We start from the raw sequence: 65,569 nt of genomic DNA, 5'->3' as shown, positions 1-65,569 counted from the left end.
AATTACCTCAAGGCGGTTGCCTTCAGCAAACCAGCCCTCCCACACATTCCCCTTTTATACAGTCAGGGCGTGGCTTCTCTCTGCCTCCTTCCGAGGTGCCCCATTGCCTTCCTCTGTTTACTCCTGATTGACTGCCTCCTGAGTCAGGCGTCCTTGAACAGGGCCAGCTGTGGGTCATCTTCATCCACGCTGTCAGGCTCACACAGCTGGGTCTCCGTCGTGACCAGGTGGGAGGGGCCTGGCTGAGGGCTCTCATCAGCAAGCTCTCCAACACCCCCCTCCTCCTCCTCTGAGTCGTCCGACCCAACTGCCGAACCCACAGGCTGACCCTGATTCACAACACCTTGGTTGCAGGCCTTGCGATGCCAGGTTGACTTTTCTGACTTCTCCGGGTGCCCCTCCTTCTATCCTGCCTTCCTAAAACTCACTCGGAGTTCAACTCTGATGGTAACGCTCCTCGTTCACCGCATGCAAAACTCAAAATGCCTTTGGTATCCTGGGGAAATTCACTCCCTGATGCTACCTTTATTTAAGTCTCTCCGGACTTTTCGATAATGTGTCAGTGCTACTGAGATATTTTTAATTCTCTGCTTTCTCTTTTTCTTCTCTTCCTCCCCCTTCTTCTCCCTTCCATCCTTCTCCTTCTCCACCCCTTCTTCTCTCTTCCTCCTCCTTCCATCCTTCTTCTCCTTTTCCTTCTGCCTTCCATCCCTTCTTGTCCCCCTTCTTCTCCCTTCCATCTCCCACAACTCCTCCTTCTCCTCCTCCCTTCCATCCTAATTCTCCACCACTCCTTCTCACTTCCTTCATCCTTCCATCCTTCTTCTCCACAACTCCTTCTCCTTCCTTCCATTCTTCTCCTTCTCCTTCTCCCTTCCAGGCTTCTCCTCCTCTTCCTCCTTCTTATTCTCCTCCCCCTTCTTCTCCCTTCCATCCTTCTTCTCCAAAACTCTTCTCCTTCTCCCATCCTTCACCTTCTCCACCACTCCTTCTCCTTCCTTCCACCACTCCTCCTTCTTCTTCTCCTTCCCCTTTCATCCTTCGCCACCACTCCTTCTCCTTCCTTCCATCCTCTTTCCACCACTTCTCCTCCTTCCCCTTTCATCCTTCTCCACCACTCCTTCTCCTTCCTTCCATCCTTCTTTCCACCACCACTCCTCCTTCCCCTTCTCCTTCTCCTGTCATCCTTCTCCACCACTCCTTCTCCTTCCTTCCATCCTTCTTTCCACCACCACTCCTCCTTCCCCTTCTCCTTCTCCTGTCATCCTTCTCCACCACTCCTTCTCCTTCCTTCCATCCTTCTTTCCACCACCACTCCTCCTTCCCCTTCTCCTTCCCCTGTCATCCTTCTCCACCACTCCTTCTCCTTCCTTCCACCCTTCTTTCCACCACCACTCCTCCTTCCCCTTCTCCTTCTCCTGTCATCCTTCTCCACCACTCCTTCTCCTTCCTTCCATCCTTCTTTCCACCACCACTCCTCCTTCCCCTTCTCCTTCTCCTGTCATCCTTCTCCACCACTCCTTCTCCTTCCTTCCATCCTTCTTTCCCACCACCACTCCTCCTTCCCTTCTCCTTCCCCTGTCATCCTTCTCCATCACTCCTTCTCCTTCCTTCCATCCTTCTTTCCACCACCACTCCTCCTTCCCCTTCTCTTTCCCCTGTCATCCTTCTCACCACTCCTTCTCCTTCCTTCCATCCTTCTTTCCACCACCACTCCTTCCCCTTCTCCTTCCCCTTTCATCCTTCTCCACCACTCCTTCTCCTTCCTTCCATCCTTCTTTCACCACTTCTCCTCCTTCCCCTTCTCCTTCCCCTGTCATCCTTCTCCATCACTCCTTCTCCTTCCTTCCATCCTTCTTTCCACCACCACTCCTCCTTCCCTTCTCCTTCTCCTGTCATCCTTCTCCACCACTCCTTCTCCTTCCTTCCTCCTTCTTTCCACCACCACTCCTCCTTCCCCTTCCTCATTCTCCTGTCATCCTTCTCCACCACTCCTTCTCCCTTCCTTCCATCCTTCTTTCCACCACCACTCCTCCTTCCCCTTCTCCTTCTCCTGTCATCCTTCTCCACCACTCCTTCTCCTTCCTTCCATCCTTCTTTCCACCACCACTCCACCTTCCCCTTCTCCTTCTCCTGTCATCCTTCTCCATCACTCCTTCTCCTTCCTTCCATCCTTCTTTCCACCACCACTCCTCCTTCCCCTTCTCCTTCCCCTGTCATCCTTCTCCACCACTCCTTCTCCTTCCTTCCATCCTTCTTTCCACCACCACTCCTTCCCCTTCTCCTTCCCCTTTCATCCTTCTCCCACCACTCCTTCTCCTTCCTTCCATCCTTCTTTCCACCACTTTCTCCTCCTTCCCCTTCTCCTTCCCCTGTCATCCTTCTCCACCACTCCTTCTCCTTCCTTCCATCCTTCTTTCCACCACCACTCCTTCCCCTTCTCCTTCCCTGTCATCCTTCTCCACCACTCCTTCTCCTTCCTTCCATCCTTCTTTCCACCACCACTCCTTCCCCTTCTCCTTCCCTTTCATCCTTCTCCATCACTCCTTCTCCTTCCTTCCATCCTTCTTTCCACCACCACTCCTTCCCCTTCTCCTTCCCCTTTCATCCATCTCCACCACTCCTTCTCCTTCCTTCCATCCTTCTTTCCACCACTTCTCCTCCTTCCCCTGTCATCCTTCTCCATCACTCCTTCTCCTTCCTTCCATCCTTCTTTCCACCACCACTCCTCCTTCCCCTTCTCCTCTCCTGTCATCCTTCTCCACCACTCCTTCTCCTTCCTTCCATCCTTCTTTCCACCACCACTCCTCCTTCCCCTTCTCCTTCCCCTGTCATCCTTCTCCACCACTCCTTCTCCTTCCTCCATCCTTCTTTCCACCACCACTCCTCCTTCCCCTGTCCTTCTCCTGTCATCCTTCTCCATCACTCCTTCTCCTTACTTCCATCCTTCTTTCACCACCACTCCTCCTTCCCCTTCTCCTTCCCCTGTCATCCTTCTCCATCACTCCTTCTCCTTCCTTCCATCCTTCTTTCCACCACCACTCCTCCTTCCCCTTCTCCTTCTCCTGTCATCCTTCTCCACCACTCCTTCTCCTTCCTTCCATCCTTCTTTCCACCACCACTCCTCCTTCCCCTTCTCCATCCCTGTCATCCTTCTCCATCACTCCTTCTCCTTCCTTCCATCCTTCTTTCCACCACCACTCCTCCTTCCCCTTCTCCTTCCCCTGTCATCCTTCTCCATCACTCCTTCTCCTTCCCTTCCATCCTTCTTTCCACCACCACTCCTCCTTCCCCTTCTCCTTCCCCTGTCATCCTTCTATCCACCACCACTCCTCCTTCCCCTTCTCCTTCCCCTTTCATCCTTCTCCACCACTCCTTCTCCTTCCTTCCATCCTTCTTTCCACCACCACTCCTCCTTCCCCTTCTCCTTCCCCTGTCATCCTTCTCCACCACTCCTTCTCCTTCCTTCCATCCTTCTTTCCACCACCACTCCTCCTTCCCCTTCTCCTTCTCCTGTCATCCTTCTCCACCACTCCTTCTCCTTCCTTCCATCCTTCTTTCCACCACCACTCCTTCCCCTTCTCCTTCCCCTTTCATCCTTCTCCACCACTCCTTCTCCTTCCTTCCATCCTTCTTTCCACCACCACTCCTCCTTCCCCTTTCATCCTTCTCCACCACTCCTTCTCCACCACTCCTTCTCCTCTCCTTCCCCTTCACCTTCTCCTGTCATCCTTCTCCACCACTCCTTCTCCTTCCTTCCATCCTTCTTTCCACCACCACCTCCTTCCCCTTCTCCCTTCACCCTGTCATCCTTCTCCACCACTCTTCTCCTTCCTTCCATCCTTCTTTCCACCACCACTCCTCCTTCCCCTTTCATCCTTCTCCACCACTCTTCCTTCCTTCCATCCTTCTTTCCACCACCACTCCTTCCCCTTCTCCTTCCCCTTTCATCCTTCTCCACCACTCCTTCTCCTTCCTTCCATCCTTCTTTCCACCACCACTCCTTCCCCTTTCCCTTCCCCTTTCATCCTTCTCCACCACTCCTTCTCCTTCCTTCCATCCTTCTTTCCACCACCACTCCACCACTCCTTCTCCTTCCTTCCATCCTTCTTTCCACCACCACTCCTCCTTCCCCTTCTCCTTCTCCTGTCATCCTTCTCCACCACTCCTTCTCCTTCCTTCCATCCTTCTTTCCACCACCACTCCTCCTTCCCCTTCTCCTTCCCCTGTCATCCTTCTCCACCACTCCTTCTCCTTCCTTCCATCCTTCTTTCCACCACCACTCCTCCTTCCCCTTCTCCTTCCCCTGTCATCCTTCTCCATCACTCCTTCTCCTTCCTTCCATCCTTCTTTCCACCACCACTCCTTCCCCTTCTCCTTCCCCTTTCATCCTTCTCCACCACTCCTTCTCCTTCCTTCCATCCTTCTTTCCACCACTTCTCCTCCTTCCCCTTTCATCCTTCTCCACCACTCCTTCTCCTTCCTTCCATCCTTCTTTCCACCACTTCTCCTTCTGCACCTTCTCCTTCCCCTGTCATCCTTCTCCACCACTCCTTCTCCTTCCTTCCATCCTTCTTTCCACCACCACTCCTTCCCCTTCTCCTTCCCCTTTCATCCTTCTCCACCACTCCTTCTCCTTCCTTCCATCCTTCTTTCCACCACCACTCCTCCTTCCCCTTTCATCCTTCTCCACCACTCCTTCTCCTTCCTTCCATCCTTCTTTCCACCACCACTCCTCCTTCCCCTTCTCCTTCCCCTGTCATCCTTCTCCATCACTCCTTCTCCTTCCTTCCATCCTTCTTTCCACCACCACTCCTTCCCCTTCTCCTTCCCCTTTCATCCTTCTCCACCACTCCTTCTCCTTCCTTCCATCCTTCTTTCCACCACTTCTCCTCCTTCCCCTTTCATCCTTCTCCACCACTCCTTCTCCTTCCTTCCATCCTTCTTTCCACCACTTCTCCTTCTGCACCTTCTCCTTCCCCTTTCATCCTCCTGCCTTCCATCCTTCTCCTTCTCCTTCCCGCTTTCGATTGGGCGGACGATTTTACGCAACCGCATCCGGAAAGTTTTGCAATTTGCCTTTCCTGTAATTGACAGCCTTGTCAGCGTTAGGATCTGGACTGCTGAGCCTCCACAATTTTGGGATTCCCACCCGGCAGCGGCGTTCAAAGGCCACCCCGCAAGGTAGTTCCCCCCCCGGGGGAGGGGGCGCAGACCGGGAAGGGCCCCCACGCAGGCGGGGACAAGGCAGGAGAAGCGGGCGGACGGCGGGGGGGGGGGAAATGCGCGACTCTGCGCTGGAGGGGTCCTCAAAAGTGAAAGGAGGAAACGGCTTCAAACTTCGGTTCTAAGTGGCGTTTGGTGTGAACTTCTCCTTGCTTCGTAAGCTGGTGGGGGGAGAAAGCGAGGGGGTGGGGGGCTGGTTGTAAATCTCCGGTTGGATGATCAAGCAGGATGGGGCCCGGGGAGCAGACAGCCCCCCCCCCCGAAGGCGGTGTCGTCCTCCTCTTCCTCCTCCCCCTCCTCCCTTTCCCTTCCTTCTCCTTGAATCATAATCGGAATCACAATAGTAAAGTTGGAAGGGACCTTGGAGGTCATCTAGTCCAACCCCCTGCTCAGGCAGGAAACCCTATACCATTTCAGACTCTTCTTAAAAACTTCCAGTGTTGGAGCATTCAGAGTTTCTGGAGGCAGGTTGTTCCGCTGGTTAATTGTTCCAACTGTCAGGAAGTTTCTCCTTGGTTCTAGGTTGCTTCTCTCCTTGACTAGTTTCCATCCGTTGCTTCTTGTCCTGCCTTCAGGTGCTTTGGAGAACAGCTTGACTCCCTCTTCTTTGGGGCAGCCCCTGAGATACTGGAAGACTGCTATCATGTCCCCACTCGTCCTTCTCTTCGTTAAACTACACATACCCAATTCCAGCAACCGTTCCCTATATGTTTTAGCCTCCAGTCCCCTGATCATCTTTGTTGCTCTTCTCTGTACACTTTCTGGAGTCTCAACATCTTTTTTACATCGTGGTAATCATCATCATCTTCTTCTTCTTCTTCTTCTTCTTCTTCTTCTTCTTCTTCTTCTTCTTCTTCTTCTTCTTCTTCTTCTTCTTCTTCTTCTTCTTCTTCCTCCTCCTCCTCCTCCTCCTCCTCCTCCTCTTTCCCTTCCTTCTCCTTTAACCTTGGGGGAAAGTGACCATGCAATATTGGAATTCAACATTATGGAAGCACAAGCCATAGAACACAGGCAAACTAGAGTCTTGGACTTTAAGAGAGCTAATTTCAATAAACTTAGAGAGACCTTGGGAAGAATTCCATGGATGAGAATCCTAAAGGGGAAAACAACTCAAGAAGCTTGGGAAATTTTGAAAAGTGAGATAATAAAAGCCCAGTCTAGCACAATACCAACAAAGAAGAAAAACAACAGCTCTCAAAAGAAACCAGCATGGCTGCATAAAGAACTTTCTGATAAATTGAAAGATTAAAAAGGAGAAGTATAAAAAGTGGAAAGAGGGGCACATAACTAAGTCAGAATATCAGCAAATAGCCCGAGCCTGCAAAGATGAAGTGAGGAAAGCTAAGGCTCAAAATGAACTAAGGCTTGCAACCAATGTCAAAAATAACAAACAAAGAGCTTCTTTCAACATGTAAAAAACAAGAAAAAAGTGAAGGAAATGATTGGTCCATTAATGGGGGAAAGTGGCAAGAAGGTGACAAGCAACAGGGAGAAAGCAGAACTATTTAACTCGTTTTTTGCATCTGTCTTTACACAAAGGGGAAAAAACAGTCCAACCTATCAAAAACAGTGCCATAAAAACCAGAAACACGTTAAGATAGGCAAGAAAATGGTAAGTGAGCACCTGTCCACCCTAAACGAGTTCAAATCACCAGGACCAGATGGATTACACCCCAATGTTCTCAAGGAACTGGCAGAGGTGATCTCAGAACCACTGAGCTATATTTTTCAAAGATCCCAGAGCACTAGGGAACTACCGGAGGACTGGAAAAGAGTTGATATAGTTGCCATCTTCAAAAAAGGGGAAAAAAATGGATCCAGGAAATTACAGACCTATCAGCCTCAACACCTGGGAAGATTCTGGAAAAGATAATCAAACAAGGAATCAGCGAACACCTTGATGCAAACAAAGTCATCACTAAAAGTCAACATGGGTTTATCAAAAACAGATCATGCCAGACAAATCTTATTACATTCTTTGACCAAGTGACAAAATTAGTGGACCAGAGGAATGCTGTAGATATAATTTACTTGGACTTCAGTAAGGCATTTGATAAAGTAGATCACAACCTACTACTTGATAAGATAGAAAAATGTGGGTTAGATAGCATCACTACCAGATGGATTCGTAGCTGGCTGACAGGCCGTACTCAGCGTGTGGTCCTCAATGGAACTGCATCTACATGGAAGGAAGTGTGTAGTGGGGTGCCCCAGGGCTCTGTTCTGGGCCCAGTGCTCTTCAATATCTTCATCAACGATTTAGATGAGGGGATAGATGGGGAACTCATCAAATTTGCAGATGACACCAAGCTGGCAGGAATAGCCAATACTCCAGAAGACAGGCTTAAGATACAGAAGGATCTGGACAGACTTGAACACTCAGCGCTATCTAACAAAATGAAATTCAGTGATGAAAAAAGTAAGATTCTACACTTAGTCAAGAAAAACCAAATGCACAGGTATAGTATAGGTGGTACCTTGCTCAATAGTAGTAACTGTGAGAGGGATCTCGGAGTCCTAGTAGACAATCACTTCACTACGAGCCAGCAGTGTGCTGCAGCTGCCAAAAAAGCCAACACAGTGCTAAGCTGCATTAACAGAGGGATAGAATCAAGATCAAGTGAAGTACTAATACCACTTTACAATGCTTTGGTAAGGCCACACTTGGAATGCTGCATCCAGTTTTGGTCACCACGATGTAAAAAAGATGTTGAGACTCTGGAAAGAGTGCAGAGAAGAGCAACAAAGATGATTAGGGGACTGGAGGATAAAACATACAAGGAACGGTTGCTGGAATTGGGTATGTCTTAGTTTAATGAAGAGAAGGACGAGGGGGGACAGGATAGAAGTCTTCCAATATCTCAGGGGCTGCCCCAAAGAAGAGGGAGTCAAGCTATTCTCCAAAGTGCCCAAAGGCAGGACAAGAAGCAACGGATGGAAACTAATCAAGGAGAGAAGCAACCTGGAACTAAGGAGAAACTTCCTGACTGTTAGAACAACTAACCAGTGGAACAACCTGCCTCCAGAAGCGGTGACTGCTCCAACACTGGAAGTTTTTAAGAAGAGACTGGGCAGCCATTTGTCTGAAATGATAGGGTTTCCTGCCTGAGCACAGGGTTGGACTAGATGACCTCCAAGGTCCCTTCCAACATTATTATTATTATTATTATTATTATTATTATTATTATTATTATTATTATTATTATTATTATTATTATTATTATTATTATTATTATTATTATTATTATTATTATTATTCCTCCTCCTCCTCCTCCTCCTCCTCCTCCTCCTCCTCCTTATATCCTTCTGTCCTCCTCTCTTTCCCTTCCTTCTCCTTTAATCTTCATCCTCCTCCTCCTTCCCTTTCTTTTCCTTTAAAATGTTCCTCCTCCTCCTCTCCTCCTGCAATGCACCTCTTCCCCTGAGATCCAGCCTGGTGCGCACACGGTGACATGTCTTGGACGAGATGGCGACAACCTCCTGCTGGAGCAGCGGGTTGGACTAGAAGACCTTCAAGGTCCCTTCCAACTTCTTTATTCTGTAATTGGGTAGTCCATCGTCCTGGGGGCCTGGAGGGCAAATGCGTGCAAATTTAACTGGCAGGTTTTCAAGGGGGCGGGGGGGGGCGGTGAAGGATTTTGTCTCTGCTTGGTGGTAGCTTTAGGGGGATGGTGTGCTTGTGGGTCCATGTGCATGTATGTTGTGTGTTTGCATGTGTATGTTGGGGTGCCCAACCTTGGCAACTTTAAGATTTGTGGACTTCAGCTCCCAGAATTCCCCAGCCAGCTATGACCTAGAACAGGGGTCTTCAAACTTGGCCCTTTTATAACTTGTGGACTTCAACTCCCAGCATGCCTGGCTGAGGAATTCTGGGAGTTGAAGTTCACAAGTCATAAAAGGGCCAAATTTGAAGACCCCTGACCTAGAATCGTAGTTGAAAGGATCCTCAAGGATTGTCTAGCCCAACCCGCTGCAATGTGCTGATTTTTTTCTGGGCTCAGAAATTAAGTGAGATAAACCTAGTTAATCCTGGGATGGGGGACCATCAGGAAATCCCAGAAGCACTGATTAAACTGGGAAACAGAAAAAAAACAACAACACATCATAAAAACAACCACAAACCACTTCAATGTTGCTGCATGGACTGTCCACTTACCCCACTGAGCCGAACCTTAAAAGAAGATTTTGCTTTGATGTGGAACGTAAACAGGGGACACCAGTTTTCAGGGAGGGCATCTAGACCTACCTACGGAGGCAACTTCAGGAAGAGACCATAAATGAGATCAGCGTTCATGCCCCAAATTCTTCTGAGATAGATAGTTTATTTTGGAGTTCCTGGTGGAGATGACTTTTGTTCCAAGGCAGTCCCCGGTTAACTGGATGGAAAATTTGAAATTTATTTTAGCAACGTCAGAAGAAGGCTTGTTGCACAAAACAGGGCAAGCTTTTCAAAGAAACCACTCGCCTCGGCAACGGTTCTTCCTCCCTTGTCTAAAATCAAAGTGTCAGGACTGCGTCTTGATGCGCCATGCTTTGCTTGCCGCCAGTCTGCCATACTCAAAGGAGAGAGGGACTGTGGGGTGGAATAAGTGTGTGTGTGTGTGTGTGTGTATGTGTGTGTGTGTCTTAGCCTGAGAGGAATTGAAAGTACCTATCGTGCCATCCAGTGAGAGCCGCTGGCTGTCCCAAGGTGACACTATGGAATGCAGAAAGAGTTTGTTAGAATTTAATTGGATACTGGAAGAAATGGAGGTAGTGACAGATTTTATTTTCCTGGGCTCCAAGATCACCGCAGACGGGGACTGCAGCCAAGAAATTAAAAGACGCTTGCTCCTGGGGAGGAAAGCCATGGCAAATCTAGACAGCACACTAAAAAGCAGAGAGATCACCCTGTCAACAAAAGTGCGTATAGTCAAGGCCATGGTCTTCCCAGTTGCAATGTATGGCAGTGAAAGTTGGACCATAAGAAAGGCCGAGCGCCAAAGAATGGAGGCCTTTGAACTATGGTGCTGGAGAAGACTCCTGCGAGTCCCTTGGACTGCAAGGCGATCAAACTGGTCACTCCTAGAGGATATCAACCCTGACTGCTCTTTAGAAGGCCAGATCCTGAAGTGGAAACTCAAATCCTTTGGCCACCTAATGAGAAGGAAGGACTCACTGGAGAAGAGCCTAATGCTGGGAAAGGTTGAGGGCAAGAGAAGAAGGGGACGACAGAGAATGAGGTGGCTGGATGGAGTCACTGAAGCAGGAGGCGTGAGCTTAAAGGGACTCCAGAAGATGGTAGAGGACAGGAAGGCCCGGAGGAACGTGGTCCATGGGGTTGCGATGGGTCGGACACGACTTCGCAACTAACAACAACAACAACAACAATTGGATACTCAAAGATAACCAGTGGGGAAGATGGGAACAAGAGAAATAATTAACCATATGCTTTGGGCGCAAAAATCACAGATCCGGCTTTACTCCTTCTGTAACCACTTGGCTTTAGTAAAGTGTGCTTTCATCAACAATGGATTTGAGAGTCTTTCTTTTCTAACTAACCAAGTTGGGATGGTTGACACAAAGCAAAACAGCTTTATCCACTCCAACCCCCCCCCCACGCTTCCTAGAATTGTGCGTGGTCCATCACTGGAGGCTTTTTAAAAAATAGACCGGACAACAATTTTTGACCAGGATGATGTAAAGGTTTCCTGTTTTGAGCAGCGGGTTGGTTTAGAGGACCTCTGAGGTTCCCTCCCAGCCGTGTGACTTGATGTTTTGAATTGTTCGCTTGGCTGATGACCTTATTTGCTCTCCTGGTCCCAGACTTTAGAAAGCTTTAACACAGAATAAGGAAATGAAACTTGGGAGGGTGCAGTGAATTGCCAGTTTTCATTCTGATTGTGTCACTTCTCTCTTTCAGCTGATAAACAGAAGAGAGAGAGAGAGAGAGAAAGAGCTAAATGTCTGATTATGGGAAGGAAAGGAAATAAAAATCCGTGGGTTATCACGGTGAGCCTTGCTGGATCCCAAACGCAGACGGGAAGGGACTGCGATGCCCAGCCGTCAATGACCAAGTCAGGAGCTTTGCGGAGGAGCTTCCCGTGAACTCTGGGAGCGAAAACAGCCCCACCCACATTGTTGGCATCCGTGGGGTCTCTGCCAAATTTTTGTCTCATGCTGAAATTTGATCTCCGGACAGTTTCTGCTGGACGCCACTCTCCAGAGACCGATGCTCCTCCGCTCACGCTGCGCCCTGGTGGAAGGACTCAGCCGGCGTTCCTGTTTGGAATCCTGATTTCGGGCTTTTCCCTCTGATTTTTTTTGGGAAAATCTGGAGCGGTTTGACGAGCACCATGGTCTGGTGCCTGTGCTTTATGTCCGAGGATGAGAAAAACGCCATGGTGATTGATAAAGAAATCAGCCGCCTGCTTCAAGAACAGAAGAAACGGGATCGATGGGAATTAAAATTACTCCTCTTGGGTGAGTACATAACTATCCAGGCAGTCCTCGACTTACAGCAGTTCATTTAGCGACCGTTTGAAATTACAGCGGCGCTGAAAGAAGGGACCGTGACTGTTTTTCACACTTACGACTGTGGCAACATTCCCTGTGCTCACGTGATCCAAATTCGGACGCTTGGCAACTGACTCGTATTTATGACGGTTGCAGTGTCCTGGGGTCAGTGATCCCTTTTGTGACCTTCTGACGAGCAAAGTCATTGGGGAAGCTGGATTTACTTAACAACCAGGTTACTAACTTAACAGCTGCGGTGATTCACTTAACAAGTGGGGTTGTTAAATGGGGAAAAAATTCACTTAACAACTCTCTCGCCTAGCAACGGATAATTTGGGTTCAATTGTGGTCATAGGTTGAGGGCTACCTGTATGTGGTATTATGGGCTAGATAGTCATAGGTATGAGTGGCTTTCCTTAGTGCTCAGGCAGAATAATTTTACCTCCTTTTCCGTCTTCCCCAGTGTTATCTGGGGAATGCCTTGGGAAGGCCACACTTTGGAATACGGCATCCAGTTTTGGTCACCTCGATGTAAAAAAGATGTTAGGACTCTAGAAAGAGTACAGAGAAGAGCAACAAAGATGATCCGGGGACTGGAATTATAATTACGAAATTATACCCATAACCCAGATAGATAAATAGAGCTAGAGAATTGAAAAGTAATCTCTTTGAGGACAAACTACATCCCGACTGCCCGTTTTCATGTTGACACGGTTGCTGGAATTGAGTATGTCTCTAGTCTAATGAAGAGGAGGACTAGGGGGGGAACATGGTAGCAGTCTTCCAGTATTTGAGGGGCTGCCCCAAAGAAGAGGGAGTCAAGCTATTCTCCAATGCGCCCGAAGGCAGAACAAGAAGCAACGGATGGAAACTAGTCAAGGAGAGAAGCAACCTAGAACTAAGGAAAAACTTCCTGACAGTGAGAACAATTAACCAGTGGAACAACCTGCCTCCAGAAGCTGTGAATGCTCCAACACTGGAAGTTTTTAAGAAGAGACTGGGCAGCCATTTGTCTGAAATGGTATAGGGTTTCCTGCCTGAGCAGGGGGTTGGACTAGATGACCTCCAAGGTCCCTTCCATCATCATCATCATCATCATCACATATCAGACTCTGTGGATAATGATTTTCTGTGTCATTCATAAATTCTTTACAGCTAGTTCTTGACTTATGACCCTAATTGAGCTTGGCAATTATAGTTGGAAATAGTACCAGTTGTAAAGTGTGTCATCTTTACAATATTTGTTAAGCGAATCCATTCTTAACTATGGAACCGGGTTGTAAGTAGCATTTGGGGGCGGCTCTGTCGTAACTTTGAATGATTGTAAATTGAGGACTACCTATAGAATAGAAGGATGCTTTGAAGGCCTCTAATAAATTCTTCCAGATCCCCTTTTGGGGGCAATTCTCCTCCAACTATCCAAAATGTAAAACTTGAAGCAAAATACTAACTTTGGGCAAAGAAATGTTAGCATTAATTTTAGCAATCAAGCAAATAGACTTCCTTGCAACCACATGCTGGCCAAAAAGTCAAGATGGCGGCTGCAACACCATGAGTGAAGGTTCCATTTATTTTTAATGCCGAACATTAAAGCCAACAAACTATTGTTTTCCCTCCCAAAAGCACCAGTAAAAAAGCTCCAATTTCCTCTGTCCCATTCTGGCGAAGCACCTATTTGTTGCTTTAAGTTTAAAAGCCAACACACACGCCTGTAAATCTGGGTGTTTACACCATTTGTCTGAGGCCTTTTTCAGGATTAATGCTTGTTATGAGTAATGTGCCGAAGTCCAACAAACTTTACTGCCGCAGTTGCAAATATTATTGTTAACCCCACGTCCATTTTTATGGATTCATGAAGATTAAAGCAGCTGAACAAAAGGTTTAGGAACCCTTGGCTTGGTATCAGTTGCAACGAGGATGCTTTTGGAAAGGAGACTAGGAACAAGCCAGCTTCCGATAGCTGAACTGAGATGTTAGTTAGAGAATGGCACAGATTTCCACTTTTGGCTTGGAAGTGACCCCGATTAAAACAATTAACCAGTGGAACAATTTGCCTCCAGAATTTGTGAATGCTCCAACACTGGACATTTTAAAGAAAAGATTAGACAGCCATTTATCTGAAATGGCATTGGGTTTCCTGCCTAAGCAGGGGGTTGGACTAGAAGACCTCCAAGGTCCCTTCCAACTGTTCTATTCTATTCTATTCTATTCTATTCTATTCTATTCTATTCTATTCTATTCTATTCTATTCTATTCTATTCTATTCTATTCTATTCTATTCTATTCTATTCTACTCTACTCTACTCTACTCTACTCTACTCTACTCTACTCTACTCTACTCTATTCTTGGGGTTCAATTGAATGTTCATGATGCCGGGACATAAAGCCATCAGCCATAGAATGTGGACTTCTAAGCTGGATATCTACTGATCATGGAGAAGATGTGGTCTAGACCAGTGTTTCTCAACTTTAGCAACGTGTGGACTTCAACACCCAGAATTCCCCAGCCCACATGGAAGGAACCTCATGGAACATCTAGCCCAACCCTCTGCAATGTGCAGGAAAAGAGTTAGAATTAAAACAGTGTGGAGTTGTAAAGGATGCCAAGGATTATTTAGCCCAGAGTTTCTTGACGGTGGCAACCAGATTGTTGGGGGCAATAAGCTGACTTTGTAATAATGCCGCTTGTGGGGGGCCGAAAGCCGCTGGCTTTCGGAATTCTGGGAGTTGAAGTCCACAAGTCTTAAAGTTGCTAAGTTTGAAGTCCTCTTGTCTAGAGGCTGGCTCAAGAATTCTGGGAGTTGGAATCCAGACACTTTGACGTTGCTAAAGTTGAAAAGCACTGGTTTAAATGCTGGGTGAAGAATTCTGGGAGCTGAAGTCCACAAATCTGGCTGAGCAATTCTTGGAGCTGAGGTCTACCCACTTTAAAGTTGATAACGCTGAGTAATACTGTTCTAGAGAAATATTTTCCTCTTCTTTTATTCTCTCCTTTTAAACTGAAGCGACCAGCTTCCAAATCAGCAAATTTCTCCCTGTAAACCAGGAACTTTGCCACTGAACCACTAATTCCTTCCTTCCCCAAAAGACTGAATTTGGTCTCTGGTGTGGATCTGTGCTTTCCTAAATTCTTTCCTGTCACCTCCAGCCTCATGGCTGTAAGAAGGTTGGTTGTAAGACAGGCAGCTGTCTAAATGTTTTTAAATAAATCAAATCGGTCAAATCATTGGCGATTAAGTGCCTTTGAGCATCTGGTACCATGAAAGGAAACCCTTGCAAAATTGCTGGACTTCATAACAGAATAATATTGGAAGACTGCTATCATGTCACCCCTCGTCCTTCTCTTCATTGGACGAGACATACCCAATTCCAGCCACCGTTCTTCAGATGTTTCAGCCTCCAGTCCCCTAATCATCTTTGTTGCTCTGAATAGCAAAATAACAGAGTTGGGAGGGATCTTGGGGGGGTCTTCCAGTCCAGCCCCCTCCTTAGGCAGGAAACCCTACACCAGGGGTCTTCAAACTTGGCCCTTTTATGACTTGTGGACTTCAACTCCTAGAATTCCTCAGCCAGGCATTCCTGGCTGAGGAATTCTGGGAGTTGAAGTCCACAAGTCAAAAGGGCCAAGTTTGAAGCCTGGCTGAGGAATTCTGGGAGTTGAAGTCCACAAGTCATAAAAGGGCCAAGTTTGAGACCCCTGCCCTACACCATTTCTGACAAATGGTTGTCCAGTCTCTTCTTAAAAATCTCCAGTGTTGGACCATCCACAATGTCTAGAGCAAGTTGTTCTCCTGTTTAATTGTTCTCACTGTTAGGAAGTTTCTCCTTAGTTCTAGGTTGCTTCTCTCCTTAGTTTCCATCTGTCTTGCAAGATTCGGATAACAACAACAACAACAACAACAACAATAAGAACAACAACAACAACAACGTTGGAAGGTACCTTGGAGGTCATCTAGTCCAACCCTCTGCTCAGGCAGGAAACCCTATACCATTTCAGACAAATGGCTGTCCAGTCTCTTCCTAAAATTTTCCAGTGTTGGAGCATTCACCCCCTCTGGAGGCAGGTAGTTCCACTGGTTAATTGTCCTCACTGTCAGGAAGTTTCTCCTTAGTCCTAGGTTGCTTCTCTCCTTGACTAGTTTCCATCCGTTGCTTCTTGTCCTGCTTTCAGGTGCTTTGGAGAATAGCTTGACTCCGTCTTCTTTGGGCCAGCCCCTGAGATACTGGAACACTGCTATCCTGTCACCCCTCACCCTTCTCTTCGTTAAACTAGACCTACCCAATTCCAGCAGCCGTTCCTTATCTGTTTTAGCCTCCAGTCCCCTGATCATCTTTGTTGCCCTTCTCTGCACTCTTTCTAGACTCTCAGCATCTTTTTTGCATTGTGGTGACCCAAACTGGATGCTGTATTCCAAGTGTGGCCTTACCAAGGCCTTGTAAGGCAGTATTAACACTTCACGTGATCTTGATTCTATGAGACTGCGGTTCATTTTAGTGGCGGATGATGATGATGATGGTCAGGACGATGCTGCAGCATTTGGGCTTCCGTACAAAGGGGGTTGGACTAGAAGACCTCCAAAGTCCCTCCCAGCACTGTCATTCTGTTAAGTTGAACTAGACCTGGAGGCTACTGGGAAATCGAGCCCTTGCGTTGTTGATTTTGTGTTTTTTGTGCATTACCCATCAGGCACCGGGGAAGGTGGAAAAAGTACCTTTATCAAGCAGATGAGGATTATCCATGGAGTGGGATTCACGGAAGATGAACGGAAGGAGTTTGCCAAAGTGGTCTATCAAAACATCTTCACCTCTATCCAGGCCATCATCAAAGCTATGGAGAGCCTTCAGATTCCTTATGCCCAGGAGGAGAATGCAGTGAGTATCCAAATACAGGGAGTCCTCGACGTACAACCATTACAATCCGGGGCAGTTTGATGTTACAATGATACTGAAAAAAGTGACTTAAGACTGTTTTTCGCACAACCATTACAGCATTCCCCAGGGCAGGGGTAGGCAACCTTGGCCCTTTTATGACTCGTGGACTTCAACTCCCAGAATTCCTGAGCCAGCCATGCTGAGGGGAAAGGGAGAGATTTCCAAGCTGAACCATGCTGGCTCAGGAATTCTGGGAGTTGAAGTACACGAGTCATAAAATAGCCAATGTTGCCTAACCCTGCCTCAGGGTCACCTGATCAGTATTTAGACCCTCGGCAACTAGTATGTTTTTATGTATTAAAAATGAAGGGATGGAGGTGGGGTTTTTTTTGAGGTTCCATTTTTCCTTACATCCTTGAAATATTTTTAGTTTTATACTAATAGATTATTCTCTAATGGCTGAAAGTGAAGAGGAACTAAAGAGCCTCTTGTTGCGAGTGAAGAAGGAGAGTGCAAAACTTGGGTTGAAACTAAACATTAAGAAAACCAAGATCATGGCATCCGGCCCTCTCAATTCCTGGCAAATAGATGGGGAAGAAATGGAGGTAGTGACAGATTTTATTTTCCTGGGCTCCAAGATCACTGCAGATGGGGACTGTAGCCAAGAAATTAAAAGACGCTTGCTCCTGGGGAGGAAAGCCATGGCAAATCTAGACAGCACACTAAAAAGCAGAGACGTCACCCTGCCAACAAAAGTGCGTATAGTCAAGGCTGTGGTCTTCCCAGTTGCAATGTATGGCAGTGAGAGTTGGACCATAAGAAAGGCTGAGCACCAAAGAATGGAGGCCTTTGAACTCTGGTGCTGGAGAAGACTCCTGCGAGTCCCTTGGACTGCAAGGCCATCAAACTGGTCAGTCCTAGAGGAGATCAACCCTGACTGCTCTTTAGAAGGCCAGATCCTGAAGCTAAAACTCAAATATTTTGGCCACCTAATGAGAAGGAAGGACTCACTGGAGAAGAGCCTAATGCTGGGAAAGATTGAGGGCAATAGAAGAAGGGGACGACAGAGAATGAGGAGGCTGGATGGAGTCACTGAAGCAGTACGCGTGAGCTTAAATGGACTCCAGAAGATGGTAGAGGACAGGAAGGCCTGGAGGAACATTGTCCATAGGGTCGCGATGGGTCGGACACGACTTCGCAACTATCAACAACAATAGATCATTCAAGAGGGGGCTGTTTTGCTCACAACTTGGAATTGTTTGTTTTTTTCTACTTTATGTACATCTTATTTCTCACAGTGTCCTACAGGGAGTCCTTGCCTTATGACAATTGGGACCAGACTTTCTGTTACTAAGCGGGGCGGTTGACGCAAAGGAATCATTCGTGATTTTACAACATTTTAGGCCACGGTTGTTAAGCGAATCGCTACCGTTAAGTGAATCACGTGGCCATTAAGCAAATCTGACTCCGCCCACTAACTGCTTGTGGGAAGCCAGCTGGGAAAGTTGGAAATGGCAGTCACATTACCCCGGGGTGTCCCAACTTTTGTAAACACACGCCAGTTGCCAAGCACCTGAATTTTGATGACGTGGCCGTGAGGATGCTACAACAGTCATAACTGTGAGGACTGGTAGTAAGCCACTTTTCCAGTGCTGTTGTAACTCTGAAGGGTCACTAAAGAAATAGTTGTAAGTCAAGGATGACCTGCAATATTTACTCCTTGTAAACATGGAGATACTATATATATTTTTTTTCTATATTGGTTAATACAGGTAGTCCTTGACCGAAATTCAGCTCCAAATTTTTATTGTTAAGCGAGACAGTTGCTAAGTGAGTTTTGTTCCACTTTACGACCTTGCTTTAGTGAATCGCTGCGGTTGTTAAGCTGGTTACTCAATTGTTAAGTGACTCTGCTTTCCCCCTTGATTTTGCTCGTCAGAAAGTCATAAGAAAAATGATGGTCACAGTTCACTTTTTTCAGTGCTGTTGTAAGTCCGAGTGGTCACTAAATGAATGGTTGTAAGTTGAGGACTACTTGTAGTGACAAATAGACCACCGCTGTCCTGAAATCACTTCACACCTCCATGATCACAGTCCTTCAGTGGGCAGCATTCAGCAAAATGGGTCTATTCCTCTAGCACAGGGGTCTTCAAACATGGCCCTTCTATGACTTGTGGACTTCAGCTCCCAGAATTCCTCAGCCAGCATGCCTGGCTGAGGAATTCTGGGAGTTGAAGTCCACAAGTCATAAAAGGGCCAGGTGTGAAGACCCCTGCTCTAGAACAGGAGTGGGGAACTGGGCCCCTAAATGACCTGTGGACTTCAACTCCCAGAATTCCTCAGCCAGCATGAGGAATTCCAGAAATCCAGAATTCCAGAAATCTGGAAGTTGAAATCCACAGGTCATAAAGGGGCCACAGTTCCCCACCTCTGTCTTGGAGTCTAGGAAAGTTTCTTGATTGGCATGGCTGGCTGGGGAATTCTGGGAGTTGAAGTCCACAGGTCATAAAGGGGCCACAGTTCCCCACCTCTGCTGTAGAATTTTCCTGTCCCAATGTTTTATGCTCCGCTCGTTTCTGCCTCTAGCAAAATGCCCGCCTGCTTCTGAACGTGGATGCCTATACAGTGGTCTCCATGGAGCCCCACCATGCCCGGATCATCGGCGGCCTCTGGGAGGATGCTGGCATCAGGACCTGTTATAAGAGGAGAAGCCAATTCCACCTGCTCGATTCAACGTCCTAGTGGGTTCCTTTAATCTTCTAGTTCATTCTAGTTCATTCATCAAGCAGCGGATGTTCTTACCTTGTGTTGTGTTGTGTTACCAGTTGTGTTGGAACGCTTGGCACCGTGGCGGTGCAATGATTTGGGTGCTTCCTGAATAGACAGTGGATGTGAGTTAAAAGTAAAGGATTCCAGTTGTGTCCGACTCTAAGGGCGGTGATCTTCTCCGTTTCTTAGCTGAGGGAGCCAGCATTAGAATCACAATCAGAATAGACCTGGAGGGGACCTTGTGGGTTTTCTACTCCAGCCTACTGCTCAAGCAGAAGACTCTATCTATCTATCTATCTATCTATCTATCTATCTATCTATCTATCTATCTATCTATCTATCTATCTATCTATCTATCTATCTATCTTCTACCTATCATCTGTCTGTATCCATCTATGTCTGTCTGTCTATCTATCTATCTATCTATCATCTATCTATCTATCTATCTATCTATCTATCTATCTATCTATCTATCTATCTATCTATCTATCTATCTATCTATCTATCTATCTATCTATATCATCTATATTTTATATCTATCATCTATCATCTACAGGTGAAACTTGAAAAATTAGAATATTGTGCAAAAGTTTATTTATTTCAGTAATGCAACTTAAAAGGGGAAACTAATATTTATTTTATTTTATTTTAATTCCATTTATATCCCGCCCTTCTCCGAAGACTCAGGGCGGCTTACAAGCTTAGCAGTAGCCTTCATTCTATGTATATGCCTGCTTATTAGGGCTTTCACACACACCCCAAGCGGCATTATTACAAAGTCAGCTTAATTGCCCCCAACAATCTGGGTCCTCATTTTACCTACCTCGGAAGGATGGAAGGCTGAGTCAACCTTGAGACTCATATGAAATATGAGATAGACTCATTACATGCAAAGCAAGATAGTTCAAGCCCTGATTTGTCATACTTGTGATGATTATGGCGTACAGCTCATGAAAACCCCAAATCCACAATCTCAGAAAATTAGAATATTACATGCAATCAATAAAACAAGGAGTGTACATAGAACAATATCGGACCTCTGAAAAGTATAAGCGTGCATATGTACTCAGTACTTGGTTTGGGCCCCTTTTGCAGCAATTACTGTTGGCGGTGGAGTTCCCCAGGCTTATAGTCCTGGGTGACTTCAACCTGCCATCACTGGGGGGGTCGTCGGAGTTAGCTCGGGAGTTCATGGCTTCCATGACAGCCATGGGCCTGACCCAGGTTATTGAGGGCCCTACTCACGAGGGGGATCATACTCTCGACCTGGTGTTCCTGTCTGGACAGTGGTTGGATGATCTGGGAGGGGGTTCCCCATCCATCACCCCTCTGTCATGGTCAGATCATCACCTCCTGAGGCTGGTTTTCCGTCATGCCATCCCCCGCCGCTGGGCGGCGGAACCGACCAGGTGGTTCCGCCCCAGGCGCCTAATGGACCCGGACCGGTTCCAGAGGGCGCTTGGGCCTATACCTATCACCCTTACCCACAGCCCAGTCGATGCTCTGGTGGAGGCCTGGGAAACGGCTGCCACCAGGGCACTCGACTGCGTTGTACCCTCGCGACCTCTGACTCGGCGCAGATCCCGTTGGGCCCCATGGTTCTCTGTGGAGCTCCGGGAGATGAAGCGTCGGAGACGAGGTCTAGAGAGCGGTTGGAGATCCAGCCGATCCGAATCCGACCGATTGCAGTTAAGAACCTTTATAAGGTCTTATCTTGCGGCGATAAGGACGGCAAAGTCTAACTACTTTGCCTCCCTTATCGCGTCCGCAGATAATCGCCCGGCCGCCCTGTTTAGGGTGACTCGCTCCCTCCTTAACCAGGAGGTGAGAGAGGATCCCTTGCAGGGACGAGCCGAGGAGTTTAGTCATCATCTGGCGGACAAAATCGCTCTGATCCGGACCGGCTTGGACTCTGACTGGGCAGAGTCTGACGTGGAGGAATCAGGCGGTCTTGAGCATGTTATCTGGACTGAGTTCGACCCTGTTTCCCCTGATGATGTGGACAGGATCATGGGGAGACTGAGCACCACCACCTGTTTGTTGGATCCGTGCCCCTCCTGGCTAGCTTATGCGGCTCGGGAGGGAACACGAGGCTGGTTCCATGCAGTAATAACTGCTTCTTTGAAGGAGGGTGTCTTCCCTGCCGCCTTGAAGGAGGCGGTGGTGAGGCCCCTTCTCAAGAAGCCTGCTTTGGACCCGGCTGTTTTAAACAACTATCGTCCAGTCTCCAACCTTCGCTTTCTGGCGAAGGTTGTTGAGAGTGTGGTGGCGCATCAGCTCCCTCTGTTCCTGGAGGAAACTGATTATCTGGACCCGTACCAATCGGGCTTCAGGCCCGGATACAGCACGGAGACGGCATTGGTCGCGCTGGTGAATGATCTCTGGAGGGCTAGGGACAGGGGTTGTTCCTCTGTCCTGGTCCTATTAGATCTCTCAGCGGCTTTCGATACCATCGACCATGGTATCCTGCTGCGGCGTCTCAGGGGGTTGGGAGTGGGAGGCACCGTTTTACGGTGGTTCTCCTCCTACCTCCAGGGCCGCTCGCAGTCGGTGTTGACAGGAGGGCAGAGATCCACCCCGAGGTCTCTCATTTGTGGAGTTCCTCAGGGGTCGGTCCTCTCACCTCTCCTGTTCAACATCTATATGAAGCCGCTGGGCGAGATCATTCGTGGTTTCGGGGTGGGGTATCACCAGTACGCTGATGATACCCAACTTTTTCTTTCCACCCCGAACCAACCCAGCGATGCCCTCTCCGTGATGTCCCGGTGCCTGGAGGCGGTTCAGGTCTGGATGGGGAGAAACAGGCTTCGTCTCAATCCCGCCAAGACTGAGTGGCTGTGCATATCGGCATCTCGGGTTAACCAAGTTATTCCACCTCTAACGATGGGGGGTGAGGTGTTACCCCCCGTTGATAGGGCTCGCAACTTGGGCGTCCTCCTGGATTCACGGCTCAATTTTGAAGACCACATAGGAGCCGTGACCAGGGGGGCTTTTGCACAGGTTCGCCTGGTGCGCCAGTTGCGTCCCTATCTGGACCGAGACGCCCTACGCACAGTTACTCATGCGCTTGTGACCTCCCGTTTGGACTACTGTAACGCTCTCTACATGGGGCTGCCCTTGAAGACCACTCGGAGGCTTCAACTGGTGCAGAATGCGGCCGCGCGAGTTGTAATGGGGGTTTCCCGATACTCCCATGTAACACCTCTACTCCGCGAGCTGCATTGGCTTCCGGTTGCCCTCCGGGTGAAATTCAAGGTGCTGGTTATTACCTATAAAGCCCTACATGGCCTGGGTCCGGGCTATTTGAGGGAACACCTGCTGCCGGCATCAAACGCCCTTCGCCCAGTGCGCTCCCACAGGGAGGGTCTGCTCAGGGTGCCGCCGGTGAGAGATTGCCGGCGGGTGACACCCAGGGATAGGGCCTTCTCTGTGGGAGCGCCTGCCCTCTGGAACCAGCTGCCAGTGGAGCTGAGGACTGCCCCCGACCTCCGATCATTCCGCCGGGGCCTGAAGACCTGGCTCTTTGAGCTCTCAGGCCCAGGCTGAGGAGAAATTTTTAATTCGGGTTTTAATGTATACAGGGTAATTTAATATTTTTTAATTGGTTTTTTTAACTTTTGTATGGTGGATTTTTAATTCCCTGTAAACCGCCCTGAGTCCTCAGGGAATAGGGCGGTATATAAATGCAAATAAATAAATAAATAAATAAATGCGGCGTGGCATGGAAGCTATCAGCCTGTGGCACTGCTGAGGTGTTATGGAAGACCAGGATGCCCCATTTTGCCACCTTTCTTGCCACCGTTGCTAAGTGAATCGCTGCAGTTGTTAAGTTAGAAACACGGTCGTTAAGTGAATCTGGCTTCCCCATTGACTTTGCTTGTCAGGTGGTCGCAAAAGGGGGCCACATAACCCCGGGAAGACCGCAACCGTCATAAATATGGGTCAGTGGCCAAGCGGTCAAATTTTGATCACGTGACCACGGGGGATGCTGAAAAGGTCGCAAGTGTGAAAAATGGTCGCTGGCCTTTCCGCTTATAAAATGGCTGCGGATTCCCGTTTCGGCGTGGAGGCTATGGGGGAGACTTTTCTGTCTCCTTTTTCTCAGAGGACGATGGAGATTTGGCTGCTTGAATCTAAGCATTTGACATTTATAACTGAGCTCCCTGCAGCCCTAGAAGTGGATTTAGTGTGCTGGATGATCTGCCTGCTACTTTCTAAGATGGACTGGATGCTGGAACAGGATTTGGGACATTTTTTCTCCTGTTCCCGTGACCTCCCTATGATGTTCCGGAAGGAGTCTAGGACAGGCCGTGGTGAGAGGGCGGCTCTGGACTGGCTATCAATCCCCTGCTGGTGTGAGAGACTAGCAATGGTGGACTTTTGCTTCCCCAGCAACACTGCCCTTATCCATCCCAGGCTGGATTTCATGGCTAGGTGAGAGGACAGTCATGGGCTCTTGTCTGGACCGGCTCAGGTGAGAGCAGAGCCGGATTGGCAGACTGCTGGATGAAGACACGTTCCGGACTTAATGTTTTTTTTTTACATCTGAACTAACATCTCATCAGCTTAATAACTTTTGACCCCATTTGTGAACAATGGCTCATATGGACAGTTCCATCTTATGGCTTGCGTACAGTACTCTGGATCGGACTTGTGCGCCCTCAGAGGGGTTTCTCCCTCCTGGATACGACCAGCCTTCTTTTCTAACATTCCCCTTGATGACGGACCCAATTGCCGGGGTTCCGAGAGGTGGCTGGGCTTAACTAGGGGCCTCGAGTGGAGACGTGCTAAGAGGCCCCTGATAAAATTTTTAGCCGGTTATTTTAAAAGGTTAGGGAGGGGGAGGGAGGGGAGGGTAGGGAGGGAATCTTTAACCGGCACTCAGTCTGGACCTGTTAGAGGTCCTGACGGGACGGGGTCGGGGGGGGTGGGTGCTGGTTCTGGGAATGTGGGGGTGGGGCTTCAAATCCCCACGGCGATAGGGAATGGCAGCAGGTGTTTGCGCGGAGGGCCATATCAACACCTGGGATCGCGCCCCCGCTATCTCCGAGCGGTGGCGCGCTCCGATCCTCCGGTTAGCACCCTCTTACCCGGGGATGAGGGTGATCAGGCCCCTGAGCTCAGGTTGGTCTATTTTAACGCTAGATCCATAGTTAACAAAGCTCCCCTCATCCATGATCTGATCGAGGAGGAAGGTGCGGATCTAGCGTGCATCACGGAAACTTGGTTGGGCTCGGAGGGAGGGGTGCCTCTCACCGAGTTATGCCCGCCAGGTTTCCGGGTGCTGCACCAGCCACGGGCTCAGGGCAGGGGTGGTGGGGTGGCAGTGGTTATTCGGGAGACTTTGTGTCCCCGGGAGGCCACCATTGTCCAGATGGCCGGGAGCGAATCCCTCCTCTTGAGATGTGGTTCTCGGGTTCAGTTGGGTTTGTTGCTTACATACCTGGCGCCCAGCTGTGTGGCAACAGCCCTGCCTGAGCTGCTCGACACCCTCTCAGGGTTGGCGGTGGAGTTCCCCAGGCTTATAGTCCTGGGTGACTTCAACCTGCCGTCACTGGGAGGGTCGTCGGAGTTAGCTCGGGAATTCATGGCTTCCATGACAGCCATGGGCCTGACCCAGGTTATTGAGGGCCCGACTCATGTGGGGGATCATACTCTCGACCTGGTATTCCTGTCTGGACAGTGGTTGGATGATCTGGGAGGGGGCTCCCCGTCCATCACCCCTCTGTCATGGTCAGATCACCACCTCCTGAGGCTGGTTTTCTGTCATGCCACCCCCCGCCGCTGGGCGGCGGAACCGACCAGGTGGTTCCGCCCCAGGCGCCTAATGGACCCGGATCGATTCCAGAGGGCGCTTGGGCCTATACCTATCACCCTTACCCACAGCCCAGTCGATGCTCTGGTGGAGGCCTGGGAAACGGCTGCCACCAGGGCACTTGACGGCGTTGTACCCATGCGACCTCTGACCCGGCGCAGATCCCGTTGGGCCCCATGGTTCTCTGTGGAGCTCCGGGAGATGAAGCGTCGGAGACGAGGTCTAGAGAGCGGTTGGAGATCCAGCCGATCCGAATCCGACCGATTGCAGTTAAGAACCTTTATAAGGTCTTATCTTGCGGCGATAAGGACGGCGAAGTCTAACTACTTTGCCGCCCTTATCGCGTCCGCAGATAATCGCCCGGCCGCCCTGTTTAGGGTGACTCGCTCCCTCCTTAACCAGGAGGTGAGAGAGGATCCCTTGCAGGGACGAGCCGAGGAGTTTAGTCATCATCTGGCAGACAAAATCGCTCGGATCCGGACCGGCCTGGACTCTGACTGGGCAGAGTCTGATGTGGAGGAATCAGGCGGTCTTGAGCACGTTATCTGGACTGAGTTCGACCCTGTTTCCCCTGATGATGTGGACAGGATCATGGGGAGACTGAGCACCACCACCTGTTTGTTGGATCCATGCCCCTCCTGGCTAGCTTATGCGGCTCGGGAGGGAACACGAGGCTGGTTCCATGCAGTAATAACTGCTTCTCTGAAGGAGGGTGTCTTCCCTGCCGCCTTGAAGGAGGCGGTGGTGAGACCCCTTCTCAAGAAGCCTGCTTTGGACCCGGCTGCTTTAGACAACTACCGTCCAGTCTCCAACCTTCGCTTTCTGGCGAAGGTTGTTGAGAGTGTGGTGGCGCATCAGCTCCCTCTGTTCCTGGAGGAAACTGATTATCTGGACCCGTACCAATCGGGTTTCAGGCTCGGACACAGCACGGAGACGGCATTGGTCGCGCTGGTGAATGATCTCTGGAGGGCAAGGGACAGGGGTTGCTCCTCTGTCCTGGTCCTATTAGATCTCTCAGCGGCTTTCAATACCATCGACCATGGTATCCTGCTGCGGCGTCTCAGGGGGTTGGGAGTGGGAGGCACCGTTTTACGGTGGTTCTCCTCCTACCTCCAGGGCCGCTCGCAGTCGGTGTTGACGGGAGGGCAGAGATCCGCCCCGAGGCCTCTCATTTGTGGAGTCCCTCGGGGGTCGGTTCTCTCGCCTCTCCTGTTCAACATCTATATGAAGCCGCTGGGCGAGATCATTCGTGGCTTTGGGGTGGGGTATCACCAGTACGCTGATGATACCCAACTTTTTCTTTCCACCCCGAACCAACCCAGCGATGCCCTCTCTGTGATGTCCCGGTGCCTGGAGGCAGTTCAGGTCTGGATGGGGAGAAACAGGCTTCGTCTCAATCCCGCCAAGACTGAGTGGCTGTGCATATCGGCATCTCAGGTTAACCAAGTTATTCCACCTCTAACGATGGGGGGTGAGGTGTTACCCCCCGTTGATAGGGCTCGCAACTTGGGCGTCCTCCTGGACTCACGGCTCAATTTTGAAGATCACATAGGAGCCGTGACCAGGGGGGCTTTTGCACAGGTTCGCCTGGTGCGCCAGTTGCGTCCCTATCTGGACCGAGACGCCCTACGCACAGTTACCCATGCGCTTGTGACCTCCCGTTTGGACTACTGTAACGCTCTCTACATGGGGCTGCCCTTGAAGACCACTCGGAGGCTTCAACTGGTGCAGAATGCGGCCGCGCGACTTGTAATGGGGGTCTCCCGATACTCCCATGTAACACCTCTACTCCGCGAGCTGCATTGGCTTCCGATTGCCCTCCGGGTGAAATTCAAGGTGCTGGTTATCACCTATAAAGCCCTACATGGCCTGGGTCCGGGGTATTTGAGGGAACACCTGCTGCCGTCATCAAACGCCCTTCGCCCAGTGCGCTCCCACAGGGAGGGTCTGCTCAGGGTCCCGCCGGTAAGAGATTGCCGGCGGGTGACACCCAGGGATAGGGCCTTCTCAGTGGGGGCGCCTACCCTCTGGAACCAGCTGCCGGTGGAGCTGAGGACTGCTCCCGACCTCCGATCATTCCGCCGGGGCCTGAAGACCTGGCTCTTCGAGCTCTCGGGCCCAGGCTGAGGAGAAAATTTAATTTGGGGTTCTTTTTAATCGACTACAGGGTCAATTTAATATTTTTTAATTTGGTTCTTAATTTTTGTATTTTGGATTTTTAATTCCCTGTAAACCGCCCTGAGTCCTCAGGGAATAGGGCGGTATATAAATATAACTAAATAAATAAAAATAAATAAAATTTTGTCAATAAGGTTGTAACTTCGAACGGTCGTTAAATGAACTGTTGTAAGTCATGTGGCCACAGAATGCTGTTACCTTCCCACCAGTTCATTTAGTGACCGTTCAGAGCTACAACGGCATTGAAACAAGCGACCTAAGACCGTTTTTCACACTTGCGACCGTTGCCTCATCCCCGTGGTCATGTGATTAAAATTCGGATGCTTGGCGGCTGGTTCATTTTTATGACAGTTCCAATGTCCAGGGGTCACGAGACCGTATTTTGACTTTTGTTACTGACTTAACAACCGCAATGTTTCACTTGACAATTGTGGCGAGAAAGGTCGTGGAAAGGGGGCAAAAGCCACTTAACAAAAATGTTTCGGCTGGCAGCGTAAATTTTGGTTTTAGTTGTGGACGTAAGTCGAGGACTGCCTGTAATCTATTTGCATTGGTATGCGGACCCTCAGCTGCAAGGCTCAACCCTCTCTCCCAGCTTATGTAACATCCGCATCAGTGTGTGTTCTGTCCTAGCCCACGTGAGTCCTTGTTATGCCCACAAGGAGAAACCCCTCTTCCAAGAAACAGGCAGGAACCGCAAGAAAAAACCAACCCCTTTTATTCTCACAGACCTGAGTCAGTGTCCAAGGCAAACAAACACAGTCCCCAGAAACTCCTCAACACGAACGGTTGCCCTCGGCAACCAGCACCTCCCACACCTTCCCTTTTATTATTCAGCCCAGGCGTGGCTTCCTAATGCCTTCTCCTTTGCCTTTCGAGCCGCCCCATTGCATTCCTCTGTCCTACTCGCTTCTCTTGCCGGCGCTTTCGTGCATCCTGGATATTTCCCAGCTGTGCTTCATCACTGTCCGACTCAAGCTCCCAGCACAGCTGTGTCTCAGCCTGAGCGCGAGTAGAGGGGCCGGGCTCCTCGTCCAACTGTAAGTCTCGGAGCTCCTCAGAGCCTTCCTCTCACTCTGATGTCACTCCAGGCCCCTCCTCCTCCTCATCTGATTCCTCAGATTCAGCTGCCGGATCCATGGGCTGGTGAGGAATCACAACAGTGTATTTCTCAACCTTTGCACCTCTAAGTCCTTGACTTACCACCTTTCGTTTAGCAACTGTCTGAAGTAGCAGCAGCACTGACAAAAGTGGCTTGCAATCGGACTTTGCACCTTGCAACCATCACAGCATTCCCACAATCCTGTGATCAGAGTTTGGGTGCTTGGCCACCAGCGTGCATTTACGATGGTTGCAGCGTCCTGGAGGGTCACCCGATCGCCCTTTGTGAGGTTCCCAGCTAGCTTCTGACAGACAAAGTTAATGGGAGAAGCTGGATTTGCTTAACAACTGCATGATTCATGTAACGACCGCAGTCATTTGCTTAAGAACTGTGGCAAAAATTGTACAGTAGGGCATGAGTCATTTAACAACCCTTTCCTTAGCCATGGAAATTCCTGGTTCCAGTTGTGGTCATAAGTCAAGGGCTACCTGTATTTTGCATTTTATATACCCAGCTAGACAACCTTTGTCTGTTGGGTCATCCCTTCAGAGATATTTGCTTACCTAAACAGAGAAACAGAATGACCACAGGTGGGGAAAATAGCAGTGGTACTTTCGACTTCCTGCTGGCTTCCCCATTGACTTTTCCTGTTGGAATCTGGCAGGGAGCATTGGAAATTTTCCTTTCCCTTCCCTTCCCACCAGGCAGTAAGTGGCTGCTGCTGGGTGGGGGGGGGAAGGAGTGAAGGATTACTAGACTGGCTTGGAAACTGTCACAGAATGTGGAAAACAGAGATCATGTAACCACAGCAATAGCTTAGCGGCACAACAGCACAGCAGCGGCCAGTAGCACTGAAGCAGCCACAACTTCCTCAGATTTCAGGCCGGCTGGGGAATTCTGGGAGTTGGTCTACAAATGCAGGCTGGGGAATTCTGGGAGTTGAAGTTCACCTATCTTACAGTTGCCAAGTTTGAAAGGCACTGTACTAGAGAGGTGTGTGCATTGATTTTGAGTTACTCCATGAGTGCATTGCCCAGAGTGACAGGTGTCTCTCTGTTTTTTCAGCTTCCTATCGAACCTGGACCGCATTGCTTCTGAAGGGTACGTGCCAAGCGCCCAGGATATCTTGAGAACTCGTGTGCCCACGACGGGCATTAATGAGTACTGCTTTTCAATGCAAAAGGTGACATTAAGGTAAACTGAAAAAGGATTCATGTCCAAGTGCTTTTGTTTCACAAGGAAATAATCAAGGGTGGATAACTGCTGGCTTAGGAATTCTGGGAGTTGAAGTCCACAGGCCATCAAGGAGCCATAGTTGCCCAGCCCTGTCAGAATCGAGAGATTAAACATTCTGAAAGGGTCAGTCATATTATGAGAGACTGTGGTTGTGTAAGAGCAACACATGAGCACAAAGGATAGGAAAATGCCCCCCTCCGGCGAGAAGGGAACATATTGCAATCTCCTCCCTGAGATCCTCGCACTTATGGGAGAAGTCGGATTTGGTTAATGACTACATGATTCATTTTAACAACTGCAGTGATTTGCTTAACAACCATGGCGAAAAAGGGTCGTAAAATTGGGTGTGACTCACTTAACAACAAACTTGCTTAACAGTGGAAATTCTGGTTCCCAATTGGGGTCATAAGTTGATCAATTCAGACTAGAGCTGGATGGGACCTCGGAGGTCTTCTAGTCCAGCCCCCTGCTCAAGCAGGAGACCCTATACCATTTCAGACAAGTGACTGTCCAGTCTTTTCTAAAGGTTTTTTTTTCTTCATGTCTACTTTTTTAGGATCGTTGATGTTGGTGGGCAGAAAACTGAACGCCGGAAGTGGATCCACTGTTTTGAAAACGTGATTGCCTTGATCTATTTGGCATCTCTGAGCGAGTATGATCAGTCACTGGAGGAGAATAATACCGAAGTAAGGAGCAGTGTTGAGACAGGAATATTTGGGGATAGACCAGGGGTAGGCAACCTCGGCTCTTTTATGACTCGTGGACTTCAACTCCCAGAATTCCTGAGCCAGCGTGGCTCAGCTTGGAAACCTCTCCCTTTCCCCTCAGCATGGTTGGCTCAGGAATTCTGGGAGTTGAAGTCCAGAAGTCATAAAAGGGCCAGGTTTGAAGAACCCTGCTGTAAAGGTACAAACCAGTAGTTCCACCAGATGTAGAGTTGGTCTGTAGCAGGGGTGGGAACCTTGGCTCTTTTATGACTTGTGGACTTCAACTCCCAGAATTCCTGAGCCAGCGTGACTCAGCATGGAAACCTCTCCCTTTCCCCTCAGCGTGGCTGGCTGAGGAATTCTGGGAGTTGAAGTCCACTAGTCATAAAGCGGCCTAGGCCTAGGCCAGGGGTAGGCAAGCTTGGCTCTTTTATGACTCGTGGACTTCAACTCCCAGAATTCCTGAGCTAGCATGGCTCAGCATGGAAACCTCTCCCTTTCCCCTCAGCGTGGCTGGCTGAGGAATTCTGGGAGTTGAAGTCCACGAGTCATAAAGCGGCCTAGGCCAGGGGTAGGCAACCTCGGCTCTTTTATGACTTGTGGACTTCAACTCCCAGAATTCCTGAGCCAGCATGGCTCAGCTTGGAAACCTCTCCCTTTCCCCTCAGCATGGCTAGCTCAGGAATTCTGGGAGTTGAAGTCCACAAGTCATAAAAGGGCCAAGTTTGAAGAACCCTGCTCTAAAGGTACAAACCAGTAGTTCCACCAGATGTAGAGTTGGTCTATAGCAGGGGTGGGAACCTCGGCTCTTTTATGACTTGTGGACTTCAACTCCCAGAATTCCTGAGCCAGCCTGGCTCAGCTTGGAAACCTCTCCCTTTCCCCTCAGCGTGGCTGGCTCAGGAATTATGGGAGTTGAAGTCCACAAGTCATAAAAGGGCCAAGTTTGAAGGCCCCTGGGATAATTAAATGAGAGGATTGTGTCTGTCTGTATGTGTATGTGTATGTGTATGTGTATTTTCTCTCTCTCTCTCCCCCTTCTCCCTCCCTCTGTACTTATGTGTACTGTACATATTGTGAATTTATATGAGTGAGTTTTGTGGAGTGGTGGAGAAGGGGAGGAAAAGAGAAGAGGAAGAAGAGGAGGACTATGGGCTCCTTGATGCTCTCTGAGCTGGATGGTTTTCTTACAGACGTTTCATTACCCAACATCATCAGTGCTAAAACGAAGTGATGTTTACTCTCTGTTTTATAGAAGTGACTTGCCTGTCAGTGGTAAGCCAGAGCAAACCACTTGTATATAAACGGAGAGCAATCTTCTACCTCTCTGTTTATATACAAGTATACTACTCCCACATTAAGAAAACCAAGATCATGGCATCTGGCCCTCTCAATTCCTGGCAAATAGATGGGGAAGAAATGGAGGTAGTGACAGATTTTATTTTCCTGGGCTCCAAGATCACCGCAGATGGGGACTGCAGCCAAGAAATTAAAAGACGCTTGCTCCTGGGGAGGAAAGCCATGGCAAATCTAGACAGCACACTAAAAAGCAGAGACATCACCCTGTCAACAAAAGTGCGTCTAGTCAAGGCTATGGTCTTCCCAGTTGCAATGTATGGCAGTGAAAGTTGGACCATAAGAAAGGCTGAGCGCCAAAGAATGGAGGCCTTTGAGCTATGGTGCTGGAGAAGACTCCTGCGAGTCCCTTGGACTGCAAGGCCCTCAAACCGGTCAGTCCTAGAGGAGATCAACCCTGACTGCTCTTTAGAAGGCCAGATCCTGAAGCTAAAACTCAAATCCTTTGGCCACCTAATGAGAAGGAAGGACTCACTGGAGAAGAGCCTCATGCTGGGAAAGATGGAGGGCAAGAGAAGAAGGGGACGACAGAGAATGAGGTGGCTGGATGGAGTCCCTGAAGCAGTAGGCGTGAGCTTAAAGGGACTCCAGAAGATGGTAGAGGACAGGAAGGCCTGGAGGAACGTTGTCCATGGGGTCGCGATGGGTCGGACACGACTTCGCAACTAACAACATACCACTGCCTTCTAGTACTGATGATGTAACCTAGTTGGGTCATGAAACATCTGCAAGAAAACCACCAAGCTCAGAGAGTACCCAGTACCCCACAGTCCTCCTCTTCTTCCTCTTCTCTTTTCCTCCCCTTCTTCTCCACCACTCCACAAAACTCACTCCCGGTACCACTTCTATTACCTAGTTTGGTTATGAAATGTCTGCAAGAAAACAAACAGCCAAGCTCAGAGAGTACCAAGGACCCCATAGTCCTCCTCCTCCTCCTCCTCTTCCCATCCTCTCGTTTCCCTCCCTTCTTCTCCTTCACTCTGCAAACCTCCCTCCCTTCCAGCACTGATAATGTTACCTAGTTGGGTCATGAAACGTCTGCAAGAAAACAACCAAGCCCAGAGAGAACACCAAGGATCCACAGTACTCCTCCTCCTCCTCCTCCTCCTCCTCCTCCTCCACTTTGCAAACCTCAATCTCTTCTAACATTGATAATGTTACCTAGTTGGGTCATGAAACGTCTGCAAGAAATCCATCAAGCCCAGAAAGCATCAAGCACCCCACAGTTCAACCTTAGTCTACCAATATTCTCTTCTGTCAGAATTTATACAAATTGTCTGGCCTTCTGATCCAGCTGAAATGTCTCTCGGTTCTCTCTCGGAACAAACCAACGTCTGCAGAATGTTTGGAGCGAACTTCCAAACTCCTCCGCTCCTCGTTCTCGATGGCACCGGTAGCTTTATGTATGTTTTTTTTTCTCCTTCTTTGCTTCCCCATTTCCCCCCCCCCCCCCCCCCCGTTCTTTCCTATGAGAACCGAATGAGGGAGAGTTTAGATCTCTTCAGGACAATTCTGGAGCTGCCGTGGTTCTGGAACACCTCGATTATTCTCTTCCTCAATAAAGTGGACATCCTGGAGGAGAAAATTCTCACCTCGGATCTGGCTGCCTATTTCCCCGCATTCCCAGGTAACATTTCCTGCTTTGGGCAGCGTTGAGGAGTGGTTAGAGGGGCGGTCTTGCAAGGCGGCATGTTCTAGAGAAGGATTGCCAAATTGGTGCAAACTGGGGCCAGCTTCCCGAATCTGAACCCTCACCTAAATTTTGGGAAAAGTGCTCTTTCATTACCTCAGTTAGAAGTTGGTCTTCAACTTACGACCGCAAATGGGACTGGGACCGGAACTTCCATCGCTAAGCAATGTGGACATTAATGTGGAGTGGGAGGCACTGTTTTACGGTGGTTCTCCTACCTCTCGGGCCGTTCGCAGTTCATATTGGCAAGGGGGCAGAGATCTACCCCGAGGCCCTTTTCTTGTGGGGTACCTCAGGGGTCGGTTCTCTCCCCCCTCCTGTTTAACATCTATATGAAGTCGCTGAGTGAGATCATCCGTGGCTTTGGGGTGAGGTATCACCAATATGCAGATGATACCCAGTTGTTCATCTCCACCCCGAGCCAACCCAGTGATGCTCTTGACGTGATGTCCCGGTGCCTGGAGGCGGTGTGGGTCTGGATGGGAAGGAACAGACTCAGGCTGAACCCCTCCAAGACCGAGCGGCTGTGGATACTGGCATCTCGGATTTGTCCAACATGTTCCATCTCTTTTGATGGGGGGGGGAGGTACTGCCCCCCTCAGAAAGGGCCGGCAACTTGGGTGTCCTCCTGGATTCACGGCTTAACTTGGAAGATCATCTAACTGCTGTGACCAGGGGGGCCTTTGCACAGGTTCGCCTGGTGTGCCAGTTGCGCCCCTTTTTGGACCGAGATGCCCTATGCATGGTCACCCACGCCCTTGTCACTTCTCGCCTGGATTACTGCAATGCTCTCTACATGGGGCTGCCCTTGAAGTGCACCCGGAGGCTTCAGCTAGTGCAAAATGCGGCCGCGTGGGTGCTTAGGGGAGGATCTCGATACTCCCATGTTACACCACTCCTGCGCGAGCTGCATTGGCTTACGGTTGCCCTCCGGGTGCAATTCAAGGTGCTGGTAATTACCTTTAAAGCCCTACGTGGCTTAGGCCCGGGGTACTTGTGAGACCACCTGCTGCCATTGTCAACCTCCCTTTGCCCGGTTCGCTCCCACAGAGTCAGCCTCCTCAGGGTGCCGTCGGCCAGGCAATGCCGGCTGGTGACCCCCAGGGGGAGAGCCTTCTCTGTGGGCGCACCGACCCTCTGGAATGAGTTGCCTCTGGAGCTGCGGACGGCCCCTGACCTTCGGTCCTTCCGCCGTGACCTGAAGACATGGATGTTCCAACAAGCGGGCCTGGACTGACTATGGTTTTAAATTTGGCTTTTATTGGGTTAAATTGTCATTTATTTATTACACCCATTGTTTAATTCTTTTTTTAAATTTTGTACTTTTATGTTTTTTAATATTTATTGTTGTGAGCCGCCCTGAGTCCTTGGGGAGAAAGGCGTCATATAAATTTAATAAATCTGAATCTGAATCTGAAGTGAATTGTGCCCAATTTTACAGCCTTTTTTTGCAGCAGTTAAACAAACCACTGCGGTTTGCTAAGTGAATCATGCCGTTAAGCGAATCCATTTCTTCCAATGACTGCTTGTCAGAAGCCAGATGGGAAGGGCGCAACCATCATCAATACAAGCTGGTTTGCCAAGCGCCCAAATTTGGATCATGTGACTGCTCTGGTCATAGGCACAAGGACCGGTTGTAAGTCACTTTTTAAAGTGCCGTTGTACAGTTGCGAAAGGTTGTAAAATGAGGACTATCTGTATTAGAGACACTGTTCGGCTGGAAAACTGGTTTTTAATCTCTGGAAATCACCTATTATTACAGCTTAAAATTGGGCTCATTAAAGCTTCCAACTGCAGTAAGATTCTCGAGACACCCTGCATTTATCTAAAACACGGGTGTCACACTCGTCACGTGACGTGTTGCGATGTATCGCAACTTTTTTTGCATTGCCGGAGCTGGGGTGGGCCTGGCCTCCGCATGATGCAACCGGCCTGCGGGCCGGCAGTTTGACACCCCTGATCTAAAAGGTAAAAAAAATCATTTTCCCCCCTCAAAAACATTACTAAAAACTCATTTAGTTTTCAGGGAAAGAGTGCAAGCATGTATTTGCCATAGCTTTCCCCCACAATGTCCAAATTCCCGGTCCAGACTACATTTTGTGATTTCCTTGTGGTGTTCCATCCAATGACTATCCAGGTCGACCTGTGCTTCGCTTCAATCTAGGGCCACATAAGATGGGTTAGGTGCTGCCCCCTGCTGGGTCATTTTCTTTTCAAATCTAAGATCACAAGCCTAGTGAGAGGTAGTCCTTGACTTACAACACCTCATTTAGTGATTGTCCAAAGTCACAACAGCGCTGAAAAGAAGTGACTTATGACCATTTTTCAAAGTTACAACATTTACAGCGCCACGGTGACGTCATCAAAATTCAGACGCTTGGGAACTGGCTCGTATTTATGACGGTTGCAGGGGTCATGCGATCCCCTTTTGCGACCTTCTGACAAGCAAAGTCAATGGGGGAAGCCAGATTCATTTAACGACCAGGTTGCTAACTTAATAACTGCAGTGATTCACTTCACAACTGTGGCAAGTAATGTCGTCAAAATGGGGCAAAACTCACTTAACATTTGTCTCACTTAACAACAGAAATTTTGGGCTCCATTGTGGTTGTAAGTCGAGGTCTGCTTGTAAAAGGAGGCAAATCCAGTTTTATTTCTTAGAATTTAAACTTAATAAGTTTAGGGCAGGTTTTATTTTTGATTACTAGAGCAGATCGCAAGCCTTCACGTCCCTGCCTAGTGGAATCTAAGTATTTGCTAGGAGTTCGAGACAATTTGATGTAACATAATCGATCGATCAATCAGTCAGTCAAGTGGAATCAAAAAGGAATTGGCCTAACAACCATTTGTTCAGTGTCTGTTCAAAATTACAATGGAATGGAAAAAAGTGACTTATGACTGGTCCTCACGCTTATGACCATTGCAGTATCCCCGGAGTCACGTGATCAATATTCAGGCGCTTGGCAACCAACAGTTGCGGCATCCCGGGGTCATGTGATCACCATTTGGGACCTTCCTAGGTGGCTTCTGACAAGCAAAATCCATGGAGGAAACCACGTTTGCTTAACAACTGTGTGATTCAGTGAACAGTTGGGATGATTCTCTTAACAACTGTGGCAAAAAAGTCATAAAACCAGGTAGCACTCGCTGAACAGCCACCCTGCTTAGCAATGGAAATTTGGTCTCAATTGTGTCATAAATCCAGGTCTGGGCCTCCGAGGCCTAGAACAGACTTCCAGAAGTGGCATCCACACACTTCCGGCGGGCCATTCTAGGCCTGGGAGTCCTCCTCCAGGCATCCAATGCCTAGAACAGACTTCCGGAAGTGGCATCCACGCACTTCTGGCAGGCTGTTCTAAGCCTGAAAGGCCTCTTCCAGGCCGCGGAGGCCTAGAATGGACTTCCGGAAGTGGCATCGACGCATTTCTGACAGGCCATTCTAGGCCTGGGAGGCCACCTCCAAACCTCCAAGGCCTAGACTGGACTTCCGGAAGCAGTGTGCATTAAGCCGGTTCTCTGAACACAGCAAAATTTAGCTACCAGTTCTGCCCTACTGGTGCGAACTGGCTGAATCCCACCACTGATGTTATCTAGTTAGGTGTTCTGTACCAGCCTGCTACCGGCCCTGCAGAAAAGGCAGGGACAACCCCTTTACAAACGGCAAGAGGCTGGAATTACGCCTGCCAAATTTATAGCTACAAAAACAAACAAGACACGAACCAACACGAACTATCCAAGCGGTTGCCTTCAGCAAACCAGCCCTCCCCACACATTCCCCTTATATAGAGTTCAGGGCGTGGCTTCTCTCTGCCTCCTTCCGAGAAGCCCCATTGCCTTCCTCTGTTTACTCCTAATTGACTGCCTCCTGCGTCGGGCGTCCTTGAACAGGGCCAGCTGTGGGTCATCTTCATCCACACTGTCAGGCTCACACAGCTGGGTCTCCGTGGTGACCAAGTGGGAGGGGCCTGGCTGAGGGCTCTCATCAGCAAGATCTTCAACCCCCTCAGCAAGGTCTTCAACACCCCCCTCCTCCTCCTCTGAGTCATCCGACCCAACTGCCGAACCCACAGGCTGACCCTGAATCACAACATTAGGGTAATGAAACATCTGCAAGAAAACTACCAAGCTCAAGAGAGCACCAAGGACCCCACAGTCCTCCTCCTCTTCCTTTCTGCAAACCGCACTCTCTAATAGCCCTGATGATGTTACCTAGTTGGGTAATGAAATGTCTGCAAGAAAACAACCAAGCTCAGAGAGCAACCAGGGACCCCACAGTTCAAATCTGAGCTACAAATGTTGGAACTCAATTCATGAGGTTTCTATCATCCTTCAGAATATGATTTCCTTAAATTTGCTCATGTAAATTGCCCAATCCCAAAGAGAGGAAGTAAAAAAACAACAACAGTCTGCTTAAGTCATACATTCACGAGAATAAGATGGAAAGACGCTTTGCAGTGGAAAAATAATATTTTGCAGCAGCTGTATATGTTAGGTACCCCTTCAGAAAAAAAATTATGGGCCGAAATGGGCACAGGAATTTTAGGGCAAACTTTTAAAAAATTTCCCTCGAATAGTCAGCATTGCTACCATGGCTAGTTGATTTGTCTCCATTGCCGTTCCCCAGCTGTTTCCGTCTTGCAACTTGTCTCCTGTCTTCCCATCAAAGAAATGGGTGCATTTGCAGCCTCACGGGCATTGCAGATTACAAAGCTGACCTTGATTAAAAAGCCAAGGGACCTTTACTCTGGCCAAGGACCAAGTAGACCCATTTCATGCCTGGCCTGGGAGGTGATGAAGGCAACTTTCAGATTCATATTCTGAATGGAAGGGACCTTGGAGGCCTTCTAGTCCAACCCCCCCCCCACACACACACACTCAAGCAGCAGACCCTATACCGGGGTAGGCAACCTTGGCTCTTTTATGACTCATGGACTTCAACTCCCAGAATTCCTGAGCCAGCATGCCTCAGCTTGGAAACCTCTCCCTTTCCCCTCAGCATGGCTGGCTCAGGAATTCTGGGAGTTGAAGTCCACGAGTCATAAAAGAGCCAAGGTTGCCTATCCCTGACCTATACCATTTGAGACAAGTGGCTGTCCAGTCTTTTGTTAAAAACCTCCAGTGATGGAGCACCCACAACTTCTAGAGGCAAGTTGTTCACTGATTAATTGTTCTCACTGTCAGGAAGGTTTTTATTTCTTGATTCCAGGTTGCTTCTCTGCTTGATTAGTTTCCACCCGTTGCTTCTTGTCCTGCTTTCAGATGCTTTGGAGAATAAGTTGACTCCCTCTTTGTGGCAGTCCCTCAAATACTGGAAGACTGCTACCGTGTCACCCCTAGTCCTTCTTTTCTCTTGACTAGCCATACCTAAATCCTGCAGCCGTTTTTCGTATGTTTTTAGTCTCCAGGCCTTTAATCATCTTAGCTGCTGCTCTCTGCACTTTTTCCAATGTCTCAACCACTCTGTGGGGTTATAGCCAAAGAAGGATGTTTAGCGGACACACTGGGGCTGTGGTTAGGGTGCAAATAGGGCCCAACCCTGAGCAATTTCCTGTAGCGTTTGAACGAACAAAACACGTTGGTTTTCTCCTAACGTTGGCCAGACACACCTTTATTCAGAATTGACGCACACCTTTCATCTTCAAGCTGTTGTCACTTTAAGACCGTGTTTTTCAACCTTGGCAAGGAATTCCTCAGCCAGTCCTTGGCAACTCTATGATAGGTGGACTTCAACTCCCAGAATTCCTCAGCCAGCCCCTTGGCAACTTTATGAAGGGTGGACTTCAACCTCCAGAATTCCTCAAGTCAGCCGTTGGCAGGTTTATGTGTGGACTTTAACTCCCAGAATCCCTCAGTCACCCCATGGCAGCTTTATGATGGGTGGACTTCAACTCCCAGAATCCCTCAGTCACCCCATGGCAGCTTTACGATGGGTGGACTTCAACCCCCAGAATCCCTCAGTCACCCCATGGCAGCTTTATGATGTGTGGACTTCAACTCCTAGAATCCCTCAGTCACCCCATGGCAGCTTTATGATGGGTGGACTTCAACCCCCAGAATTGCTCAGTCACCCAATGGTAGCTTTATGATGGGTGGACTTCAACTCCCAGAATTCCTCAGCCAGCCCTTGGCAACTTTATGAACGGTGGACTTCAACTCAGATGCTTGGCAACTGGCATGTATTTACGACGGTTGCAGTGTCCTGGGGTCACGTGATCCCCTTTTACGACCTTCTGACCAGCAAAGTCAGAAGCCTCCTTAAGTAACACCAGCTGCCTGCAATTAGTGCAGGTTCGAGTCCCACCAGGCTCAAGGTTGACTCAGCCTTCCATCCTTCCGAGGTAGGTAAAATGAGGACCCAGATTGTTGGGGGCAATTAAGCTGACTTTGTAATAATGCCGCTTGGGGTGTGTGTGAAAGCCCTAATAAGCAGGCATATACATAGAATGAAGGCTACTGCTAAGCTTGTAAGCCGCCCTGAGTCTTCGGAGAAGGGCGGGATATAAATGGAATTAAAAAAAAAAAGTCACCGGGGAAGCCAGATTCACTTAACAACCTTGTGACTAACTTAATAGCTGCAGTGTGTCAAGCTTAACAACTGGGTCCAGAAAGGTGGTAAAATGGGGCAAAACTGAATAAATACCTTGCTTAGCAACAGAGATTTTGGGCCCAGTTGTGGCGGTAAATCAAATCATGCTACCTGTAACATGACAGTCAGCTTCTAAAAAAGGTATCACTAAGTTGTGAGCACCATGCATGGATTCAACATGGCAAAACCCAAAGCTGTCAACACAGTTGGAAACAACAATATTATGTTGGTGTAAACAGGGCACTGTTGGTGTAAACAGGGCACTGTTTTTCCTGTTTGCCGTAATGAGAGTCACTTCCTTCTGGGCCGAGAGAAATATTGTCTCTAAAGAGCAGAGAGTTCTTGTAGCTTTCATAATAACAAATCTTGCTAAAGAGAACTCTGTGATTGCAGGTAGACTCCGACGTGCGACCACAATTGAACACAAAAGTTCCATGGCTAAGCAAGACGGCTGTTCAGTGAATTTTACCACTTTCCTGCCATGGTGGTTAAACGAATGAAAATGGTGAAAGAAGTACGGTTCTACATTTAGGCAAGAAAAACCAAATGCACAGGTATAGTATAGGTGGTACCTGGCTCAATAGTAGCCAATGTGAGAGGGATCTCGGAGTCCTAGTGGACAATCACTTAACTAGGAGCCAGCCGTGTGCTGCAGCTGCCAAAAAAGTGAACAGAGTCCTAGGCTGCATTAACAGAGGGATAGAATCAAGATCAGGTGAAGTATTAATAACAACTTTATAACGCCTTGGTAAGGCCACACTTGGAATAATGCATCCAGTTTTGGTCACCACGATGTAGAAAAGATGTTGATACTCTAGAAAGAGTGCAGAGAAGAGCAACAAAGATGATCAGGGGACTGAAGTCTTAAAACATACGAAGAACGGCTGCTGGAATTGGGTATGTCTGGTTTAATGAAGAGAAGGACAAGGGGGGACATGATAGCAGTCTTCCAATATCTCAGGGGCTGCCCCAAAGAAGAGGGAGTCAAGCTATTCTCCAAAGCACTTGAAGGCAGGAGAAGAAGCAACGGATGGAAACTAATCAAGGAGAGAAGCAACCTGGAATTAAAGAGAAATTTTCTGACAGTTAGAACAATTAACCAGTGGAACAACCTGCCTCCAGAAGCTCTGAATGCTCCAACACTGGAAGTTTTAAAGATGAGAATGGGACAGCCATTTGTCTGAAATGGTGTAGGGTCTCCTGCCTGAGCAGGGGGTTGGACTAGATGACCTCCAAGGTCCCTTCCAACTTTATTATCATTATTGTCTGCGAATCACTGTGTTTGTTAAGTTAGTAACAAGTTTGTTCATCTCATCTTCCTTCCCTGTTGAATTTGCTTGTCAGAAGGTCTCAAAAGGGGATCACGTGACTGCAACTGTCATAAATATGAGTCATTTGCCAAGCCTCCAAATTTTGATCAGGTGGCCCATGGGGATGCTGCAAAGGTTGCAAGTGTGAAAAACGGTCCAAAGTCCCTTTTTTTCCTGTGCTGTTCTAACTTTGAACAGCTGCTAAATGAATGGTTGTAAGTCGAGGACTCCCTGTGTTGTGTTTGGAAAAGGATTGATTCTGCTTAGACAGGCGCTCTCCAACCTTCTCAGCTTGGTGGGGTGAGGGGGGGGAGCATGTGAGCGGCAGGCACGCGCGTGCACACACAGCTCTGGTTGTGCGAGTGGAACTTTCCACGTGAGCGCAAGCAGCCTCCCCTTGTGTGAATGGAGCGTCCGTGTGCGTGCATTTGCTCATTGGTTGCACAAGTGGAGCTTCAGGCACATGCGCTTGCCCATTTCTCCCGCGGCCTGGGGGTTAGGGACCCCTGCCAAAGATGTGAAAAGTTTCTAGCTGGTTTGTTGGTTGCCAAATCAGAGTCAGTACAAAAGGTTGAAACTTACCATTAAGAAAACCAAGATCATGGCATCCGGCCCTCTTAATTCCTGGCAAATAGATGGGGAAGAAATGGAAGTAGTGACAGATTTTATTTTCCTGGGCTCCAAGATCACCGCAGATGGGGACTGCAGCCAAGAAATTAAAGGACGCTTGCTCCTGGGGAGGAAAGCCATGGCAAATCTAGACAGCACACTAAAAAGCAGAGACATCACCTTGTCAACAAAAGTGTGTATAGTCAAGGCTATGGTCTTCCCAGTTGCAATGTATGGCAGTGAAAGTTGGACCATAAGAAAGGCTGAGCGCCAAAGAATGGAGGCCTTTGAACTCTGGTGCTGGAGAAGACTCCTGCGAGTCCCTTGGACTGCAAGGCGATCAAACCGGTCAGTCCTAGAGGAGATCAACCCTGACTGCTCTTTAGAAGGCCAGATCCTGAAGCTGAAACTCAAATCCTTTGGCCACCTAATGAGAAGGAAGGACTCACTGGAGAAGAGCCTCATGCTGGGAAAGATGGAGGGCAAGAGAAGGGGACGACAGAGAACGAGGTGGCTGGATGGAGTCACTGAAGCAGTAGGCGTGAGCTTAAATGGACTCCAGAAGATGGTAGAGGACAGGAAGGCCTGGAGGAACGTTGTCCATGGGGTCGCGATGGGTCGGACACAACTTGGCAGCTAACAACAACAACAGATTGATGGGTGTACTCTCTATTTCCCCTTCTGCGGAGTCCCTGGTAGTCTCTGAGCTTGGTTGTTTTCTTGCAGATATTTCATCACCCAGCTAGGTAACATCATCAGGGCATGTCTGATGAAACATCTACAAGAAAACAAGCCAGCGCAAAGAGCACCCAGGAATCTCACAGTTCAACTCTGAGCTACAAATATTCCCTTCGGTTAATTTCTTTTTGGGTGTGTGTGGCTTGTATTCCATCTAGAGCAGGGGTGTCAAACTCAATTTGATTGAGGACCGCATCAGCATGGCGGTTGCCCTCAGGGGGCCGGGTGGGTGTGGCCTGGGTAGGTGTGGCCTACTGGGTGGGCGTGGCTAGACTGCATATGGCCTACTGGGTGGGCGTGGCCAGCTCTACATCCTTCGCATCAAGGGTGCCTATGGGGGCCCGGGCAGGAGTGGGACAGATCTGAGGGTCTCTGGCAGAAGGAGGGTCTCTGGGCCAGGGCAAAGGCAGTGGGGGCCGTTCCCTCACTGTTTCCAGGATGGCTTCGCGGGCCACATGAAACCACTTCGCGGGCTGGATCCGGCCCCCGGGCCTTGTGTTTGACATGTCTGAGCTAGAGAAAAAACACAGATACCTCTCTGCAGGGACATTGGATGTTTATTTATTTATTTATTTATTTATTCGGTTTATATACCGCCCTATTCCCAAAGGACTCAGGGCGGTTTACAAGGCAAAATTTAAAAACAATCCAATATAAAATTAAAATAAAATTAAATTAAGTCTAGCCGCAAAAATTAAATCACAATTTAAAAACATGTTGGATGTTGGGAGTGAGGAGGAGCTGCAGACTAAGCAATGGTCAGATGATGATGATGATGATGATGATGATGATGATAATAATAATAATAATAATAATAATAATAATAATAATAATAATAATAAGAAGAAGAAGAAGAAGAAGAAGAAGAAAAAGTTAGAACTGAAGAAGCTTCTTGCATGAGAAGCAAAATGTTAATTACAGAATAGAGCTGGAAGGGGCCTTGGAGGTCATCTAGTCCAACCCCCTGCTCAGGCAGGAAATCCTATACCGGTGGTGGCGAACCTTTTAGAGACTGAGTGCCCAAACTGCAACCCAAAACCCACTTATTTATGGCTGAGTGCCAGGTGAGCGTGGCCTACTGGGTCGGTGTGGCTGCGGTGGTCATGGAAGATTGCGTGGGTGTGGCCGAGGTGGGTGTGGTCACCTCGATGTTTCTCCTGGGGAGGGACACCTGTGGGGGGTGGGCAGGGTTGGGGGAGCTCCAGGTGGGGAGGTAGGCAGGAGACTCATCCTGTGGGGTGAGGCGAGGCAGGGTGGGGGTGCCATTGCCATGGGGCAAGGCAAGGGCCGGGATGGCTGCTGCCTGACACCATCGGCCCCCGCACACAGAGGCCAGCGAGCGCATGGGGGCCAACGGTATCCGTCAGTAGCCACAGCCTGCCGGCCCCTCGACAGGCGCACTCTGGGGCTCCGCAACCCATCACCAGCAGTTCAAAGAAGCCGCCTCCGAGATGGATGCTCGGCCAACAGCTGAGGAGGTGATGCAGTGGGTCGTGCCTGGGAAAACGAGAGCATGCGAGGCCAGGAGGGACGGGATGCTGGGAGGAGGGAAACCAGCCATGTCGGGATGCATTCAGCCACGTGGGATCTCGGCAAATTAGCAGGCAGCTGGTTGAAGAGGGACAGTTGCCACCTCCGAGGCATGGCGCGGGTGCCCACAGAGAGGGCTCTGAGTGCCGCCTCTGGCACCCGTGCTATAGGTTCGCCACCACTGCCCTATTCCATTTCAGACAAATGGCTGTCCAGTCTCTTCTTAAAAACTTCCAGTGTTGGAGCATTCACTGCTTCTGGAGGCAGGTAGTTCCACTGGTTAATTGTTAATCAGATAAGAGGCAGCTGAGTCTGCAGAAAGAAAAGGGGCGTGGCAAACTCCCGGAAGGGTGCTCCCCTAGTTTCCTGGGGTGTAGAGGCAGTGGAGGACAGAAGTACTGGCTCGTATTTATGATGGTTTGCCGTGTCCCGGGGGGTGTCACGTGACCCCCTTTTGCGACGTTCTGAAAAGCAAAGTCCCCGGGGAAGCCGGATTCACTTAAGCACGGCGTGACTTAACTTAAAAACTGCAGCGACTGGCTTACCAATTGTGGCAAGGAAAGTCGTTAAGTGGGGCAAAACCCATCTAAGAACTGTCTCGCTTAGCAAGGGACACGTTGGGCTCAGTTGTGGTCGTAGGTCGAGGACTCCCTGTAAATGAAAAGGCTATGCAACCCTCTCCAAACAATGATGCCTACGTTCCTTGATATGCAGCGATGGAACGATCTAATCCAGGTGATCCCCAGAGGTGCTTTTTGACGAGGCAAGTGGACTTAACTTGTTTTTTCCCTTGAAGGCGTTTCGCTTCTCCTCCATGAAGCTTCCCCAGTTCTGACTGGAATGTGGGGAACGGAAGGATTTATACTCCTTGCAGACAGCTGGTCATTTGCATCCTTGTAGAGAGTCCCTGAGGCCACTTGGAGGTTTATCTGTGGCCTCGGGGTCTCCTGAGTGATGCAAATGGGTGTGGAGCCTTCTTGGAACTGCTGAAAGGACGGTGTTGCAGACTGGAGATAGATGGTGTCGTGTCCCTCCCTCTCTGTTGAGGGAGGGCTGTTCAATTTTGACCAAGTCCAGGGCTTTTCAACCAGTGGTACGGGTACCACCTGTGGTACATTGCCACCTGGCAGGTGGTACGCAACCATCCTAGAAAAGTGGTGGCGGGGGAGGGGAATGAGCTGAACCGGTGGCAGCACCGCACAAGCCGGAGCGAGAGACGGCTGGAGCTTCAGGGCTGTCAGGGCTCAGCGGAAGCGCCAGGATCAGAGCGCCAGGATCTAGCTGGAGCTCCGCATTGATCCCGGTGCTTTTGCTGAGCCCAGAAGAAGCGCCGATCAGCTGGAATGTTGCAGCATTTCCAGGGTCTTGTGATTTACATTCAGATGCTTGGCAACTGATTCATATTTATGACGGTCACAGTGTCCCAGGGTCATGTGAAGTGACCAAAACCTGCTACAACCACCCAGCAGACGGGGGGGGGGGGGAATAAAAACCAAACACCCCCCCCCCACCTCACCCCCACTGCCAATCCTCAGCAGAAATGCTCACAACAATGAAAACCTCGGACAGGAGGAAGAGCGCCGTTGGGCGGGCGGGCAGGTGTCTTGTTCGGCTGTGGCTTGGGGGGCACTTTTCCCAGTGCCATTGTAACTTTGTACAGTCACTAAGCGAACTGTTGTAAGTCGAGGACTACCTACACTTCATCACTTTTTCCTTTTTTTTTTGGTCATCAAGTTTTTGACACCTTGCTAGGCGACTGGCGGTACTCGGATGTTGCCATATCCTAAAAGTGGTACAATGGGTGAAAAGGTTGAAAAGCCCTGATCTAGTCCAACCCCTTGCTCAGGCAGGAAACCCTATATACCATTTCAGACAAATGGCTGCCCAGTCTCTTCTTAAAAACTTCCAGTGTTGGAGCATTCACCGCTTCTGGAGGCAGGTTGTTCCACTGGTGAATTGTTCTAACCAGTGCTTTTTTGTAAAAGAAAAAGGTGCCGGAACTCACACATGTCATACAACCTGCCTTCTCTGTGGGTGCGCCTGCCCTTTGCAACCAGCTGCCTGTGGAGCTTAGGACTGCCCCCGACCTTCGGTCATTCCGCCGGGACCTGAAGACCTGGCTCTTTGAGCTTTCCGGCCCAGGCTGAGAGTTTTTAATTGGGGTTTTATATTTTTCAGGGATCAAATTTAATTATTTTTGAACTGTTTTTAACTTTTGTATTGTATTGACATTTTTAAATACTTTGTAAACCGCCCTGAGTCCTACGGGAAAAGGGCGGTATATAAATTCAATAAACCTAACTTAACTTAGATGGCCTCCTTGACCCCTCTTTCGAACCAGTGGGGCCTGCCGATTCACACAACCTGTTCTCCTTCTCCTTTCTTAGGTCCCAAGCGAGACGTTCACGCGGCCAAGCGCTTCATCCTGGAGATGTACAGTGACATCTTCCATCAGTTCCTTGACGGGCCTCTTTCTGGCAGTTCTTCCTTCGGATCCCGCTTCCTTTATCACCATTACACCTGTGCCACCGACACGCAGAACATCTGCGCGGTTTTTGCCGATATCAAGGACGCCGTACTGGCAAGCTACTTGGAAGAGTTCAGCCTGGTTTGAAGAGGTCAGCTCCAGAGGCACCAGGGAATTGGCTGGGCGTGCCATCCAGATGTTGCAGAAACCGGGCTCCGGAGAGGCTGACTTCACAAGGAAGCATTCCTGTTGGCGTGCCGGGATGGAAGGTCGCCGTTTGTCACGTTTTTTTTTATGCACCATCTTCCTACCTATGGGAACCTTGGATGGACCGGGTGAATCCGAAGTCTCACTGCCGGGAAGGATTTTTTTTTTTGAAATAACATTGCAGTTGCACCACTGAACAGGAGATTTGCAACTTAACAGAATAACAGAGTTGGGAGGGACCTTGGGGGGGGGTCTTCTAGTCCAGCCTAGGAGACCCTATACCAGTGATGGCGAACCTTTTAGAGACCGAGTGCCCAAACTGCAACCCAAAATCCACTTATGTATCGTCAGGTGCTGGGTGGGCGTGGCCCATTGGATGGGTGTGGCCCATTGGGTGGGCGTGGCTGCAGTGGTAACGGCAGACTGGGTGGGACTAAAAAGTTCAATCAATTCCAACATTGCGAGATCTTTTTTTTTTTCCTGCAAGAAGTTGAAATCGATTGATTGGTTGAACCTTTTTTTGCACCCGGCGGCGGAGGCCTAAAGCGAAAAGGTTTTATAAAACCCATCTGAAGGCCTAGGACTGGGGCGAGGGCGCACGTGCCCACAGAGAGGGCTCTGCGTGCCACCTGTGGCACGCCTGCCATAGGTTCGCTACCAAGGCCCTATACTGTTTCAGACAAATCTTTGTGCAACTTTTTCTTAAAAACCTCCCGTGTTGGAAAGGATTTTGGAGCACCCACAACTTCTGGAGGCAAGTCTTGATTAATTCTTCCCACTGTCAGAAACGTTCTCCTTCATTCTAGGTTGGCTCTCTGCTTGAATTAGGAGAGCCTTAGTCTTACAAGAGCTACCTAAAATGTTGTGAGATAGGAGACCGAAGGATAACATTTGACCCGGGGCGAGGAGGAGAACATGAACAGGAGTGAGCAAGTTGAAAGAGATCAGGAAATCAACTCTGACACAGCAAGTGGAGATAAGAAAGTTCACTCACCCAGCATCTCGGTGTTGAACCCGGCAGGGTGAAAAGGCAGCTGAAGTCACACAGGGTGCAGTGTGTGACAGAATGCAGCGGTCACAAGCTGTACAATGAAGATTGGACAGAAGGCTGATGGGAAGGTTATGTAGATAGAACCACAATGGGGTTTATGTATATGTATGTATGTGTATATATACATGCTGTTGTTGTTACCTGCGAAGTCGTGTCCGACCCATCGCGACCCCATGGACAACGTTCCTCCAGGCCTTCCTGTCCTCTACCAACTTCTGGAGTCCCTTTAAGCTCACGCCTACTGCTTCAGTGACTCCATCCAGCCACCTCCTTCTCTGCCCTCCCCTTCTTCTCTTGCTCTCCACCTTTCCCAGCGTTAGGCTCTTCTCCAGTGAGTCCTTCCTTCTCATTAGGTGGCCAAAGGATTTGAGTTTTAGCTTCAGGATCTGGCCTTCGAAAGAGCAGTCAGCATGTATGTATGTATGTATGTATGTATGTATGTATGTATGTATGTATGTATATGTATGTGCAGTGCTTTTTTTGTAAAAGAAAAAGGTGCCAGAACTCACACATGTCATACAACCCGCCTTGCCTACCCTACAAGGTTCCATCCAAAAAAGGTGCCGGAACTCTGTTCTGAGAGTTCTATGACAAAAAAAGCCCTGTGTATATGTGTGTGTACATGGTTATGTATAAATGTACAGGCAATCCTCAAGCATTTTTTTAGTGACTATTCCAGGGTTAGGCAACCTTGGCTCTTTTATGACTTGTGGACTTCAACTCCCAGAATTCCTGAGCCAGCCATGCTGAGGGGAAAGGCAGAGGTTTCCAAGCTGAGCCATGCTGGCTCAGGAATTCTGGGAGTTGAAGTCCACGAGTCATAAAAGAGCCAAGGTTGCCTACCCCTGGGTTAAGGGAAATAGGTATATCTCGTCAATGTGTGGTCCTCAAATGGAACTGCATCTACATGGAGGGAAGTGTGTAGTGGGGTGCCCCAGGGCTCTGTTCTGGGCCCAGTGCTCTTCAACATCTTCATCAACGATTTGGATGAGAGGATAGATGGGGAACTCATCAAATTTGCAGACAGCACCAAGCTGGCAAGAATAGCCAACACTCCAGAAGATAGGCTTAACATACAGGACTATCTTATCTATCTTATGTCAGGGGTCTTCAAACCTGGCTCTTTTATGACTCGTGGACTTCCAGAATTCCTGAGCCAGCCATGCTGAGGGGAAAGGGAGAGGTTTCCAAGCTGAGCCATGCAGGCTCAGGAATTCTGGGAGTTGAAGTCCACGAGTCATAAAAGAGCCAAGGTTGCCTACCCCTGGACTATTCAAAGTTACAACGGCACTCAGAAAAGTGACTTAGGATCGTTTTTCAGACTTGCAACCTCCCTATGATCATGTGATCAAAATTCGGACACTTGGTAACCGATTCATTTTTATGACGGTCATAGCATCCCGGGGTGTGTGTGTCTCACGTGATCCCCTTTGGTGACCTCTTGACATGCAAAGTCAATGGGGAGGCCAGATTCCCTTTACAGCCCCGTTAGGAACTTAACAGCTGCAGTGATCCATCTAACAACTCTAGGAAGGAAGGTCGTGAAATGGGGCAAGACTCGCTTAACAGCTGTCTCGCTTAGCAACGGATACGTTGGGCTCAGCAGTGGCTGTAATTTGAGGACTACCTGTATCTACAGGTTATGTAAATAGAATGGTCATCCACCGATTATGTGCTCCAGTCTTCTCCAATCTCCTTGCATCCTCTGGCAAGTGGGTGCAAGCATGTGTGTGTTTGTGTGTGTGTGTGTGTGTTGGGGATGCTTACACGGGCAAGGCAGTTTAAAGAGGTGGGGCAGTTCTGGGCTGGGGAAAGTGACTTTCAAATAGGGATGGAGGAAAAGTCGTCCACCTCAGTGTTTCTCAGCCTTAACAACTTTAAGGTGTCTGGACTTCCAACTCCCGGAATTTCCCAGCCAGCCGTGGCTGAGGAGAGAATTCTGGGAGTTGAAGTCTTAATACCTCTTCAAGTGGGCAAGTCTGCTAGACTGAAAACAGGTAGGTGTGCACCAAACATTCCATACAGTCATGTGTTGCTGCATGTCTGTCTTTCTTTATTTTAAAAAATTTTTTTGCGCAAATGGGAAAAAAAAGGGAAGGGCGAGAAATCGCAAGGCCTGCCCGTAAGGCAGCAGCTAAAGCTGGTTAAAAAGAAAGCATTGCTCCGGTGCCCTGGTCTCACACGTCGGATCTCATGATGTGCTTGATCCAAGGAAGGAAGTCGGCTATGCCGGGAATAAACCCCCGGTGGGACTCGATTGCCAAAGGAAACGATGCCTTCCACCACCCCTTTGCACACCATGGGACCTCCGGAATCTCCCTGAGGAAGGCGAAAGCAAAGAAAACAGCTGGAGCAGAAGGTTTAGAACGGATTTCTGCAAGACTAGTTCTCCCATCATCCCCTCCCAGTCCTTGAGGACGTGAGATGGGAGTGGTACTCCATCCCCGTTGGAAGGCAACAGGCCGAGGACACAGGAGGCTGACAGCTCTAAGCAAGATCCCCAGGAACCTGATATTTACATTGACCTTATTCCATACCATGAGGACTAGCATCTCTCTGAGGTTTTAAGGGCCCCTAGCCAAGTGGTGGAATATTTACTCGGCGCGCACATAGCTTCAGTTTTACCCTTCAGCTTCTTCAGTCAGTCTCACTTTAAAGCCCAGGTAGTCCTTGTTGTAGGACCACAACTCAGCCCCAAATTTCTGTCGCTAAGTGAGACAGTTCAGTGAGTTTTGCCCCATTTTACGACCTTCCTTGACACAGTTGTTAAGTGAGTCTGGCGTCCCCCATGGACTTTGCTCGTCCGAAGGTCACAAAAGGGGATCAGATGACCCCGGGGACACTGCCACCGTCATAAACGCGAGACAGTTGCCAAGTGTCTGAATTTTGATCATGTGACCGTGGGGACGCTGCAATGGTCATAAGTGTGAAAAACGATCACTTTTTAAAGTGCTGTTGCAAATTTGAGGCGTCACTAAATGGAAGCCGAGGTCTAACTGCAGGCTGGAGGGCAGATAGGCTCTCCCAGACAGTATGATTTTGTGTAAACCCGATCACAATGTTTGCAATCGATCGATCAACTGATTGACACATATTTGCATCACCATCCTCTTTTAAAATCTCGTTTTTTTGAACAGCTGGCCAGTGGGGACTTCTCCCTAAAATGAGCATGTAGATCCCCCACTTTTCAATGCTCAACTTTTATTAAAAGAATAACAGAGTTGGAAGGGACCTTGGGGGGTCATCTAGTCCAACCCCCTGCTCAAGCAGGAAGCCCTATACTGTTTCAGACAAGTGGCTGTCCAGTCTCTTCTGGAAAACCTCCAGTGATGGAGCCCCCACGACTTTTGGAGGCAAATCGTCCCACTGATTAAAGGCAGGACGTTTCTCAAAAGGGGCTATCGGAGCTGTTTTGATTTGGGGGGGGGTCCTATTGCAATTTTCTTTCTTTTTGTTTGCTAAAAATGAAGGGGCGAGCGTTCTCTTCTGGCTAGCCCAGGGTTTCCCAACCTTAGCAACTTTTAAGTTGTGTTAGATGCTGCGATGCATCCTCCTAGAGTCCCAGGGGTAGGCAACCTTGGCTCTTTTATGACTCGTGGACTTCAACTCCCAGAATTCCTGAGCCAGCCACTCTGAGGGGAAAGGGAGAGGTTTCCAAGCTGAGCCAGGCTGCCTCAGGAATTCTGGGAGTTGAAGTCCACAAGTCATAAAAGAGCGAAGGTTGCCTACCCCTGGCCTAGGCTGCTTTATGACTGGTGGACTTCAACTCCCAGAATTCCTGAGCCAGCCACGCTGAGGGGAAAGGGAGAGGTTTCCAAGCTGAGCCAGGCTGCCTCAGGAATTCTGGGAGTTGAAGTCTACGAGTCATAAAAGAGCCAAGGTTGCCTATCCTGTCCTAGACAATTGTGTAGAACTAACCCAAAACAGGCAAAAAATATTGATATTCCGCTCTGTGGACCCCTCAGTGGCCCTCAGACTCACCTTATAAATGAATATGTTTATTTGATTTGATTTTATCCCACCTTTGTTACTGTTTATAAGTAACTCAAGGAGGTGAACGTATCTAATAACATATCTAATACACCTTCTTCTTCCTAGTTTCTCCAGAACAACAACCCTCTGAGGTGGGGTGGGCTGAGAGAGAGGGACTGGCCCAAAGATTCCTAACTGCCTGTCATGTCTTAGGTGGGACTAGAACTGTCTCCTGTGACTGGCACAAGTCACTCAGCTGGCTTTCATGCCTAAAGTGGGACTAGAACTCACCCTCTCCTGGTGATTGGTCCAAAGTCACCCAGCCAGCTTTCATACTGAAGCCGGGACTAGAACTCACCGTTTCCTGATGATTGGTTTAAAGTCACCCAGCCAGCTTTCATGCCTAAAGCAGGACTAGAACTCACCGTCTCCTGATGATTGGTTTAACTCTAAAGTTACTCAGCCAGTTTTCATACCCAAGGCGGGACTAGAACTCACCACCTCCTAACGATTGGTCTAAAGTCACCCAGCCAGCTTTCATACTGAAGGCGGGACTAGAACTCACCCTCTCCTGGGGATTGGCCCATAGCCACCCAGCCAGCTTTCATGGCTAAGACGGGACTAGAACTCGCCGTCTCCTGATGATTGGCCAGCACTTAAACATTAGGCCAAACTGGCTCTGCAGTTTGCATGTTCCCAGACTGGAAAACTCCCCCACCCTTTAAAATGGAACCCATCCTTTGCTTCCTTTCCTAATCTGGCTTGTATCTCGGAGTTCATTGAAGCTCCCAGCACAGATCATGGCTTCGTCGAGTTCCGGATAGAATTTCATGCATTTTCGACGATTGTAGATGGTGATGTTGGTTTCAAAGAGTTGATAGGACCTGACTAAACTGTCAATCATTCCCCAACCGGAAGTGATACACAGGGTCCCATCGGGGATCTCGTTATCTGACCGAGGCAACCGTATGACTTGGACGTATCTGTTGAGCTTGGCGGGATGACTCAGCTGATGCCAGGGAAGACAGGGAAGGAAAAAACCCCAAATAAATAAATAAATAAATAAATAAATAAATAAATAAATAAATAAATAAGTAAGTAAGTAAGTAAGTAAGTAAATAAATAAATAAATTTCTGTCACAACAAATGGCTGTTGAGGGAAGATGGGGGTAGGAAGTTAGCCTAAAAAGTGTTTTCTATAGGGAAAATAAGATACAAGTAGTGTAATCCTGGATTTACACAACCATTCATTCGGCGACCATTGCAAATTACAACCGCGCTGAACAAGGTGATTTACAATCTGTCCTCACACTTACCGACTGTGACAGCAGCCCCGTAGTCAGGTGATCAAAATTTGAATGCTTGGCAACTGGCCTGTGTTTGCGTCGGTTGCAGGCTCCTAGGGGGTTACAGGATTGCCGTTTGCAAACTTCCCAGCCCGCTTCCGAGAGGCCAAATCAATGGGGGAAGCTGGATTTGCTTAATGACCGCAGTGACTCACTTAATGCAGGGGTCTTCAAACCTGGCCCTTTTATGACTTGTGGACTCCAGCTCCCAGAATTCCCGAGCCAGCCATGCCAATCAAGAAACTTTCCTATCCTCCAAGACAGAGGTGGGGAACTGTGGCCCCTTTATGACCTGTGGACTTCAACTCCCAGAATTCCTCAGCCAGCATGGCTGCCTCAGGAATTCTGGGAGTTGAAGTCCACAAGTCATAAAAGGGCCAAGTTTGAAGACCCCTGCTCTAGAACAGGAGTGCAGAACTGGGCTCCTTTATGACCTGTGGACTTCAACTCCCAGAATTCCTCAGCCAGCCATGCTGCACTTAGATCTCTTCACTGTCAATTCTAAGGCTGGTTGTTGTTCTCCCTCAGGGGTCTTCAAACCTGGCTGAGGAATTCTGGGACTTGAAGTCCACAAGTCATAAAAGGGCCATGTTTGAAGACCCCTGGCTTAATGACTGCCTGAAAAAGTTGTAAAACGACGGGTGACCCACTGAATGACCAGCTCACTTAGCTATGGAAGTTTCAGTCCTAATTGAGGTCTTAAGTTAAGGACCACCTGGAATGACCCCCCCACCTTGGCTACATGGAGGATTTCACATGGGGTTGAAAAAGGGGGCTTTTTTTACTGGGTCCCCAAATTCAGGGGAGAGGAGCATTTGAGGGAGGGGAGACCACACACAAAAAAGCCAAGATGGCAGCTATTGCTACTGATCAAAGTCTCCGCTTCGTTTTACTTCTCTCTGTTGCATTGTGGCTCTCAGTTATAATATTGCTTTTAATTATAATGTAAAACCCCCAAATAATATATATATATATATATCAAGAAATGACTAATACAGCTGCATGGCTAACAGTAAAAGACATCAAACTCTGGGAGAATTTCACTTCCCTTTCCTTAAAGCTGGCATCCAAAATCAGTTCTGCATTTTGGAATCAAAAATTTGTCTCTGGAGAGTTTTCAGCCTCTGTCCAAAGCTCAAGATTCTAGTCCCTGTGGAGGGGCAAGAATCTCACACAGTCCCATTGCTGCCTTCAAGAGGCAGCTGGATCACAGGGAAGAGAAGGGAACTCTAAGCTTTTCCTTTCTAGTCAACTTGGGAGTGTATTTCAGGAGTAAATTACCTTTAGCAAAAGGCTATCGTGTGAAACTGTAAAGTCATGATAGTTGGGATGCATGTGATAGGATTCGACACCCAACACTTCTTCAACAGCATGGAGGTCGTGCGCTCCCAACACCACGGTGAATTCTCAGGGGGGGGGGGGAAAGCATCCAATGGGGTTAAAAAGCCATGCCATTCCCTCCCCCCCTCCTGCTCTTTCCTCCCCCCCCCCGCCTCTCTTTCCTTCCTTTTTTTCTTGCTTTCCCTCTTCTACCCGCTCTTTCCTTCTCTCCTCTCTCTATCACTCTCTTTTGCTTTGCTTGGTTGGCACTTCCTTTCCTTTCCCTTCTCTTTTCCTCCGTTCCTTTCCCTCATCCATTTATTCCTTTCCTTTCCTTTCCTTTCCTTTCCTTTCCTTTCCTTTCCTTTCCTTTCCTTTCCTTTCCTTTCCTTTCCTTTCCTTTCCTTTCCTTTTCTTTCCTTTCCTTTCCTTTCCTTTCCATCCCATCCCATCCCATCCCATCCCTATCACTACATCTGTCTTTGTCTGTCTGTGTCTTCCTTCCTTCCTTCCTTCCTTCCTTCCTTCCTTCCTTCCTTCCTTCCTTCCTTCTTTCTTTCTTTCTTTCTTTCTTTCTTTCTTTCTTTCTTTCTTTCTTTCTTTCTTTCTTTCTTTCTTTCTTTCTTTCTTTCTTTCTTTCTTTCTTTCTTTCTTTCTTTCTTTCTTTCTCACTCTCCTGTCTCCTCCCTCAAATGCCTAAAATGGAAGGACCCCGTGGGGCAGACAAGTCAAACACAAGGCCCGGGGGCCGGATCCGGCCCGCGAAGTGGTTTCATGCGGCCCGCGAAGCCATCCTGGAAACAGTGAGGGAACGGCCCCCACCACCTTGGCCCTGGCCCAGAGACCCTCAGATCTGTCCCAGTCCTGCCCAGGCCCCCATAGGCACCCTTGAGGCGAACGATGTGGAGCTGGCCACGCCCACCCAGTAGGCCATACGCACTCTAGCCACACCCACCCAGTAGGCCACACCCACCCAGTTAGGCCACGCCCACCCTGGCCACACCCACCCGGCCCCCTGAGGGCAACCACAATGCTGATGCGGCCCTCCATGAAATTGAGTTTGACACCCCTGCCGTGGGGCCATCTAGCCCAGCCTCCAGACCCCATTATTCTTGTCTCTTGGTGACTTCTGCGGTGCCATCGTTTTTCGTGCCTCAGCTCTGTGCAAAACCTGTTGCTTTCTGCTTTTTTCAACCGCCCGTCTTGGTCCTGTTTGCCCCCCCCCAATTCTGCACTGGAAAATCTAAACCAGATTTAGACTGCAGTGTGCGGCAGTCATCACCCACTGTGGATCCACCAGAAACCCACCACATACGAACTCATCTTCGCCTTTCAAGGCTGCCATGTATGGTCTGGAATGGGGTACAGCTTCCTGACCCCCGATAATCCGACTCTTCAGTGGGCCTGCGTGAGAATTGGGAGGAACGCTCAGTTGCCAGCGCGGGGTTTTTTTTTTAATTGCAGGGGTTTACAGATACTCCTCGACTTACCACGGTTCGTTCAGTGACTGTTCAAAGTTACAACGGCGCTAAAAAAAAGTGGACTTAGGACCGTTCTTCCCATCATGACCGTTTCAGCATCCCCGTGTCACATGATCAAAATTCAGACGCTTGGCAACTGGTTCATACGTACGACGGGCTGCAGCGTCCCGGGGTCACGTGATCCCCTTTTGCGACCTTCCGAGAAGGAAAGTCAGTGGGCAAGCCAGATTCACTTAACAACCAGGTTACATACTTATCAACCGCAGTGATTCACCTAACAACTGTGGCAAGAAAGCTTGTCGAAAGGGGCAAAACTCACTTAGCAAATTCTCACTTTACAACATGGGTTTGGGGCTCAGCTGCGACCTTCCGACAAGCAAAGTCAATGGGGGAAGCCAGATGCACTTAACAACCGGGTTACTAACTTCACAACTGCAATGATTCACTTAAGAACTGTGGCAAGACGACCTGTATTAAAGTCCCAACAAAGTAGCAGAAACTGTGAATCATAAAGAAGGGTTTAGAGCAGTGATTCTTAACCTGGATGACTTTAAGATGGGTGGACTTCAACTCCCAGAATTCCTCAGCTAGCTGAAGTCCACTCATCTTAAAGCTGCCAAGGCTGACAAACTGTGGTTTAGAGTAAGCTTAGTCTGGACGCTGATGCAATTGAAAGAGCAAGCAAATGACAATTCTGCAATCGGATGCCTAATAATCCTAGTGGACAATCACTTAAATAGGAGCCAGCCATGCAGTGGCGTAGCGTGGGGGGTGCAGGGGGGGGCCGGCCGCACCGGGCGCAACATCTGGGGGGGGCGCGCTCGCACTGAGCTGCTCAGGGAGCCCCAAGGGCTGCACAGAGTCGGCTTGGCTCCGCTCTCGAGCTGCTCTTTCTTGCAAAGCGAAACGAGTCCGGCAGGTGAGATGGGCGGCCACATAAACTGAATAAAATAAATAGAAGCGCCCAACTCTCCGCCCAGGCTCATGCCAACCGCAAGCGCCCCGCAGGCGCCCTGGCAGGTTTGGCCGAGCGAAGACGGACCCGCTGGCCGGCCGGCCTAGCTTCGTGCGCATGCGTGGCTTTATTTAGCAGGGCTCACGTGCGAGCTTGAATGCAGCGGCTCTTGCAGGTCGGAGCCCCGCCCAGCCGCCCTCGAGAGGGACCCGGAAGCATCCCGCATGCGCGCGACTCTTCTTGGAAAGTCTACGCCGCTGCGGGGCGCGTCTTTTCAGCAGTGCCGTGACGTCACCGCCCGCCCGCCCCTCTATTTCCGCTTCCGGTTGCCTTGCCCCGCCCCGGGTGCTGACAACCCACGCTACGCCACTGCAGCCGTGTGCGGCAGCTGCCAAAAAAGCCAACACAGCTCTAGGCTGCATTAACAGAGGAATAGAATCAAGATCGCGTGAAGTATTAATACCACTTTACAACGCCTTGGTAAGGCCACACTTGGAATACGGCATCCAGTTTTGGTCACCACGATGTAAAAAAGAGGTTGAGAGTCTAGAAAGAGTACAGAGAAGAGCAACAAAGATGATCAGGGGACTGAAGTCTTAAAACATACAAAGAAAGGTTGCTGGAATTGAGTGTGTTCAGTTTAATGAAGAGAAGGACGAGGGGGGACATGATAGCAGTCTTCCAATATCTCAGGGGCTGCCCCAAAGAAGAGGGAGTCAAGCTACTCTCCAAAGCGCCTGAAAGCAGGACAAGAAGCAACGGATGGAAGCTAACCAAGGAGAGAATCAACCTGGAACTAAGGAGAAACTTCCTGACAGTGAGAACAACTAACCAGTGGAACAACCTGCCTCCAGAAGCGGTGAATGCTCCAACGCTGGAGGTTTTTAAGAAGAGACTGGACAGCCATTTGTCTGAAATGATAGGGTTTCCTGCCTGAGCAGGGGGTTGGACTAGATGACCTCCGAGGTCCCTCCCAACTCTGTTATTATTCTGTTATTTTGTTATTCTGGCCTGCCCCACCCCATAGCGGCAAAGGAGACATGCTGGGGACGCCATTGGCTAGCGTACTCCGACTGGTGGGGTGCAAGAGAAGGGCCCATTTCTCCCTCTGTAACATCTTGCCTTCCAGAGTAAGGTCCACTCCAATCCTCCTGATAACAACAACAACAACAGCAACAACACACTTCCAGTGTTGGGGCATTCACAGCTTCTGGAGGCAGGTTGTTCCACTGGTTAATTGTTCTCGCTGTTAGGAAATTCCTCCTTAGTTCCAGATTGCTTCCAGTTGCCTTGCAGCTTCAACGGATGGACTGCATGCTAGGGGTGGTTCATAAATTAGTAACAGATCCCACTTCACCCCCTCCTCATCCTACCCCCTCCCTCCCTCCCTCCCTCCCTCCCCATCTTTTAGATAGGGATGAGTATTTGGATTCGTATAGTGAGTGCTTTTTTTGTAAAAGAAAAAGGTGCCGGAACTCACACATGTCACACAACCCGCCTTGCCTACCCTACAAGGTTTCCATCCAAAAAAGGTGCCGGAACTCCGTTCTGAGCGTTCTATGAGGAAAAAAGCCCTGCGTATAGTATTTATTTGTACTGTATATAGATTTTGAATAGTTTTATCCTTTTTAACATTATAAGCCGACCAGAGTTGCCCTGTTGCTAGATGGACGGCTAATAAACCTAATTAATACATGTAGAAAACCTATTTAGGGTTCATGTGGAAGGATCCCTCTGGCATGCAGAATAACAGACTATCAGGGCTGGAAGGGACCTTGGAGGTCATCTAGTCCAACCCCCCGCTCAAGCAAGAGACCCTATGCTATTCTGGTTGTCCAATCTCTTTTTAAAAACCTCCAGTGTTGGAGCCCCCGCAGTTTCTGGAGGCAAGCCGTTCCACTGGTTAATTGTTCCAATTAATTGCGAATGGTTCTTCTTTTCTTTGAGGTTTTGCTTACCTGGATGGGCCAGAGGGAAGATCAACAGGAAGAGACGTAGCTGCTGAAAGTTTTCCATCTTGAGGATCGCTTCAAGGGAAAACGGTGCCCAAATGTTTGGATTGTGGGACCTTGTCATCTTTATATTCATTCTCGGATGTCAGAAGATGTAGAAGCCGAAACTGCAATCAGATAAATTAGTTTTATCTTGTGTGGTTGGGTAGAGTTGAAAGTCATGTGCCAAATTCAATAGCCCACAATCCCTACAGGAGTGGTACTGCACCCCATTTTTGGAATAATAATAATAATAATAATAATAATAATAATAATAATAATAATAATAATAACAACAACAATAATAATAATGTTGGAAGGGACCTTGGAGGTCATCTAGTCCAACCCCCTCTTAGGCAGGAAACCCTACACCATTTCAGACAAATGGATGTCCAGTCTCTTCTTAAAAACTTCCAGTGTTGGAGAATTCTCTAGCCCTGCAAGAGCATATCATGTGCCAAAATTTGGGGGCAAGATGGCCATTTTTTTAATCACATAACATTTCTCCATGTGGGAAGCAAGATTAAGGATTGGGATGGGAAGGAATTTTCACAAAATTCCCCGACCTCCAAAATATCCTCAGAACCTGTGGCCAAACTTCTAACACTGGAAGTTTTTAAGAAGAGACTGGACAGCCATTTGTCTGGAATGGTATAGGGTTTCCTGCCTGAGCAGGGGGTTGGACTAGATGACCTCAAAGGTCCCTTCCAACATCATCATTATTATTATTATTATTATTATTATTATTATTATTATTATTATTATTATTATTATTATTATTATTAATCACACAGTCAGGCAGATGTTCAGACTGGATTTGGCATTTTTGTCTACCTATCAAGTCCTTACCAAGGACCTGGGATAGGCAGATGTGGATGTTGGATGGTATTACGGATAATCGTCGCAGGATGGAAGCAGTTCCTAGTAAGGCCGCCTTTTGCAATTTATTTATTTATTTATTTATTTATTTTAATTCCATTTATATCCCGCCCTTCTCCGAAGACTCAGGGCGGCTTACAAGCTTAGCAGTAGCCTTCATTCTATGTATATGCCTGCTTATTAGGGCTTTCACACACACCCCAAGCGGCATTATTACAAAGTCAGCTTATTGCCCCCAACAATCTGGGTCCCCAATTGACCAATGGCAAACTTGTCAATGCCCATGATGGTGTTCAAGTGTTGCTCCAGTTGTTTTGGGATTGCACCCAAGGCGCCTATTACTATCGGTACTACCCTTGCTTGCCTTTGCCACAGTTTTTTTATTTCGATTTGTTAGATATCCTCTTCTTGTTGGACTTGATCTGTAATAACAGATCATTATTTCTTTGTTTTCAATCACTGTGTATCTGCGACGGGTAAACACCTTTGCTTCCAGTAGTTCTGCAGCCGCTGGCCCTGGTTGCTCAGCCAACAGTCCTGAGTCCTGCAACCCATTTTTCACCAGATATCCAGGAACTCCAACATCTAGCGCGGACCTTGTTAACCCGGGCGACGTCCAAGCTGGTATGGCATTCTGAAATTTACGTCTCACCATATTTTTTATGGGAGAGACACTCTTTGTCTGACTCCTCTGATGAGATCTGCCCAGTATGGTTAAACCTCTGGCATAGCTCTTATCTTCCTCAGAGTACAAAAGCCCCACAACCACATTGTTTATTACTATTACTATTATTATTGTTATTGTTGTTGTTGTTGTTGTTGTTGTACATTTTAAGTGTTTTCCAGTCTATCAGGACAACCTGGTCTATCCCAAGTATGGGATGGAACATATTGCTTCCACTTTCGCCTTTCAGCCTCAATCTAGGAGCCTTCACAGGCAGTCGCTTCTGCGACAGACTATTTGTGTGATAAATCTTAAATTTAAATTTACCAACAAAGAATTAAAGGGAGACTAGTATAGCTATTTTGAGCTATTTAGCTCTCATCAGGTAGCCATTGGCACATTTTTGCCTGGCAAGTCAGGAACACAATTGCAGACTTCTGGATTATATTTTTTTATTATAATTTTAATTTTAATTATTTTAATTTTAATTTTAATTTTAATTTTAATTTTAATTTTAATTTTAATTATTTTATTTTATTTTATTTTATTTTATTTTATTTTATTTATTTATTTTATTTTATTTTATTTTATTTTATTTTATTTTATTTTATTTTATTTTATTTTATTATTTTATTTTATTATTTTATTTTATTTTATTTTATTTTATTTTATTTTATTTTATTTTATTTTATTTTATTTTATTTTATTTTATTTTGCATTTTGGCAGAGGGCTTGAAGGTGACAAGAAAAGCTTGGTTCCAGAAGCATTCTAATTGATCTGACATCAGTTTCTCAGCCTTGGCAACTTTGAAAAGTGTAGCCTTCACGTCCCAGAATTCCTCAGCCAGCATACTGTAAGATGGATGGACTTCAATTCCCAGAATTCTGCAGCCAGCATGCTTAACGTTTTAACAATCTATCCTATCTGAAAGTTGCCAATTTTGAAAAACTTTTTAAAACTACCACTAGGGGGCAGCAAGACATGTCAATTTACTGCCATCTACTGGTTATTGTGGAGTTTTGCAGTCCAAATCTGGTCCTTGTTGCTGACCCTCCCCTCCAGGCATCAACTTTTTCCAGAGCAGAGGTGCATCAGCCCCATCCAACGATAACTTCTCCAACCAGACACCTGCCCCAAATGGCAGCAATGGGGTTTGCTAGCTAAGGATGTTGGGAGTTGAAGTCTAAAATGGTTAAAAGTTTTTTTGGGGGGGTGAGGGCAGGGTTATTATATGAATTCAGCTTGTGAAAGAACAGAGAAGCAATAACATTAGGATTTTTGGAACAATGCTCTTGGTTCTGTTCCTCTTCTTTTTCAATTATAGCAGCCTTCCAGTTTGGTTTGCTGCAATGGTGTTGGACTTCAAATCCCAGAATTCCAAAGTCCACCATTAAATGTTGGATTCCTGGGAAGTTGAATAATAATAATAATAATAATAATAATAATAATAATAATAATAATAATAATAATAATAATAATAATAATAATAATAATAATAATAATAATAATTTTATTTATATACCGCCCTTCTCCCGAAGGACTCAGGGCGGTGAACAGGGCAAATATATAAAAAATACAAAAATACAAAAGTTAAAAGAAAATTAAACATATGCCCGACTAAAAACAGTAAATACAAATATTAAGAATGACCATAAAACCCAACCCATCCCCCATCAGGCCAGGCATAGGGAAGACTAAATAAGCATAGGGAAGACTAAACTAATGATATCAGGTAGGACAAAGGTCTTCAAACTTGGCCCTTTTATGTCTTGTGAACGTCAACTCCCAGTGTGCCTGGCTGAGGAATTCTGGGAGTTGATGTCCACAAGTCATAAAAGGGCCAAGTTTGAAGACCTCTGAGGTAGAACAACAATCAGCCTTAGAATTGACAATGAAGAGATCTAAGTGCTTAGAGCAGGGATTGTTGTGTAGTGGATTCTTAGGAAGCGAGATGAGAGGGTTCAAACAGGAACATTGCTTTATTGTAGTAACAGGAACAGAACTGAGAACAGAGGCTTCTGTGCAGCTACTTATACGGTTGGTCACTAGGCAGCGGCCAATAGGTTTAAAGGAACCTATTCCCGCCCCAGAGCCAACCAATGATCATCCTGGAGACTGCATGTCTGGGCAGTCAGTGACCCTTACACAGACATGTGTAATTAAGCAATCTCAAGCAGCATTCAAAGACACGTGAAAACAGTTCAAATAAAAGGCCCAATATATTACAGGGATCTTCAAACTTGGCCAGGCTTAGAGCTTTAGAGCTTTAGAGCTACTGCCTTTAGGATCAACCTTCAATAGTAAAATAATCAGCAGTCATTAAATACACCACAGATTAGCTTTGGTAGAGCAACCGTGAAGTCTGGGGAAAAAAACATTCAGATGCTGAGATGTGTCTGTTCCTACAAAGATCAGGATTATGCAAGCAATGGTTTTCCCAGTGACCTTCTTTGGAAGCAAAAGTTGGATTTTGAAGACAATAGTTAGGAAGCGTATTGACGCCTTCAGCCTTTGCAATGGGAGAAGACTGTGGACAGTCAAGAAAAACAAACCAATGTACGGCTGAGCAAATTAATTCACTACAGGTGGCACAAAGTACTCAAATTATCCTACTTCAGATGTATGATGGAAAAGATCTGGCTCCCTTGAGAAGCCCATCATGTTGGGAAAGGTAGAAGGAAAGAGAAGAAGCAGAGGACCAGTTGCAAAGGGATGGACACAGTTATCGTACCAATGGGAGCACCATTGGAATTGCTGAAGGACCAGGTTGGAGATAAGTTTTGGAGAAAATCTTATCTTATGTCAGGGGTCCTTGAAAGTTCGCCCTTTTATGACTTGTGGACTTCAACTCCCAGAGTTCCTCAGCCAGTGTGCCTGGCTGAGGAATTCTGGGAGTTGAAGTCCACAAGTCATAAAAGGGCCAACTTTCAAGACCCCTGATCTATGTGGTTGATTTGATGGCCCATCATCCATCCATCCATCTGTTCTTCCTTCCTTCCTTCCTTCCTTCCTTCCTTCCTTCCTTCCTTCCTTCCTTCCTTCCTTCCTTCCTTTCATCCATCCTTTCATCTCTCCCTCCATCCTTCATCTATCCATCCATCCCTCCTTCTGTCCATTCTTCTATCCATCAATCCTTCCTTACATCCTTACCCCCACTTACCCTTCCTCTATCCATCCATCCACACACCCATCCATCCATCCATTCTTTCATTCTTCCTCTTTCTTTCATTGATCCATCCATTCATCTATCCTTCCTTCCTTTCATCCATCCATCCATCATCCATCCATCCATCCATCCATCCATTTCTTTTCATGAATGCTTTTCCCCTATTGGTTTTTCAAAAAAGACACTTCATGTATACATTGAGTTTTATTCTGCTCAACGAAACACCAACCTTTGACCATCCAGAATTACAGCACTCAACATCTCTGATTGTGTGGCCTCCTGGCTGTGGACGATGGTTTCTAGAAGGGATGGCAGTTCTCACTTCTGAGTCAAAAGTTGCTTGGTGCTGTATATTTATCCCTCTTGGAATACATTTAACTGCAAATAACCAAACCCATTTTTTCCCTAGACAACTGCATCTATCTAGTCTGTGTGGTTAATTTAGGGCTTGGTGTTTTTTGTGTACCAAAAATATTGGGTGAATTGAGTTAATGGTAACTGTGTAGGGCAGGGGTAGGCAACCTCGGCTCTTTTATGACTCAAGGACTTCAACTCCCAGAATTCCTGAGTTAGCATAGCTGACTCAGGAATTCTGGGAGTTGAAGTCCATGAGTCATAAAAGAGCCGAGGTTGCCTACCCCTGGTGTAGGGAAACAGGCACGCTGGCTGAGGAATTCTGGGAGTTGAAGTCCAGAAGTCTTAAAGTTGCCAAGTTTGAAGACCCCTGCCTTAGATCTTAGCCTAAGCAACTGTATCGTGGGAAGGAGACATTTTCGAGCCGGCCCCTCAACAGAGAGTCAACATCCTTCTGAATTTCAACAGCTAAGATTCTTTTTAAAGAGTTTTTTTTAAGCCTCTGATTGCATTTCTCCTCAGTGCAATATTTGCTTCAGCTCCTATCTTTGGGGAAAGATCTCAGCCGTTAACGGGTTATTTTTGCCCCGGTCAATTTTTTTTTTTGCAAACATCATGTGGTCAACGGTCGCTTTCTGGCCCATAATCTTTTCCTGCCCAAACCTCTAACGGTTGGTGGGAGCGGATGGCCTGGCGTCACCCAGGGCGTTTCTGTTCAGTTCAGGGCCTGGGGACAGCGAGGGGGAAAGAGAGAGAGAGAGAGACGGATGCTGAGTCAACTCAACCCCACCGCTGTGGGATGGCTTGTGAGCGCAGGCACCCTTTTGCTGAGTTTGCTGGGTGAGGATCGTCCCAAAAGACGAAGGAAGGTTGTTATTTTGCCCTTCTCTGTTTTCGGAATGGGTTGCGTGAGCACAGCCCTTGGCAGGTTTCTGGTCCTCATTGGTCAAGGGATTACATGCAAAGAAACTGGCAGGTTTCGTCAAAATAAAGACTTCCTGAACCGGAGCTAGATAGTTACGAAGTTTTGTGGCTGATGAAAAGAATGTTTTGCTGATGGGTTGTTGTTTTTCTGTTTCACAACCTAGATTACAGTCATAGGATCTCTTGGTGGTCTCCCCTCCAGCCACTGAGCAGGTCTCCTCCTGCATAGGCTTTCCAGATCAGCCAAGGTCAGCAGTGCAGAGAACAAAGAAGGCAGAACTTTGATTGACCGGCTGTCTTGATTTACTAGCTGCGCTCCCCACCGCCCCCGAACACCCCATGCCTTGATACCATTGGGAAGATCTGAGACTTTCTTTCTTTCTTTCTTTCTTTCTTTCTTTCTTTCTTTCTTTCTTTCTTTCTTTCTTTCTTTCTTTCTTTCTTTCTTTCTTTCTTTCTTCCTTCCTTCCTTCCTTCCTTCCTTTCTTTCTTGGCAAACATCCCTACTACTCCTTCCTCTTCCTATTTTCCCCACAACAACAACCCTGTGAGGTAGATTTAGCCGAGAGAGA

At 48.2% G+C, this 65,569-nt stretch overlaps 2 protein-coding genes across 4 annotated transcripts; one reads left to right on the top strand and one right to left on the bottom strand.

Annotated features, from left to right (window-relative positions):
* Positions 1-5,112: 5,112 nt before the first annotated feature.
* LOC308664267 (guanine nucleotide-binding protein subunit alpha-15-like) lies at positions 5,113-48,264 on the top strand. 3 transcript variants are annotated; one of them, XR_014025636.1, is made up of 9 exons: positions 5,113-5,184; positions 11,129-11,688; positions 16,409-16,593; positions 19,180-19,334; positions 29,523-29,651; positions 30,250-30,379; positions 33,230-33,383; positions 40,426-40,586; positions 46,607-46,694. XR_014025636.1 is itself a non-coding variant. In XM_081321334.1 (9 exons), the coding sequence occupies exons 2-8, from the start codon at positions 11,562-11,564 to the stop codon at positions 40,530-40,532; spliced, it is 987 nt and encodes a 328-aa protein (XP_081177460.1). In that variant the 5' UTR covers positions 5,113-5,184; positions 11,129-11,561; the 3' UTR covers positions 40,533-40,546; positions 46,607-46,685. The 3 variants fall into 3 exon arrangements, 2 of the variants coding, with proteins under 2 accessions (XP_081177460.1, XP_081177459.1); XM_081321334.1 differs by having other exon boundaries at positions 40,426-40,546; positions 46,607-46,685; XM_081321333.1 differs by lacking the exon at positions 40,426-40,586 and having other exon boundaries at positions 46,607-48,264.
* Positions 48,265-50,012: 1,748 nt separating this feature from the next.
* LOC308661389 (mast cell protease 1A-like) lies at positions 50,013-59,106 on the bottom strand (the record flags this gene model as incomplete). The annotated part of the gene is given in 6 exon segments (XM_081316312.1): positions 50,013-50,172; positions 50,174-50,263; positions 52,674-52,925; positions 54,544-54,668; positions 55,843-55,986; positions 58,977-59,106. Coding segments are annotated over 6 exon segments (792 nt in total). The 3' UTR covers positions 50,013-50,121.
* Between the last annotated feature and the right edge of the window lie 6,463 nt (positions 59,107-65,569).

This window comes from Vipera berus (genome assembly GCF_964194415.1).
Source record: "Vipera berus genome assembly, chromosome: 1".
In the NCBI taxonomy this organism is placed as follows: Eukaryota; Metazoa; Chordata; class Lepidosauria; order Squamata; family Viperidae; genus Vipera; species Vipera berus.
The sequence above is the reverse complement of the archived record's forward strand: the minus strand, read 5'-3'. Positions and strand labels throughout refer to the sequence as shown.

What these genes read in the sequence shown, in the direction of transcription:
- LOC308664267 (XM_081321333.1), top strand. Translation starts at nt 11,562, where the DNA reads ATGGTCTGGTGCCTGTGCTTTATGTCCGAGGATGAGAAAAACGCCATG. An exon ending in ATGCAAAAGGTGACATTAAG is followed by an intron (nt 29,652 to 30,249) that starts GTAAACTGAAAA and finishes CTACTTTTTTAG; the next exon opens with GATCGTTGATGTTGGTGGGC. An exon ending in CTATTTCCCCGCATTCCCAG is followed by an intron (nt 33,384 to 46,606) that starts GTAACATTTCCT and finishes CTCCTTTCTTAG; the next exon opens with GTCCCAAGCGAGACGTTCAC.